This window comes from Salmo salar, chromosome ssa06 (assembly GCF_905237065.1).
Source record: "Salmo salar chromosome ssa06, Ssal_v3.1, whole genome shotgun sequence".
Taxonomy (NCBI): Eukaryota; Metazoa; Chordata; class Actinopteri; order Salmoniformes; family Salmonidae; genus Salmo; species Salmo salar.
In genome coordinates, this window is record NC_059447.1 from 62806119 (window position 1) to 62878207 (window position 72089).

The 72089-nt window shown below is 41.4% G+C and overlaps 3 protein-coding genes across 4 annotated transcripts in view; all 3 read right to left on the minus strand.

The window, feature by feature from the left end:
* Positions 1-3380, minus strand: part of slc35f1 (solute carrier family 35 member F1) — a 123017-nt gene extending 119637 nt beyond the window's left edge. Inside the window, exon 1 of the mRNA XM_014205138.2 lies at positions 2928-3380. Within this exon, the coding sequence (XP_014060613.1) occupies positions 2928-3052 (125 nt within the window). The 5' untranslated portion in view covers positions 3053-3380. The remainder of the gene's footprint in view (positions 1-2927) is intronic.
* A 16846-nt stretch (positions 3381-20226) lies between these two features.
* nus1 (NUS1 dehydrodolichyl diphosphate synthase subunit) lies at positions 20227-44136 on the minus strand. Its single transcript, XM_014205139.2, has 5 exons — positions 43583-44136; positions 42725-42859; positions 25048-25200; positions 22599-22698; positions 20227-21567 (listed from the first exon to the last, which is right to left on the minus strand). The coding sequence occupies exons 1-5, from the start codon at positions 43947-43949 to the stop codon at positions 21477-21479; spliced, it is 846 nt and encodes a 281-aa protein (XP_014060614.1). The 5' UTR covers positions 43950-44136; the 3' UTR covers positions 20227-21476.
* A 6292-nt stretch (positions 44137-50428) lies between these two features.
* Positions 50429-66673, minus strand: LOC123743472 (nephrocan). 2 transcript variants are annotated; one of them, XM_045720808.1, is made up of 3 exons: positions 66561-66673; positions 51749-52604; positions 50429-51442 (listed from the first exon to the last, which is right to left on the minus strand). In XM_045720808.1, exons 2-3 carry the CDS (start codon positions 51877-51879, stop codon positions 51178-51180), a joined length of 396 nt encoding a protein of 131 aa, XP_045576764.1. In that variant the 5' UTR covers positions 51880-52604; positions 66561-66673; the 3' UTR covers positions 50429-51177. The 2 variants fall into 2 exon arrangements, with proteins under 2 accessions (XP_045576764.1, XP_045576763.1); XM_045720807.1 differs by lacking the exon at positions 66561-66673 and adding an exon at positions 65836-65919.
* Between the last annotated feature and the right edge of the window lie 5416 nt (positions 66674-72089).

A 72089-nucleotide genomic window follows, 5' to 3' on the forward strand; every position in this document is an offset into this window, starting at 1 on the left:
TAGCTAAATGGTATAGTCAATGTGCGTTCTCAATGGACATTCGGGTGATTTTATAAATTCGCCCTGGCTATCTACTCCGATTTCAGAGCACTCTCGTCTGAGTGTACCAGAGCGCAGAATAATGAATTTAAAAGTGCTCAACACCCGTTGAATATGGACGGTGTCAGTAAACGTTGGCAAAAAAGCATAATTCAATTGTTGCCAGCAGCACAGTTACAGTCATCAACGCTCTGGATAACATGAAAACTGCCTATCCAGCTCTGCTAGGGAAATTAAAATGGCCAGAGTGGTCTCATTTGTGTCTGGAAGTAGCTAGCAAGCTAGCCAACGTTAGCTTGGGTTCTTGACTGCCGTACACTCAAATCAACCCTAATCCTCGGCCCGAGCGTCCAGTGTGCGCTCCGAGAGCAAAACAATCTGAATTTACAAACAAACAATCTGACAACACTCTGAATTTACGAGCACACTCTGGCACTCCAGATTGAATTTAAGAACCCACCCAAGTTCGTAAAATGTCTAACTAGTAATTTGTTATGCTAACTAGCTAGCATGAGGTTGCATAGCAACAGCATCAACTTCCGGTAGACAGGCGAAGAGCTAGTACGCTCAACTAAAAGCATACTGCTCATTTACAGTATACTAAAATGAACTATTAGTATATAGTATGTAGTTTATACTCATGAAGTATGAAGTATGTAGTATACAGTATGTTAATATGGGTACTCAAACACAGCTTTGGTCTTTTACCAAATAGGGCTATCTTCTATATACCACCATTACCTTGTCATAACACAACTCATTGGCTCAAATGCATTAAGAAGGAAAGAAATTCCACAAATTAACTTTTAACAAGGCGCACCTGTTAATTGAAATGCATTCCAGGTGACTACCTCATGAAGCTAGTTGAGAGAATGCCAAGAGTGTGCACAGCTGTCATCACGGCAAAGGGTTGCTACTTTGAAGAATCTCAAATATGAAATATATTTTGATTTGTTTAACACTTTTCTGGTTACTACATGATTCCATATGTGTTATTTCAAAGTTTTGATGTCTTCACCATTATTCTACAATGTAGAAAAGTCAAAATAATAAAAAATCCTGGAATGAGTAGATGTGTCCAAAACGTTTGACTGGTACTAATATATATATATATATATATATATATACACACATACACATACACACACAGTTTACCATTATTATTATTATTAATTGTATATATTTTTTATCCAGTCACTTCCTCCTAATTCCTTTTTTTTCATATTAATTATACTTTTTTTATATTAAATACTGCACTGTTGGGTAGGGCTTGCGAGTTAAGCATTTCACTGTACTTGTTGTGCATGTGACAAATAAAACTTAAACTTTATGTCAGGGATGGCTTTTTTCATATCTCTAAGCATAGAGTTATTGTACTCTTGGACAGCTCAGTACAATAACTTCCAGCTGGTAAGAGAAGCCTTGAAGCTTGATTATTTGTGCAGCCCTTGGCAACAGTCCCGGTAAGAGATACAACAGCGAGTCACTTTCACCGGGAGAGTGGAATTCTCTCCTTCCAGGACAACAATAGCCCCAGAGCAGCACAGTGGGCAACCCGATCTGGGCCTGCACAGATTACACCTCACGGGACATTGTTCTCTGGCTAAATGGGAGTCCAAGGGATGAAAGGGCCAGCAGATGGCAAGAAGAGGAGATCAGGCTGACCAAGACAAGACCACCAGCTGTCATCCTTCACTGTGCCCTCTCACTGTCACAGCTGGACCTCCATTACCCCTGTCTAAGGCTCAGAGGTACACACAACAAGCAGATACACAAGCACACGCCACACACATTCCGCCAGAGAGGAAACTACCACTTGCTCGAGTCTAGAGTGTACACCCACACACACTTCTTAAGGTGATATGGCACTGGCAAACACACACACACACACACACACACACACACACACACACACACACACACACACACACACAGCGTTGATCCAAACCAAAGTTTAGGAGAGAGGAAGAAAAGCAAGCAACAGAAAGTATTCATTTAGTCACTTAAGACACTCTGGTCCTGGGTTGTGGTAATGAATGTCGAATTCTGTCTAGGGGTGTGGATGACTCAAGTAAACCATTATTTTCAACCTATGAGTCTCCAACAGGTTTTATACTAGAACACTTGAATAGGCTTTGCTGAAAGACCCCCACGGGCGCAAGAATACGAACTCATGGTGGATGGGGGGGATAAACACAACAGAACAAAAACCATCCACTGGGCATTACTCTGATGACCACCCTTAATAAAGAATTTGCAGAGACTAGTAGCTTAATCACTATTATTTTCTGACCCGTGAATAGCCTACAATTTTTAATTGGAACCCCCAAGAGTCTGGAATGTTGGTTTTGGCCTTTTGGACATCATTTGAGAGAAAAGGTAACACCCTTTAAACGCATGAAACAAGCAGGAGGAAAAAAACAAACCATTCCAAAGGCTATAACAAGCACATTATCCATCATTATGAGGACAGAGTATAATAAATGAGCTAGGTAATTGTGATTTATGCAGGTGGCTGATGAAGCTGAATTTTCAGGCACCAACGCTATTGTTTCCGTACAAATATAAAAAACACAAAGCCAAAAACAATATTTCAATATAGACAGAAAAATGATATTGTATTATAAAACTGTATTTATTCACACACTATGCTGAAATGTGTTTTCTTTCTCTGACCAATGCTCTGCTGTTTCAGAAGATGATGACGTTTTGATTGACGTGCACTGAATTGGCAATTGGTGCTTTACAAAAGAACCGAATGAATCAACAATCATAGGCTATGTCAAGTGATTCTGATGTCGAATTAAAAACTTGAATAGTATGCAGTTTTTTTAAAATCAAATTTAGTCCAGTAAAATCTGCAGTAGCGTAACATTTCTCATCCTTACCTGCTAAACACTTTTCTTATCCTTTGAACCATGGTCGGCGATGACGTGATAGTTTCAGGAGGCATAGTCTCAATAGTGGTGACAACATGATTCTGCTGTGAGGGAATCATCTCTGAACTAAACATTTAACAATCAGAAACCAGGGCGCATTCTGCTCCGTGCAAGGAGATGACGTAGGCTCGGGCTACTCCACGAGGGTCGAGATCCAATTCTCCGGGCGCGCGATGGATAACCTCAGCATTCCATAATTCACACAGGTGAAGGTGATGCTGACGATGTTGATGTATTTCCACAGTGAGGAATGTGTTTTGGCCCCACAGCCTTTGGCGCGCGGGGGGCTCGTGCAAGATGCACCTGTTCCTTAGTTAAAATGTTTGCAGAGGTACCCCTGTTCGTCAGCGTGCATTTTCCTAATGCCTTCTCCGGACTGTGCGGTGATTCTGAGAGGCGACTCGTTTTGGATGAAACGTACCTTTATTAGCCAACAGGGGGAGTGCTTTCACCACAGGTAGTGTTGTTGAACCAGTGTGTCGAACCTGAGAAATAAATCCACGGATTTAGGCCTAACTGGAATGTAACAGCAATGTAAATAGCCTCCAGAAGGCAGATAATTGTGCACTGTGTAAATAGTCCCTATTAATAGTCTGGTGTGTGGTTATAACAGATAAGCAATGCATGTGTAAATGGGCAAAAATAAGAGCGTATGGAAATGACAATGTGACATTTCAGTAATACTATTACAAGGCTTTTACTTTTTCAGTTTCAAAAAGGTCTGGACTATGAATATTCTGCAGGGCCTAGTGATTATTTTAATGGCAAATAAGGAAATATTTGTATATTAATTTAAATAATTGTCATCATCAATATCAGTTGAATTATAGCAATGTTTCTAGTGCCTATGAATATGTCTACTAGATTCACTATACCTCGCTACCTTGAAGTCAAGTTAGCTATCACATAGTCTCGTGTGGCCAACCTTTGAAATCCTGTCTCGAAGCCTGAAGCCAGAGGTCCAAGGCTAGCTGTCGCAAGATCAGATGTCAAGGAAAGCTGTCGGAGAGTTTGTAACTAAACCACAGTCAAAAACAGAGAGCTGAGCTCTGCTTCCTACAGTAAGAAAGAACCTCAACATAAACCTAGTCCTTTTTTCTCTCTCGGCTTGTCTCTTCCCACACAGGGAAATATTCTCAGGCGGTCAAGACATGCTTTATTTAGAGCTGTCAATCTTCTTGTTGAAAGCCCATGAGTCAGAGTCACTCATGAAGTGTACTCAACAATCACACTATTTGCAGGGAGAAAAACAGCATCTTTAACAGGAAGTGTGTTATCAAAGGCTTCCAAGATTAAACTCCATATTCCATGAATTATGAAATGTCGTCTGAACAGCAATGGGATGAAAGGGTCTCTTCTCTCAGATATAGAGAGGTGCCGTGTAATTCTGCAGCAGCACAGTGTATGAGAATCTAGGGAGACTGTGTTGAATCATCGGAGACCTTAGTGATTATTGTAATTTAAAAAAAAAAGATCATTCAACTTCATATCCATAATCTCCAGCACCACCCCAACATCTACATATGTGAAAATGGCACGTTTCTATCTTTTGTGGAAAAAAGACAAAGGAAGATGCGTGTTTTTAATGACATCATCGGAGTGCATCATGTGATTTTAACCAATTATGAGTAGGAATTGCCTACTAATTGGTTTTGATGTCACTGGAAACAAATCTTCTTCTATCTTGTTTTTATAGAAATGTGCCATTTTCACATACAGTGCTTTCAGAAAGAATTCACACCCCTTTACTTTTTCCACATTTTGTTGTGTTACAGCCTGAATTTAAAATAGATTAAATTGAGATTTTGTGTCACTGGCCTACCCACAATACCTCATAATGTCAAAGTGGAATTATGTTTTTTGAAATTGTACAAATTAATTACAATTTAAAAGTTGAAATGTCATGTGTCAATAAGTACTCAACCCCTTTGTTATGGCGAGCCTAAATAAGTTCAGGAGTAAAAATGTACTTAACAAGTCACATAATTATCACGTTTCAGGTAAGACCCAGATGCAGACAACGTCAAAGTAACAACAGTTTATTAATCGAACAGGGCCAGACAAAAGGCGGGTCAAGGGCAGCTAAAGACCAGTAATCCAGATAGGTGGGGCAAAGGTACAGGACGGCAGGCAGGCTCAGGGTCAGGGCAGGCAGAATGGTCAACAACAGGAACAATCGAGAGACAGGAGCAGAGGGAAAAACGCTGGTAGGCTTGATGAAACAAAACGAACTGGCAACAGACAAACAGAGAACACAGGTATAAATACACAGGGGATAATGGGGAAGATGGGTGACACCTGGAGGGGATGGAGACAACCACAAAGACAGGTGAAACAGATCAGAGTGTGACAATAATAGGTGGATGCACTCACTTTGTGTGCAATAATAGTGTTTAACATGATTTTTGAATTACTAACTTGTCTGTCCCCCCCACACACAATTATCTATAAGGTCCCTCAGTTGAGCAGTGAATTTCAAACATAGATTGAACCACAAAGACCAGGGAGGTTTTCCAATGCCTTTCAAAGTAGGGTACCTATTGGTAGAGAAAAATTAAAAGCATGGTCAAGTTATTAATTACACTTTGAATGGTGTATCAATACACCCAATCACTACAAATTTACAGGCATCCTTCCTAACTCAGTTGCCAGAAAGGAAGGAAATTGCTCAGGGATTTCACCTTGAGGCCAATGGTGACTTTAAAACAGTTACAGAGTTTAATAGCTGTGATAGCAGAAAACTGAGGATGGATTAACAACGTTGTAGTTACTCCACAATACTAACCTAAATGACAGAATGAAAATAAGGAAGCCTGTACAGAATACAAATATTCCAAAACATGCATCCTGTTTGCAATAAGGCACTAAAGTAAAACGGCATAAAAAATGTAACAATGAAATTAACTTAATGTCCTGAATACAAAATGTTATGTTTGGGGCAAATCCAACCCAAGACATCACTGAGTAGCACTCTTCATATTTTCAAGCATGGTGGTGGCTGCATCATGTTATGGGTATGATTGTCATCGGCATGGACTAGGGTGTTTTTTTTATGATAAAAAGAAACAAAATAGAGCTAAGCACAGGTAAAATCCTAGAGGAAAACCTGGTTCAGTCTGCTTTCCAACAGACGCTGGGAGACTAATTTACCTTTCAGCAGGACAATAACCTAAAACACAAGTCCAAATATACACAGGAGTTGCTTACCAAGACCACATTGAATGTTCCTGAGTGGCCTAGCTACAGTTTTGACTTAAATCTGCTTGAAAATGAGGGAGACACAATATTATATTTGAGAGAGCTAGGTTTAATGTGCGCAAACAGGAGCAGGGTGAAACCACCGACAGTTTTATCACAGCTGTTCACAAGCTAGCGGAACACTCTCAGTTTGGCGCACTCAAGGAAGAGCTGATCCGAGATCGGATTGTAGTGGGAATAAGAAATATCTCACATTCTGAAAAGTTACAGTTGGATTCCCAGATTACCTTGTCCAAAGCTGTAAATCAGGTTAAGCAGAGTGCGACAGTAAAAAGACAGCAGACGATGCAGAGAGAAGTGAGTGAGGAAATAAATGTGTTTTCATACTGTGCTAAAAAAACAGAGGGGAACGCAGAACAGAGCCAGACGTGGAGAAATCACAGACAGTGATAGCAGGTTTAAGTGTTTGTCGCAAATGTGGGAAATCACCTTTCCACAGCTGGAAAGATTGCCCAGCAAAGGATGCGGAATGCAGGAAATGTCACAGGAGAGGACACTGTTCAGCTGTCTGTCGATCAAAGCAAACGCATGAGGTCTCAGAGGAGGAACAGCAGCTACAGCAGGACAGCATCTTTCTGGGAGAAGTAAAGGAAAACAATGCTGGCTGGCACTCAGACATTAAACTCAATGGGGAGGTTCTGTCATTTAAACTAGACACAGGGGCAGCAGTGACAGCTATCCCAACTAGGCTATAGTAGAGATGGCCTTTTTCTCTCTAAATAACAAAAAACTGTACCGCCCCATTAATAAGATATTACAAGTGGTAGGGCAGTTGGTGAGTAAACAGGAGAGTAAAGACCAAAGTGCCATCCAGCTTGTCTTCGTCATTGACTCTCTTACCAGACCGTTGCTGGGGCTGCCAGCAATTGAAGCATTGCAACTCATTGCGACAGTGAGCAAACTGGAGGACCCAGGGGAGGTTTTCAAAAAGACATTCCCAAAAGTGTTTTCTGGCCTAGGAAGGCTAGAAGGTGACTACAAAATCTGTCTGAAAGAGGATGCGGTCCCCTTACCACCCCCCGCCGTGTGCCTATCCCTTTATTGTCCAGAGTAAAGGAAGAGTTGGGGAGGATGGAAGAAATCTGGCCTTTGTCTAAAATAGAGATTCCCACTGACTGGTGTGCAGGGATGGTAGTGGTCCCAAAAGCCAATGGGGACATAAGTAAGGATCTGTGCGGACATGACTAACTTGAATGAGGCATTCTGCAGATTGAGACACATCTTACCATCAGTGGAGCAGTCGCTGGCTCAATTGGAAGTCTTCACAAAGCTGGATGCCCGCTCAGGCTTCTGGCAGATACCCCTGTCACCAGAGAGTAGGTCGCTCACAACATTTATAACACAGTTTAACGTTTTGCCATTTGGAATCACTTCCGGTCCTGAGCATTTCCAAAGACGCATGTCCCAGCTGTTGGATGGGCTAAGCGGCGTCATAGTCCACGCGGACGATGTGCTCATGTGTGGAAGGGACAGAGCAGAACATGATGTAAGGCTCACAGCAGTTCTGACCCGACTCCAGGAGACTGGCCTGACACTCAATGAAAAATGCACCTTTGCACAGTCAGAGGTCTTGTTCTTGGGACACAAAATCAGTGCAGCTGGAATAAAGCCGCGGACCTGGAGAAGATCAGCGCCATCACAGAAGATGGTTGAAGTCAGGATCTTCTTAGGCATGGCCACATATGTGGGTATGTTCCTCCCACAGTTTTCAGATACAACCAAACCCCTGAGAGACTTACTAGCCAAAGAGAATGACTGGTCATAGGGTCACATGCAACAGGTGGCATTGGACAAAATCAAAGGAGACCTGGCCTCACAGAGAGTGCTGGCCCAGTACCGTCCCCACGCTAAGACAAAAGTATCAGCAGATGCATCATCACCTCTAGGGGCGGTCCTCACACAGATGCAGGACAACATGGAGTGGCGTCCAATGGCATACATCTCACAAAGCTTATCCAACACAGAGCAAAGGTATGCACAAGTGGAGAAGGAGGCGTTGGCTATCACATGGGCATGTGAAAGGCTCAGCCAATACCTTATTGGCCTGCAGTTTACAGCAGAGACTGACCACAAACCACTGTTGGCTCTGTTAGGGACAAAAGCTCTGTACGACTTGCCCCCCGGAGTTCTGCGCTTCCGCCTCAGATTGCTGAGGTTCACCTACAAGATGGTGTATGTGCCAGGGAAGGCACTGATCATAGCAGACGCACTCTCCAGGGCCTCAATTAAACGTCCATTATCAGAGGAGGAGCAGTGTCTAGAGGGGGAGGTACAGGTGTCCATCAATGCAGTAAGAGACAGCCTACCTGCATCTCAGACCAAACTGCAGCAGATTGCAGAGGAGCAACAGCGAGACCCCATCTGCTGACAGATAGTACAGCAGTGCAAAAAAGGATGGCCCAGGCAGGAGGAACTGCCTCAGCTGCTGAAGCCCCTATTGGGTGCACCCAATGAAAGGACAACGGATAGCTATCATAGAGACTCTACAACCAGAAATGCTAGACAGAGTGCATGAGGGACACATGGGGATAACCAAATAAATACTGAGGGTTCAACATTCGGTGTGGTGGCTTGGTCTGAGTACTCAGATTTCCAAGCTGGTGGCCCAGTGTGAGCTGTGTGCAAAATGTCAACCTTGTCATCCTGAATCAATGAGTGCAACTGAGCTGCCAAAACGACCATGGCAAAAGGTAGGGGCAGATATGTTATTTTGGAAAAATTACACTTATCTGCTAGTGGTAGATTACTACTCAAGATACATTGAAATAGCAAAGACACCCATAACCACATCAGCTGGTGTTATCAATGGATTATAACGTCCATTTTTTCCAGGCAAGGGGTCGCTGAGGTCCTGGTTGGAGGTAACGCTCCCCAGTTCTCTGTGAGCTCCTTTTGCCACAGAATATGACTTCACACATGTGACCAGTAACCCCTACCATGCACAGAGCAACAGTGAGGCAGAGAGCTGTGAAAACAGTCAGGGGACTAGCAATAGTGCTGGGGAAAGCGGATACCCCACGCTCCTATGCGGTGGACACAGGCTGAGAGGAGGAACGGAGGAGCAAAACACACAAAACACAGAGCTCTTCCAGATCTAACAGCCACATAGGCTGATTAGGCTACAGACAATGCACAGAAAGAGGAGGAAGGAGAGAGAATGCTCACAGAGCCACAAGCTCACCCAAAAAGCATTCTCACAGAGCCACAAGCTCACCCAAAAAGGGATGTGAAGCCACCAAAGTGGCTGAAAAACTATGTGAATATAATACATACTGTTGGGGACCATACCCAGCAAAAAGAGACTGTACTTAAGTTAATGCATAGGAGTTCAGACTGTGTAATTTAATGCTTTCATACTGCTTCAGGATGTGAAGTAGCATGTTAGAGAATAATACTGGTTTTCAAATTGCATTTCATTTATGCATGTTGGATTTTTGTTCATTGGTGAGGGGAAGATGTAGTAGGATGTCCCTTGTGGGTATCCGTACCTATATATGACATGTGCAGACTAGGCTAGTAAACGTGCTGAAGCTAGAACCTCATTGTCTTGCCTCCTTATTTTGAGACAGTAAAGGGGGCTTTACTATTCTTAGGTAGCGGAATGACTTTTGCTTCCCACCAGGCCTGGGGGCACACACTTTCTAGTAGACTTAAATTGAAAATATGGCAAATAGGAGTGGCGATATCGTCTGCTATTATCCTCAGTAATTTTCCATCCAAGTTGTCAGACCCCGGTGGCTGGTCATTGTTGATAGACAACGATCATTTTTTCACCTCTTCCACATTCACTTTACGGAATTCAAAATTACAATGCTTGTATTTCTTAATTTGGTCAGATATACTTGGAGTGTGTAGTGTCAGTGTGTGTTGCTGGCATGTCCTGCCTAAATTTGCTAGTCTTGCCAATGAACAAAATAATTTAAGTAGTTGACAATATTAGTCGGTTTTGTGATGAATGAACCATCTGATTCAATGAATGATGGAGCTGAGCTTGCCTTTTTTCACAACGCTTTTTACTATAATTATTTGTCATTTATCTTTGTTTCATAGTATAGCTTCTTCTTTTTATTCAGTTTATTCACATTATTTCTCAATTTTAAATACGTTTGCCCATCGGTTGTGAAGCCAGACTTATTTGCTCTTCCTTTTGCCTCATCCCTCTCAAGCATTCCATTTTTCAATTCCTCATCAATCCACAGGGATTTAACAGTTTTTACAGCCATTTTCTTAATGGGTACATGCTTATTAGTAACTGGAATAAGCAATTACATAAATGTGTTAAGTGCAGCATCTGTTGGCTCCTCATTCCACACCACGGACCAACAAATATTCTTTACATCAACATAGGAATCACTACAAAACGTATTGTATGACCTCTTATACACTATATTAGGCCAAGCCTTTGGAACTTAGATTTTCCTAGATATGGCCACTATAGTGATCACTACATCCAATGGATCAGGATACTGCTTTAATGCAAATTTCTGCAGCATTAGTAAAGATGTGATCAATACATGTTGATGATTTAATTCCTGTGCTGTTTGTAACTACCCAGGTACGTTGGCTGATAACCTGAACCAGGTTGCAGGCACTGGTTACAGTTTGAAGCTTTTTATTGAGTGGGCAGCTTGATGAAAGCCAGTCAATATTTAAATCATCCAGAAAATATACCTCTCTGTTGATATCACAAACATTATCAAGCATTTCACACGTTATCCAGATACTGACTGTTAGCACTTGGTGGTCTATAGCAGCTTCCCACCAGAATGGGCTTTAGGTGAGGCAGATGAACCTGTAGCCATATTACTTCAACAGTATTTAACATGAGATCCTCTCTAAGCTTTAGAGGAATGTGATTCTGAATATAAACAGCAACACCTACACCACTGGCATTTCTGTATTTTCTGTAAATGTTATAACCTTGTATTGCTACATCTGTATCATCAAAAGGTTTTATCCAAGTGAGTTTCAGAGATAGAATATGAATGTCATCTGTTACTAGCAAATTATTGATTTCATGAACCTTGTTTCTTAAGCTACATATGTTATCGTGTGCTATTTTTAGCACTTTTCTTCTGGGATGCTTACTTGTTTTCATTGCTTTACTGGGAAGCTTTGCGGAAGTAGATATGCTCATTTTATTTATGTTAGTGCAGGGTGAGCTGCACACAGTGGACTTCCTACTAGGGCATACCACAGTGCTGACAGTATAAATCTGGTTCATAGGCACATGATTACTGCATACAATAGCTGTAGGGTCAGCAGAGGCATTCAGGGCAGTTAGAGGGACATACATTAGGTTACTTACATTGTGTCTACCAACGCCCCTGGTATAATGTACATTTGCTGAAGCATCATGACAACTCAGGGTCACAATGAATAAAAGAGAAATACCAAAAATGTCTCCCAGCCAAACTTGACTTTCAGCGATCCCAATAAGCTCTTTGTGTGAATTATTACTTTCCTCCGAATTCCAGAAGAGATATGGGACCTGGGGTCACAGAATTAGACAATGGAACAGCTTTGGACTTGCATTCTTAATATGGGGAGTACTCGCTGGGCCATGTGTATACAGATGGGCTTACATTACTTTATGTCTGTCTATATTTAACTATGACGGGTGTTCTCCTTCCTCTAGTTTGGTCTCAGCATGAAATGCTGAAAACAGTCCTTTCTCAGAATGTAAGCTAATTAAGTTGAATTGTATTTCATGGTGTGACTAAGAGAAAGTAGTAATTTTATTGTTATTAATCATAGTCTTGTTTAGGGCTGACCTGATGACTCACACTTCCATTGTCGGTCTCAAACCCGAACACCCTTCAGCAGATTGTTATTACAACAAGAGAAAGATGCAGTCAAGGATGTACCTTGTCAATGTATTGCCCTGTGTTGCTCCCAACAATATACCTGTAGATCTAATGGATCCATCAAACTGTTTGGACCGAGGCCAGTTAGAATACTCCAGCTATTATATGATAATACACACTTTAATTAGTGATCACTACATTATCACATTATTATGTAGTCATTCAGATGTGGCTTATTTACATTCGTTAGTGCATGTTGGGAACGGCTGCTTCCTACAATTATGGAGACATGGTTTTGGAATGTAATATACACTGCTCAAAAAAATAAAGGGAACACTTAAACAACACAATGTAACTCCAAGTCAATCACACTTCTGTGAAATCAAACTGTCCACTTAGGAAGCAACACTGATTGACAATAAATTTCACATGCTGTTGTGCAAATGGAATAGACAACAGGTGGAAATTATAGGCAATTAGCAAGACACCCCCAATAAAGGAGTGGTTCTGCAGGTGGAGACCACAGACCACTTCTCAGTTCCTATGCTTCCTGGCTGATGTTTTGGTCACTTTTGAATTCTGGCGGTGCTTTCACTCTAGTGGTAGCATGAGACGGAGTCTACAACCCACACAAGTGGCTCAGGTAGTGCAGCTCATCCAGGATGGCACATCAATGCGAGCTGTGGCAAGAAGGTTTGCTGTGTCTGTCAGCGTAGTGTCCAGAGCATGGAGGCGCTACCAGGAGACAGGCCAGTACATCAGGAGACGTGGAGGAGGCCGTAGGAGGGCAACAACCCAGCCGCAGGACCGCTACCTCTGCCTTTGTGCAAGGAGGAGCAGGAGAAGCACTGCCAGAGCCCTGCAAAATGACCTCCAGCAGGCCACAAATGTGCATGTGTCTGCTCAAACGGTCAGAAACAGACTCCATGAGGGTGGTATGAGGGCCCGATGTCCACAGGTGGGGGTTGTGCTTACAGCCCAACACCGTGCAGGACGTTTGGCATTTGCCAGAGAACACCAAGATTGGCAAATTCGCCACTGGCGCCCTGTGCTCTTCACAGATGAAAGCAGGTTCACACTGAGCACATGTGACAGACGTGACAGAGTCTGGAGACGCCGTGGAGAACGTTCTGCTGCCTGCAACATCATCCAGCATGACCGGTTTGGCGGTGGGTCAGTCATGGTGTGGGGTGGCATTTCTTTGGGGGGCCGCACAGCCCTCCATGTGCTCGCCAGAGGTAGCCTGACTGCCATTAGGTACCGAGATGAGATCCTCAGACTCCTTGTGAGACCATATGCTGGTGCGGTTGGCCCTGGGTTCCTCCTAATGCAAGACAATGCTAGACCTCATGTGGCTAGAGTGTGTCAGCAGTTCCTGCAAGAGGAAGGCATTGATGCTATGGACTGGCCCGCCCGTTCCCCAGACCTGAATCCAATTGAGCACATCTGGGACATCATGTCTCGCTCCATCCACCATCGCCGAGTTGCACCACAGACTGTCCAGGAGTTGTCGGATGCTTTAGTCCAGGTCTGGGAGGAGATCCCTCAGGAGACCATCCGCCACCTCATCAGGAGCATGCCCAGGCATTGTAGGGAGGTCATACAGGCCCGTGGAGGCCACACACACTACTGAGCCTCATTTTGACTTGTTTTAAGGACATTACATCAAAGTTGGATCAGCCTGTAGTGTGGTTTTCCACTTTAATTTTGGGTGTGACTCCAAATCCAGACCTCCATGGGTTGATAAATTGGATTTCCATTGATTATTTTTGCGTGGTTTTGTTGTCAGCACATTCAACTATGTAAAGAAAAAAGTATTTAATACGATAATTTCTTTCATTCAGATCTAGGATGTGTTGTTTAAGTGTTCCCTTTATTTTTTTGAGCAGTATATTTTATCATCAGAAATATGTCATGTGTATGCGACTTTTATATGGCATTGTCGTTGCGATTTTATGTTGGGACTATTATTTGAAAAATGTCCTTCCCAGACTCACCTGCGTGTGAGGAGGAATCACAGGAGAGATGTGTGACAGATAAGTGAAGTGATGGAGATGTAACCTGTTCTGTCACTAAAGTTCGTGCTGCTTCTACTTGGAAGGATTAAACTATAGAAAAGGACTTGATTGTAACCCAACTCTTTATCGTCGAACCCATGGGTCCTTCGGAGGGGATATATAATAATTAGGGTTACAATTACATGTTTCCAGACACGGCTCTAATCATCCATCGGCTGGAAGTTTAAAAGGTGCTGGGAAACATTTTCATGCACCAACACTCAGGCTCTCACCTATCGGAGTTGTCATGGAAACATTTGATGATCAGGGGGAGCTGTAGTATTTCTGCCACACACACAACACAGCCAGATGCACAGGCAACCTCTCTCTCTCTCTGGTCTCTGTGTGTCTGCTCCACTCAAGGGTCACTTTCAATACAGGAGGGAATTCTCAGAGATAGCTGGTACCTGCCCACACTCTTGGGTCTCTTGTGGCACGTACTCTACACACATGCAGCCCTCTCCATGTTCAAGGACTGACCATTGCTTTCAACATGTTGTTGTAGTACTATGCTGCTGTCTGTTCATATTAAGTAGCCTAAATCCTTTTGAGCGCCTATCTTTAGCATTCCTCAAGGCAGCCCTCGAGGTACTCATAGATTAATCATGATAACTAGGCATAATAAAACAAATATGCCGAGGACAAACCAGCCAGCTAGCAGTATCTGTTTTGTTGTCGTTGTTGATTTCGTTAAGCTGAGATGTATCCTAACCTTTGGGACAGAGAGAGAGAGATGTCGTTAATAGAGGAATAAGCACACACATGTATCAGTCACTGTCAGATAATTGTGGCTCTGTCTGAAAGGGTATCAGTAGCCAAACCCTATTTCCAATGTCAAACCCGGTGTGGTGTAATGATCCATCAGGGGGACATTCATCTTAGCTGGAGTGTGTTAGTGGAGCATGGCTTCCCCAGCTACAGACAAACACCCTGAAAAGGAAAGAAATAACAACTCAAGTGTCTGCACTAAATATAGCAGGCTACAGCATTCAAATCAATAAAACAGAGGCAACTAGCGGGTCTTAATAAAACAAAGTCCGTGGATGTATTTATGTCTTCCTTAACGTGTCCCGACTAGGCTCGTGTGCTCATAAAGGGATCTGAAATGATGATTTAGCCTTGGGCTTCAGGATCTTATTCTGAATCAATGTGCTGGGGCTAATTCGTGTAGATTTACTGACACCGAGGTTGGGCTTTGCTCTATTAAATCGATTGATCTGTTACTATTCATAGTGCCAACATGCTGTGATATGTTAAATTAACCCCAATGGGTATTTACTGCAGTTTACAGTCAATACTGAATCCAGTCACAATGGGGGACTGCCACAGGTCCTAAAAAAGGAATACTGTGTACTGTAGTAGAACAAGGTATGTTAATTTAATATTGTTTTTATTTAACTAGGCAAGTCAACAAATTCTTATTTACAATGACGGCCTAGGAACAGTGGATTAACTGGCAGAATGACAGATTTTTAACTTGTCAGCTCGGGGATTCGATCGAGCAACCTTTTGGTTACTGGCCCAACGCTCTATGCTGTTGTCATTGATCGTATGAGGATGAAACTATAGAAGTGAACATATAAGAACAGCAGTTCAGTTTATAATCAGTTTTCCTTTTAATGTTCCATCTTCATTTAAAATAGGTACACAGGTAATTTGTTTCAAGATCATTTTTCTGGATCAATAAAAACTGTTTTACATATTATTTACTATCATACACAGATTAACAATGTGGTTGCCATGGTTATTTCAGCACGACACAGGAAACATTATAAACAAAATGTGTAACGCCATACCAGCCCTTACCCCAGCTCATAGTGGCTTTGGCACTGTTTACAAATAGAAAGTCTGTCTGTGTGTTATTTCCCCCTGCACCCGACTGAAAATGAAAATAAACATTCACAAATGAAGTACAAGCCTCCTACAAGGTCACATCTTCATTACTGTTTTCATTTCACGGCTCTATTTCCCTGTATTCTGCTAGGCCAGAATACGGGGAGCCAGCAATACTTTCTGGCATCCCCCTGTTGATCAATCTGCAGGGAGAACCAGAGAGCAGTTATTGGGAAGGAAAGATTCATGAAAATATGCTTTTGTTGTTCTGTCTATACATCATAACTGTACAAACTATGTTAACATCTCATATAAAGACTCTTTCTGTTCAGTGGCCCCACAATGGTATTGCATAACAAAATCAAACAAACGTGAATCTAGCACTCACGACTACTGCAGTCATTGATATTCCAGAAGGTTGGTTCTAGAATGGGTGGGAGAATATTGTCAGCTTGGCTTCCCAAGCTGCGTCATCAGTGCTTGTGCAGACCAGCAGACTGGAGTGTTTAAAAGACATATTCAATCTCTCCATATCCCAGTCTGTGGTCCCCACTTGCTTCAAGATGTCCACCATTGTTCATGTACCCAAGAATGCGAAGGTAACTGAACTAAATGACTATCGCACCGTAGCACTCACTTCTGTCATCGTGAAGTGCTTTGAGAGGACAGTTAAAAACCCCTAAGGGCACCGGCTGCGTCAATGTAAGTTACAACAAAAAAGTCCATAAAATCAATTTAAGCTAGAGATGTTTTTTTGCTTAGTTTTTTCCCGCATCTGCGGTGAAAGGTGGCAGAGCTAGAGCGGTATTTGTCAGACCATGAGTCATCCCGAAAATTGGTATTCTCACAAATGTCTGAAGCCGGTTACGACGTTGAACTGCAGTCAGGTCAAGACCCTGGTGAGGACGTCGAGCACACAGATGGGCTTATGGTAGAGAAATTAACATTCAATTCGCTGGCAACAGCTCTGGTGGACATCCCTGCAGTCAGCATGCCAATTGCACGCTCCCTCAAAACTTGAGACATCTGTGGCATTGTGCTGTGTGACAAAACTGCACATTTTAGAGCGCCCTTTTATTGTCCCCAGCACCCGTGTAATGATCATGCTGTTTAATCAACTTCCTGATATGCCACACCTGTCAGGTGGATGGATTATCTTGGCAAAGGAGAAAATACTCACTAACAGGGATGTAAACACTTTTCTGCACAACATTTGAGAGAAATAAGCTTTTTGTGCATATGGACAATTTTGTGATCTTTTAATTCAGCTCATGAAAAATGGGACCAACACTTTACATGTTGCGTTTATATTTTTGTTAAGTACAATTTGAGTGTCCCGGATTTACATATACTATGTTATGTCTAGTCTGAGACCAGGCTGCACCGCCACCTTACGCAACAACCTAGACCGGCTACAATTCGCATAACGCACCAACAAACCCACGGACGATGCAATCGCCATTACACTGTACAATCCCACCTGGACAAGAGAAATACCCATGTAAGAATGCGGTTAATAGACTACAGCTCAGCCTTTAACACCATTGTGCCCTCTAAGCTCAGTGCCCTGGGTCTGAACCCTTCCCGGTGCACCTGGGACCTGGTCTTCCTGACAGGCTGATCCCAAGTGGTGAAGGTAGGCAACAACATCTCCCCCATGCTGATCCTCAACATGGGGGCAACACAGGGGTGTGTGCGCAGCCCCCTTCTGTACTCCCTGTTCACCCATAACTGCGTGGCCACGCACGTCTCCAACTCAATCATCAAGTTTGCAGACGACACAACAGTGGTAGGGCTGATTAGAAAAAATGGCGAGGAGTGAGAGCCCTGGTGGAGTGGTGCCAGGAAAATAAAATCACTGTCAACAAAAGGAAGGAGCTGATCGTGGACTACAGGAGACAGCCGAGAGAGCACGCCCCCATCGACAGGGCTACAGTGGAGAGGGTCAAAAGCGTCAAGTTCCTCGGCATGCACATCACTGAAGACAACAGTGCCTCTTCAACCTCAGAAGGCTGAAGAAATTTGGCTTGGTCCCTAAGACCCTCAAAAACTTCTACAGATGCACAATGGAGAGCATCCTGTCCAGCTGTATCACCGCCTGGTACGGCAATTACACCGTCCGCAACTGCAGGGCTCTCCAGAGGGTGCTGTGGTCAGCCCAACGCATCATCGGTGGCACACTGCCTACCCTCCAGGACGTCTACAGCACCCGGTGTCACAGGAAGGCCAAGAAGATCGAAGACCTCAGCCACCCGAGCCACGGCCTGTTCACCCCACTACCAACTTGGAGACTGTACAGGTGCATCAAAGCTGTGACCAAGAGACTGATAAACAGCTTCCATCTCCAGTCCATCAGACTGTTAAACAGTCACCACTAGCCGGCTTCCAACCAGCACCCTGCCCTGAACTTTAATTACTGTTTACCAGCCAGCTACCACCCGGTACTCTACCTTGCACCTTAGAAAGCATTCCACAGGGATGTGTGAAGTTGGCTGGATGTGCTTTGGGTGGTGGACCATTCATACACACGGAAAACCTTTTAAGCATGAAAACCCCAGCAGTGTTGCAGCTCAACACAAACCGGTGCGCCTGACACCTACTACCGTACCCCGTTCAAAGGCACATACAATTTTCATCTTGACCATTCAACATCTGAATGGCACACATACACAATCCGTGCCTCAAATTGTCTCAAGGCTTAAAAATCATTATTATTAAAAAAAATTAAAACGGTCTCCTCCCATTCATCTACACTGATTGAAGTGGATTTAACAAGGGACATCAACAAGGAATCATAGCTTTGACATGGATGTCATGGCAATAACAAGTGTTCTTAAAGCTGCAATATGCAACCTTTTGGGGCGACCAACAAAATGTACATAGAAATGTGAGTTATAGATCTGTCACTCATTGAAAGCAAGTCTCAGAAGCGGTGCAAAACATTAGGAACACCTGCTCTTTCCATGACAGACTGACCAGGTGAAAGCCACGATCCCTTACTGATGTCACCAGTTAAATCCACTTCAATCAGTGTAGATGAAGGGGAGGAGACAGGCTAAATAAAGATTTTAAGCCTTGAGACAGTTGAGACATGGATTGTGTATGTGTGCTATTCAGAGGGTGAATGGGCAAGACAAAAGATTTTTGTGCCTTTGAATGAGGTATGCCAGGCGCACCAGTTTGAGATGTGTCAAGAACTGCAACGCTGCTGGGTTTGTCACAACATTTTCCCTTTTGTATCAAGAATGGTCCACCACCCAAAGGACATCCAACCAACTTGACACTGCGGAAAGCATTGGAGTCAACATGGGCCAGCAACTCTTATGGAACACTCCATGCCCCAATGACTTGAGGCTGTTCTGAGGGGAAAAAGTGGGTGCAACTCAATATTAGGAAGGTATTCATAATGTCTTGTACACTCAGTATATATGTATTCTGGACTCTGACATTGCTTGTTCTGATATTTAATTACATTTTTGAATTGTGTGTATTGTTTGTATTGCTAGGTATTATTAATGCACTGCTGTAGCAAAAAACACACACATTTTGCTGCACCTGCAAGTATGTGACAGAGTACAGCTATGCAGATGACAGTAGGTAACAGGGACCTTCCCATGTCCTTTTGCAGTACGGTTGAGTACATTTTGCAATGCATAGAACACATCATGTAGAAACAGCTGACATCGCAAACCCTCTAAAACACAACCATGTTCAATTCGAAGGGGATGTTTAGATGTGTAAAGCGCTGCATCGGAAAGGGAGTGGAGTAGCAGTAGTGGTTGGAGCTGCGCTCAGCTGCGTAGGCCATTGTGCCTGATCTAAAAACACAGCATCCAGGGAGATGCAGCTCTCCTGCACACCTCAGACAGTTATGAAGGGTTTCAAGTTGCTTTTCCTTTGAATGCTGGTGTAGTCTTTCATGCATTTGGATGATTGCTGCATATGAATTGAGAAGGACTAGAAACCTGCATCGGAGTCCCTCTCCCGAGTCACACAGCTTTCAGATAACAAATCCAAGGTGACTACAGCTTGACTCTTTCTATTGTTCAATAGTTGATCATTTGAGGTTTAAAAGCCACCAGGCCCTTGACACCTCTTGGTGCGTACAGTACTAGGGATACAACACTTGTTCACCAAACACATTACATGTGAGGGGACATGCAGAAAATGAGGTCATACAACACAACTATAAAATCAACCATTTACATCCGTTCCATTTATCTCAAAGGAAGATTATTCACAAGACACATTGTCAGTCTGTCTTAAAAATAAATCCAATCCAAACAAAGCAGGTACTGTATATATGGGGGTTTCAGTAACATTTATTGATCATTTAAACCGACAGGCTCCATGTGGAACAACCCACCAAACCTTCCAATGACAACCCAACCACTGGCACCTTAGCTAGTGAAGGATTGGGAGTTTTAGTCCCATTGGTATTAAAAGTTACCATGACGGTGAAAATACTACTGTATGCCATCTAACCAGAGAGAAAGAAAACACTGAATCTGGGTTTTAAAAGAGTTCATGAGATAAGGAAATAGCAGACCAACAACACTTTAATACAAGAGTTAGTCAATCTTCACATTGATGAACAACCGAAGGCAGCACTGAGGATTCTTAAGGGGCCGTTCAATATGCAAATCATCTTCGCGTTATGGACGGAGCAATAGAAAGAGTAGTGATGGTCATGGGGGACATTGTATACAGACAACTGCTTTCTCTTTCTTCCCACTGGATTGCAAAGATTGGATTTAGTGTAGGTTAAGTGTGACTTGCTGGCTGAGTTTCACACACGTACACAAGCAGACGCAGTCCACCAATAGTAACTTGGAATAAAGATTTAAAAGTACAACCATGTAGTCAGTCATCCTTCACATCATGTGCAGAGTATAGTCAGGGATTACAGAGCTCTCGTTCCAAAGCCTCTCGTATCACATTGATCAAGCGCTACATTTTCCCCCGAGGAGGTCCTCCACGTATGCAAAGATAGAGACCTCCTGATGAGCGAAGTGGAGAAATGTTGTTCAGCACTAAACATTTTGCCTCACACATCCCTCTCAACACATCGCACCCTTTCAGAGCAGCAGAGCGTCATCCTCAGCCATACCTCAGGGGCACAGCAGGTGCAGGATCTAGAACATACAGAGAGAGAGAGAGAGAGAGAGAGAGAGAGAGAGAGAGAGAGAGAAGCGAAGCTAAACTAGATTTATACCATACTGCTAACCATGTCCTTCAGGTGATGTTGGTTCCTCGTTAATCCGACTGACACAGGGGTAGACGTTCAGTGTCGTGACGCTACCTTGGCAGGGCCAGTACTACCCAGCATGCCTCACAGAGGTGGCCTGGCGAGCCTTGCGCGTTCAAGATGAGCAGAAATACAGTGAGTGAGTGGTGGTGGAGATGCGATTCGATGTGGCGGTACGCTGTCTGCTTGTTCTCTAGCGCCTGCACTGTAAACAGAGAGCCGGGAGGAGGGGCGAGGGCAGCTCCTACCCCACCCCTGTCGTTCCCCTTCCTCTGAAGGGGGCCTGGCCAATCACTCACTTCCCCAGCCGCTGCTCACAGGAGGCGTAGTGCTGAAGGGCGCTGAATAAGTCCTCATAGGAGACATCCACATGGGAGGGTAAGGAGCTGCAGGAGAGAGGGAGGATGTCAGATATATATACACAAGAGAGACACCTCTAGCCTACTTCAGATGGCAGCAGTTTATCTCAAATCAAGGTTTATTTGTCACGTGCGCCGAATACAACAGGTGTAGACCTTACAGTGAAATGCTTACAGGCTCTAACCAATAGTGCAAAAAAGGTATTAGGTGAAGCACAACTGGTTGGGCACCCGTAAAACTGCTGCCATTTCTTCCGGCGCCATTTTAACAAATAATAATGCTAAATAATGTTGTTAAAATAGATACCAAGCAATAAGGGATCAACAGAAATGTCATGTTACATTAGTAAAGGCTCACAGTAAATACAATGATGTACTTTACGACGGCTGTCATAAAAAAATCTCCTGTGATTACCAAAAGCTGCTGCTTGAGCTACCGGCAAAGCAGTTACAGTACTATACTGCCATCTAGTGTTTGGTGAAGGTAAAAGTCCAAAAAGTCCTGACAAATACAGTCTGTCAAATAAAATGTTGCTTTGTAAACACTGATAACGTTCAATAATGTGGGCCATTCTGACTGAACTTCATGACTCCCAAACAATGACACGTCTAAAAATAGCATTGTTAGTGATGCATCATCATCTGGTAAAGTCTAATTACACATCTTATGTAGGCTGAACTGCAACATTAACTCAGTATTTGCGTGATCCTTTTAAAAATAGCCCTACTACTTATACAGGGTTGCACAGAGGCATTTTTAAAAGTCTTGCCAATCGTTCAAGCCGGGAGGTAAGTGAGGCAGCAGAGACCGGTTTACCAGTTATTCTGCACAGATGAACACAACAGGCCCATATCCATTCTACCCAGGATGTAAAGCATAAGCACACACACACTTCCTCTGTCTCCCACACACACAGCGAGTGGTTATAATGGGACAGGATGAAGAGAGGAACCTCTGTCATTCCTGTCCAGCTCTACAGAGCAGCGGCTATCCCAGAACGTCTTCTGCACATGAGTAAGGCAGCCTCATTTAACACACGCACACACGCAATACTCACATGAACTCTGTCAGTCTGATGTGCCAGGGCAGGAACCCCAGGGTGCTTTCTACTGGGCCGAACTTCAGAACCAGGTCTGGATCTGGTGTAGTCTTCGACTCTGCACAAACCGAGATAGCATGGACAGACGTCAATGAAAAACACAATCAATGGAAATCTCATAAAAGTGCCCTCTGCGGAACATTCAACCCTTGAGTCATTTTTTGTGGTCCCGCGGAAATCAAATAAGCATAATAAACAAAACCCCCATCACAATCTGCCTGTTGAAGCTAGACATACGATTTCTCTACATGGCGGACTTCCGCATCTGCGAGCTACAGCAGTGTTTGTCTTCTCCCGAAAACATCTGTACCGTTCGAACGGTTTGGCCTACAAGCTAATATGACCACTCTATGGAAAGATGACTCACGATGAACATGTCAGTTGTTTTGCTCAAAGACCCCCACAAGCGGCACGGGACTCATCTGAAGTCGGTACCACAGATCTGCCAACTTCTGTCTGAAACGTCCTAACGGTTTGGCCTCTCAAGAGCATGTCGATTGTTTTGCTCTAGGACGCCTCCAAGCCTCACAAGAATTGATGAATGGAAGTATACAGTGCTTTCAGAAAGTATTCAAACCACTTGACTTTTTCCACATTTTGTTGTGTTACGGGATGAATACAAAAAAATAAGAGATTTTTTGGTCACTGGCCTAAACACAATAACACATAATATCATAGTGGAATTCTGTTTTTCAAAATGTGTACAAACTAATTAAAAATGAAAAGCTGAAATGTCTTGAGTCAATAAGTATTCAACCCCTTTGTCAAGCCTAAAAAAGTTAAGGAATAAAACAATTTCCACCAGACACTGGGAGATGAATCGCCTTTCAGCATAACAAAAACAAGTCCAAATCTACACTGGAGTTGCTTACCAAGAAGACAGTAAATGTTCCTGAGTGGCTGGCTTACAGTTTTGACTTGAAAATGGTTGTCTAGCAATGATCAACGACCAATTTGACAGAGCTAGAAGAATTTAGAAAACAATAAAATGGGCAAATATTATACAATCCAGGTGTGGAAAGCTCTTGAGCACATACCCAGAAAGACTCACAGCTGTCAAAGGTACTTCTACAAAGTATTGACTCAGGGGTGTGAATACTTATGTAAATGAGACCATATTTCTGTATAAAAAAAGAAACATACATTTGCAAACATGTTTTCACTTTGTCATTATGGGGTATTGTGTGTAGATGGGTAAAAAAATATATGGACACAAAACATTAGATCAAACCATGAATTGGGCCTTACTGATATTAGTCCATAGAAATGCATTGAATAGATTCATACATGGAAAAACAGATATTTTGTTTTGAAGTGTCTGTCCTTTATCTGAGAGATATAAGAAACATATCAGGAAAATATTTTTTGACATATTTAGGAGGTGGCTAAAGCATAAGGACTGTTGAAAAGATTGAGAGAACCTAGTTATCTGAAATTACAGTTCAATTTCTTCTTGAATGTACACAGGCATCACAATTCTGATCTTTTTGCTACTAATTGGTCTTTTGATCAATCAGATCTTCTGCCAATAGTTTGGCAAAATAATCAGAACTGGGCTGCCTGTGTAAACACAGCCTTAGAGAAGAGCAGCAGCAGCTTGCCAAGCCCCTTAGATAGTGAGATGATTAGAGTCCCTTTCGCTGGGCCCCCCTGGATCCCGACAGCGAGAGGGTCTCTGACATCTGATTGTACTGAAGAGCAGCTGCACTTACTGGTCCTGAGGTAAACACACCATAACCTCACGGTACACTACACTGGACTTAACTGCACTGAAGTGAACTCTGCTATCTTCTGTAGTTTATATTCTATCTGGAGACCATTTTTCTCATGAGTTTCTTCATATTCCTGCCTTGAGTCTCATCCCATCACCTTCTACTGAGCGAGATCACACGGATGTGTTCCACTAAAGCACTCGTGATGTGATTTACAGCGGGTGAGGGTGATCAGTCTTAGCCAGGGACTAACGACGGGCAGAGCTGTGGTGGGCAGACGGCTCAGGGAAAATAACCCACTGAGAGAAGCACTCTCTCTGGCACAGACTCCCAGTGCTTCATGTTTCCTTCATCTTTTGATCAAACACTGTGGAAGGCTAGTCTAACAGGGGGCTCCTTGACCTTTACTCAATCCCTTTCCTCCATCCTTGCGGAGCTTCAAATAGAGTGAAATTGCTACTCTGAACATCATGCCAAAGGGGAGCTGGTGAGCTAAGCTTCACTCCAGCTTGTAATAGTATGGCACAGATGTACAGTCTATGATCAATAGAATGTCTGTGGGGTTTAACCTGATAAGATAAAACAATGAAATAAAAAGGTATTGTCCACTGCCAATAAATAACAGCACTAAGGACAACAGCGAGAACCAATGTCCTGTCCTCCTCCTGGTCATGGGGGAGGGACCTCCTCCTCACCTCTGAGTAGAGAGTCAAGTACAGTGACGTTGATGTCTTTGGATGTCTTCTCCATCTGTTCCACAGCTCTACACAGCTGCTGTGCTGCCTGGACGATCCTCAGCTTCCCATCGTCTGGAGAGAGCACCTTCACCACTGACTGACACGACAGCACTGTGGGGACACACACAGGAATACGGTCATAATAAGCCCCACAAACACAAATACCGCTACTCAGGCACAAACACACACAGTAATAATACCAATCAATGGTAAACGTGTCGGGTGTCTGACTAAAGGTCAGTGGGTGGTAACTCGGAAATCCTGCTTCACAATCCTGCTGTTACGCTTGAATATTGCATTCATAAAGCAGGTGATTGTTGGATTACAAAACAATGAAGAACAGGATCATAGAATTCATAAGTTATTTATGTGAATTATAAGGTATTTGAACAGGAATTCATTTTTTTACATTTTAGCATACACTCTTATCCATAGGGTTAAGTGTCTTGCTCAAGGGCACATCCGACAGATTTTTCAGATAGTTGGCTGAGAACTTTTCGATTTGCTAGGCTACCTGACGCCCAATTTCCTTTGGTGAAGAGAACTCTTCTGTGTTGTGTTCCTGCACAACTCCATATGGTCTAATTCTGACTGTATGTCTGTTCTAAGAATTTAATATCTTGATGATAATAATCAATAATCAATTCGCCTTGACTAATGCCCAAGGTTTGTAAGACAATGGGTTAAAATAATTAGGCAAGGACTCAGCTTTCTGCAAAAGGTTTCTGTAGCTTTATTCAGAGAACGTTCTGCGTCAGGATAACAAAACAGTCATTATATAGTTCTTGCTTACTTACGCACATGCATTTACACACAATCTGTTGGTGACCTGCAACCCCCATAAACTTCTCACACTGTTTATCACCTTCTGGCTCAGCCTGTTCCTTTCCTTCAAGGTTAGGAACTCTGAGGTTTTACTCCCTTGACCATCTGCTTCTCTAGATCTCTATACTAATTGCATACACACATTTCTTTCCCTCTCCAGTGGTTCCTGGACTTTCCGGAACTAATCAGACTAATCGATCCCTACATTGATCATTACATTGATTATTCATTAAACCTGCTGTATGACTAATAATTCATCATGGTTTATTGATTCATTTACCTTTATTAGATAATTCTCTTATCAATGTCATAACAGATTGACTTGCTCAGGGGATAAAGGTGTAGTGCCAAAAGCAGATGGAGAGTAAAACCACACAATGCATCTTAAATTAGCCCATACAGGCTGGCTGCAGTCCACATGGCCTTTAATAAACAAACACCATAGTAAATAAACAAATGCCACAGAAAATATAAACAAATTCTTGGTGGAACTGGAATCCATCTAAAAAAAGAATAATAAACTATAATATTTATAATCAGATTCAAACTTCATTCAATAAATGATGAACTGTGAAAATTGCACTCCCAATGATGCATTGCGATCTAAAATCGACCCAAAGTGTTTGTGTAGTTGTATCCAATAGAATTGAATTGATTATTTATTCATAATGGTTATTTACAACCAAATAGCCTACACATGACAGAGTTCTGAATGCTTCTCTGTGGTAGCCTTTCCAGTTTTTCAGGCTATGGTGTTAAATAGGCTTGATGAAGTGATGTCCTTAATTTATTACGTATCATTAATGCAGTCTTTCGTGTGCTTATCATGCACAAGCGCCTTTTCTCCACCACTCCGGTCGATAAAATAACTTTATCCAAAATAAAGTCATACACAAATTTTGGTGCGCGTGACGTTTCAAATGCATTTTGTCATTACTAAATGTGTAATGTGATAGGCATTTTAAAATGACTATATAAACTAGGGATGCACGATATAAAGACCAGTGAACATATCGGAATCGGACGATATTAGCTAAAAATGCCAACATCGGTATCGACCCAATGTCTAGTTTAACGGCGATGTGAAAAAACTATTTCAAAGCTGACGTGCATTCCTATATAACATAGGTACATGACGTAATTAAGCCACATAAATGTTGCGCTACACCTGCAACTCAGCATTCCTAACCTAGCCCACAATGTCTGCTGTGTGGTCCGAACAGTCAACAAGTCGAGCACTCATTTAAAAGAGTAAGAACATTTCAGCGAGACAACTCAAAAGCGAAATCCATTAACCTCTTGAGCATCTGATCCCGTTAGCGGGATCAAAATCCAGCGAAAAATCATATCGCCAATTAGCATTAAAAAATTAGCATAATTTTTTACAAAAATTAAAAATATATATTTTTTTTTTTTATAGATACACCTCTCCTGAATCGACCCACGTCGTCCGATTTCAAAAAGGTTTTACAGGAAAAGCAAATCATTAGATTATATTAGATGAGTCCATCGTAAAAAGCAGCTTCATAGCCATTTTCCGACCAACCACTTCCATCACATATTATCAATAAACAGCTAAATGTAGCACTAACCTTTTACAAACTTCATCAGATGGCACCCCTAGGACATCATGTTATACAATGCATGCATTCTTTTGTTCAATAAAGGTCATATTTATATATAAAAACAGCATTTTACATCTCTGTCTGACGTTGACTACCTAATTTCCCCTCAAAAGCGTCCCCGTAAACAATGCTACGTTTCAATAAATTGCTATACTATAACGATTTTTTAAATGTATATTGTCAATCTAACATTTATAGATGAATATCTCTTGAGAACACCCGTCATACCAGATTTTAAATTAACTTTACTGGGTAATCACACTTTGCGATAAAAGGAGATGCGATACTCAGAAAATCAGCTAATATACAGTGCTCGGCGCCATCTTGGATGCAACAGTATGAACCATCTCATCTTCAATAATATTGTCAATAATCGCCTACCTTTAGTTGTCTTCATCAGAAAGCATCCCAGGTCCACAACAGATGTATTTTCGGTCAAAAAGTCCATACTTCACGTTCCATTAGCCTGATGTTGGTAGCGCGTCCTATGGCTCTCTCCAAACGCAGCTCTGCACTTCATACTGAAAGCAATCCTCGCGCATGTAGGTTCGTTCAAACATGTCAAACGTTGTATAAAATAAATGTTCAGGGCCACTAACACCAAGAGAGCCAATAAGATTCGAGGGGGATGATTTCATTGCCTTTAAAACCGTTTCCAAAGGTGGGGGCAGACATGGCCGCCGGCGTCATAATGGTGATGGCCCATCCCCTGTGACCAATTTCAAACTCCTGTCATTCACTGAGTTTTGACTCTATAAGGCTCAAACCACTGTGAAAGGACTGGCGACATCTAGTGGAAGCAATAGGAAGTGCCAAAATATTCCTAAACCCCTGTGTTTTTCAATGGGATAGGTTAGAACTCAATACAACACATCAGGTATCCACTTCCTGTCAGAAAATGTCTCAGGGTTTTGCCTGCCAAATGAGTTCTGTTATACTCACAGACACCATTCAAACAGTTTTAGAAACTTTAGAGTGTTTTCTATCCATATATAATAAGTATATGCATGCCCTATCTTCTGAGTTTGATTAGTAGGCCGTTGAAAATGGGAACGATTTTTTTTCAAAATGCGCTGTGGCGCCCCCTATCCTAGGGTATCCTCAAGAGGTTAAAGCCAAGATAATGGAATGAATTTCCCTTGACAATCAACCGTTCTCTGTCGTGGGTGATGTTGGCTTTTGCGACCGGTACACACTAACGTTACGAAATGCGCTATTGTTCAGATGTTGCCCTACCGGAGTTACACAGTAATAGCGTCACTGCTATTCGCTTCGCGACATACTATGGAACGCCGTTTGGGTTTTTGTGTGTCAAAAGAATTACGGCAAATAACACTATTTGACGCGTTAAATAAGCTTTTAACTTGTCACGTCATATAACAGTTTTAATTATAGAATGTTGTGGGTTCTGAATAATAATAAAGCATTATTTTAGCTTTAGCTTGGTAGGTAGCTAGCTAGCACCAATACAAACAGACTGAAAACAATGACCAGTAGAAACTGCAGTCATTTTCACTATTCTTAGCAATGATTTAGGAATCCTTGTGAGTAAGTATTAGCTAGGTAACCACTTGTTGTTCAACTATTGAAATTGAACTTCAGTTCATGAAAATAAATAGCTAGGCAGCTACTTAACCCTGTTAAGCTAACGTTATAAGCAGCCAGCTAGCTTCATCTGGCTAGTGAGGCTGGACCTGACCGAGTTGTGTTGTGAAGCTAGCAACAATACGGATTAGGCACAATAGTGGAATTTGCGGTTTGACATCAAAATAAAAGTACCTTTTTGAAAGTGATGCAGAAGGTTACAATTGGTGGAATCCTGACATATTTAGACTAGATAATGTTAAACAAGGGTGGAATGTGAAGCAATGAAATGGGGTATCAGTCTACTCGGTGACACCCACAGAACACAACTGTGAAGAGTTTACGCAAATATTAGCGTTGTAGCTCTTATCGCGGGACTGTGACTGTGTGAAATCATCTCCCCAGTCAGCCTATTGTGTGTATTGACATTCATATTGGTGATCAATGAAATCGGGTAAATCGGATATTTTTTCCCAACGTCCTCCTCAGTGTTATCAGACTCCAAAACATCCACACAGTATTGTTTTTCCTCGGGAATAGTGTTCAATACATATAGGTTGGCAATAAATGTGGCTCAATTCACAGTTGTTTTAGAGTCCCGCAAAAAGAGCTACGATGCTAATGTTCTGCAGGTGTCACTGAGTAGACTGATCCAACCCATGTCATTGATCCACAATCCATAGTTAAGGCTGTGCAGTGAAATAAGTATGTCCCCAATGCAATTCTAAAGTATAATTTCAGATTTCTTTCAAATTAACAAATTACTGTATTTTGTTGATTTTATGTAACATTGCAACCTTGATTAGCATGATCTATTCAATTATGGCATAATTCTACTATTCGTATGCATTTGCATCACTGTCAATGGCATACTTTTATTTTGAAGGCTAACCGCAAAGTCAACTATTGTGGCTAATCCTTATTATGGCCAGCTTCACATAGATGGGTCAGAGCACCATTAATCAACTAAGAACTGTCTTATGAATTAGGGTTATTTTAGATGACACCTAGCTATATAAACGTCCCTTTTTCAGGACCCTGTCTTTCAAAGATAATTTGTAAAAATCCAAATAACTTCACAGATCTTCATTGTAAAAGATTTAAACACTGCTTCCCATGCTTGTTCAATGAACCATAAACAATTAAATGAACATGCACCTGTGTAACAGTCGTTAAGACACTAACTGCTTACAGGCAATTAAGGTCACAGTTATGAAAACGAAAGAAGCCTTTCTACTGACTCTGAAAAACACCAAAAGAAAGATGCCCAGGGTCCCTGCTCATCTGCGTGAATGTGCCTTAGGCATGCTGCAAGGAGGCATGAGGACTGCAGATGTGGCCAGGGCAATAAATTGCAATGTCCGTACTGTGAGACGCCTAAGACAGCGCTCAGGGAGACAGGACGGACAGCTGATCGTCCTCGCAGTGGCAGACCACGTGTAACAGCACCTGCACAGGATTGGTACATCCGAACATCACACCTGCAGAACAGGTACAGGATGGCAACAACAACTGCCCGAGTTACACCAGGAACGCACAATCCCTCCATCAGTGCTCAGACTGTCCGCAATAGGCTGAGAGAGGCTGGACTGAGGGCTTGTAGGCCTGTTGTAAGGCAGGCCCTCACCAGACATCACCGGCAACAACGTCGCCTATGGGCACAAACCCACCGTCGTTGGACCAGACAGGACTGGCAAAAAGTGCTCTTCACTGACAGGTCGCGGATTTGTCTCACCAGGGGTGATGGTCAGATTCGCGTTTATCGTTGAAGGAATTAGCGATACACCAAGGCCTGTAATCTAGAGCGGGATAGATTTGGAAATGGAGGGTCCGTCATGGTCTGGGGCAGTGTGTCACAGCATCATCGGACTGAGCTTGTTGTCATTGCAGGCAATCTCAACGCTGTGCGTTACAGGGAAGACATCCTCCTTCCTCATGTGGTACCCTTCCTGCAGGCTCATCCTGACATGACCCTCCAGCATGACAATGCCACCAGACATACTGCTCGTTCTGTGCGTGATTTTCTGCAAGACAGGAATGTCAGTGTTCTGCCATGGCCAGCGAAGAGCCCGGATCTCAATCCCATTGAGCACGTCTGGGACCTGTTGGATCGGAAGGTGAGGGCTAGGGCCATTCCCCCCAGAAATGTCCGGGAACTTGCAGGTGCATTGGTGGAAGAGTGGGGTAACATTCCACAGCAAGAACTGGCAACTCTGGTGCAGTCTATGAGGAAATGCACTGCAGTACTTAATGCAGCCGGTGGCCACACCAGATACTGACTGTTACTTTTGATTTTGTTTGCTGAAAATAAAGTAGACAGTGAGAGGACGTTTCCTTTTTTGCTGAGTTTAGTTAGCTAGTTAACTATAGCGACTGAAACAGATTGTCGTTTTGCTATGTTTTTGGGAAAGAACATTGTTTGCATCCATGAGCTAGCTAGCTTTTTTATGACCAGCACTGTAGGTGTGCGAGACAACTTTACCAGCATCATAGCACACATATCAATGAATGGTTGTGACATATGAAATACGAGTGAGTGTAATCTATGTGTAACAACTACGTAAACATTTTATGAACGTGTTAAATTATTATGTGACGTGAAGTCATATTCAGGTCCTGATTGGTCAAATAGAGTTATTTGACACAGATCTTTTTTGACATGCAAAGACCGAAACGGCGTTCCATAGAAATCCTGGTTGAGACTGAAACGGCTTAACAAATGAACAACGAAACAGCACAGCAAGTAAGTGAAAGAAATAGGTTTTGATTATGTTTTACTAGCAATGTGGACATGGGTAAATGCCAACAAAAAACATTTTTGGTCAGTGTGGTGTGTGTGTAACCTTTATTTAACTAGGCAAGTCAGTTAAGAACAAATTCTTATTTACAATGACGGCCTACCCCGGACGACGCTGGGCCAACTGTGCACCGCCCTATGGGACTCCCAATCACGGCCGGATGTGATACAGCCTGGATTCAAACCAGGGACTGTAGTGATGCCACTTGCACTGAGATGCAATGCCTTAGACCGCTGCGTCGCGTGTGTGTTAACTATTTAACTGTACTAGAATGCTTAAAAAGGTCGGTAAAGTTTTAAATAAATATCGGTATCGTTTTTTTTTGGCAAGGAAAATATCGGTATCGGCCAAAAACATTACATTTGTGATGCACCGATATGAACAAAAAAAACCAACATTTGATTAGCCTAATAGAATATTGAATCGGTATTCTTCCTCAAATGAAGGGGATGATGACGCAATCTTTGCGAGAAGTAGGGAATCTAATTTCATTGGTCAAATCATGGCTCAGACACTTCATTCAATATAAATGGAGTTAGCCCTGAGGTAGACCCTTTTTACACTACGATAGATTCTCTAGATTAGGGTTCCCCAACTGGTGGCCCGTGGGTGGTTTTATTTAAAAATGATACATTTATGGTTGGACATAAGACTAAAAACAGGAAATTAGCTCCAAGTTACTTAAATTTTGTAAATCTATTCCCAAGTATTCGGTTGTCGGGATGGTTGTTGCTCAATACATGATAATGTAACCAGAAAACGTTGTATACAACAGCAAACTTTCCGGGACATATACATGTCTTATATGGGCCGAAAGCTTACAGTCTTGTTAATATAACTGCAGTGTCCAATTTACAGTAGCTACTACAGAAACAAATACTATGCTATTGTTTGAGGATAGTGCACAACACCAAAACACTTGTCACAGCAACTGGTTTAATACATTCACCTCTGAAGGTAAATAATGTACATACATTCAGTAATCTTGCTCTGATTTGTCATCCTGAGGTTCCCAGAGATAAAATGTAGCGTAGTTGTGTATGATAAAATCCATTTGTATATTCAAATGTAGGAACTGGGGTCACTGGCTCCACACCCACCCTGCCCAGCCATCTAGATGTGTGAAAGTTAGTGTATTTTCTGTAGGGAAGCTAATGATTCATCATGTATGACATTCCTGGGAGTCTGTAAACTGACATTTGTTATTACCATAGCAGTTTTGTATGTTCTCTATAGTTACAGTTGAAGTCGGAAGTTTACATACACGTAGGTTGGAATCATTAAAACTTGTTTTTCAACCACTCCACAGATTTCTTGTTAACAAACTATAGTTTTGGCAAGTCGGTTAGGACATATACTTTGTGCATGACAAGTAATTTTTCCAACAATTGTTTACAGACAGATTATTTCATTTATAATTTCCTGTATCACAATTCCAGTGGGTCAGAAGTTTACATACACTAAGTTGACTGTGCCTTTAAACAGCTTGGGAAAAAACAAAAAATGGCATGGCTTTAGAAGCTTCTGATAGGCTAATTGACATCATTTGAGTCGAGGTGTACCTGTGATTGTATTTCAAGGGCTACCTTCAAACTCAGTGCCTCTTTGCTTGACATCATAGGAAAATCAAAATAAATCAGCCAAGACCTCAGAAAAAGAATTGTAGACCTCCACAAGTCTGGTTCATCCTTGGGAGCAATTTCCAAACGCCTGAAGGTACCACGTTCATCTGTACAAACAATAGTACGCAAGTATAAACACCATGGGACCACGCAGCCATCATACCGCTCAGGAAGGAGACACATTGTCTCCTAGAGATGAATGTACTTTGGTGTGAAAAGTGCAAATCAATTCCAGAACAGCAGCAAAGGACCTTGTGAAGATGCTTGAGGAAACAGGTACAAAAGTATCTACATCCACAGTAATATCCTATATCAACATAACCTGAAAGGCCGCTCAGCAAGGAAAAAGCCACTGCTACAAAACTGCCATAAAAAAGCCAGACTATGGTTTGCAACTGCACATGGGGACAAAGATCTTACTTGTTGGAGGAATGTCCTCTGGTCTGATGAAACAAAAATAGAACTGTTTGGCCATGATGACCATCGTTATGTTTGGAGGAAAAGGGGGGAGGCTTGCAAGCCGAAGAACACCATCCCAACCGTGAAGCACGGGGGTGGCAGCATCATGTTGTGGGGGTGCTTTGCTGCAGGAGGGACTGGTGCACTTCACAAAGTAGATGGCATCATGAGGAAGGAACATTATGTGGATATATTGAAGCAACATCTCAAGACATCAGTCAGGAAGTTAAAGCTTCGTTGCAAATGGGTCTTCCAAATTGACAATGACTCCAAGCACACTTCCAAAGTTGTGGCAAAATGGCTTAAGGACAACAAAGTCAAGGTACTGGAGTGGCCATCACAAAGCCCTGATCTCAATCCTATTTACATTTGTGGGCAGAACTGAAAAGGTGTGCGCGATCAAGGAGGCCTACAAACCTGACTCAGTTACACCAGCTCTATCAGGAGGAATGGGCCAGAATTCACCCAACTTATTGTGGGAAGCTTGTGGAAGGGTAGCTGAAACGTTTGACCCAAGTTAAACAATTTAAAGCCAATGCTACCAAATACTAATTGAGTGTATGTAAACTTCTGATCCACTGGGAATGTGATGAAAGAAATAAAACATTCTCCACTTTATTTTAAGAATGTGAATTGTCAATAATAGTAGTGATCCTAACTGACCTAAGACAGGGAATTTTAACTAGGATTAAATGTCAGGAATTGTGACAAACCTAGTTTAAATATATTTGGCTAAGGTGTATGTAAACTTCCGACTTCAACTGTATGTACTTAAATGTATAAATTGACCAATTCGGCACAGTTGGGCAAGCTCCTGGCAGACTTCATACAAAATATTGTGTAGTGATGTAATTCTTCACTGGATCAGTCTGAAACTTTGCACACACGCTACTGCCATCTTGTGAAAATAAAACACCTACACCTAGGATCATAACGCAATGTATGGCCTTTATCTTGCATTTCAAAGATGAAAATAAAAATAGAAGACACGTTTTTTTGGTTTGTATTATCTTTTACCAGATCTAATGTGCTATATTATCCTACATTAATTTCCTTAAGAGGTTTTAAGCACCCCGATAAAAAATTAAGACACAAATTACTAAAGAGGGAGCCAGATATCAATATAGCTTAACCAGAAGAACAAAAACCTGTTCCCGACCCTCCTCCTCCCTCTGCTGCAGGCCTTCACATATTCTGCCAATACGCTCCTGATGTTGCCGGTAAAAGGCTACACCAGCGGTCGGCATCCTTTTGCATTTAGAGTGCTAAGTTATTGTACCATTTCTACTTATCTGCGTGCCAGTTATGATTTTCATATGCACATTTTCATGGAACAGTTTAATTTCATATATAATAAAGTCTTCTTATCTAAAAATCTGTCATGTGGTTAATCAACACTATCTAAATGAAAATGACAAACCTGAAAGTAACTTCTATTGCCATTGCATAAGTAAAAATAGCCTACATAAAGCCAATAAATAAAAACATTGCAGCATGACATAAAAATGTATATCCTATAAATCACATTGGCTACGCATGGCCTGTCTGCAAGGAACTTGAAACACTGCATAAACTATTGTATTAACTTGGTCCAGGGGAAGCTCGTGCTAGCAAACTTGCAACATTGTATAAAATATTCTGGGCCCTCGGAGTTTCCCAGCCAGTGAGCTACGGACTGTCACAGATGTAGGCTATACAGTCGTGGCCAAAAGTTGAGGATGACACAAATATTAATTTTCACAAAGTCTGCTACCTCAGTTTGTATGATGGCAATTTGCATATACTCCAGAATGTTATGAAGAGTGATCAGATGAATTGCAAAGTCCCTCTTTGCCATACAAATGACCTGAATCCCCCAAAACTTTTCCACTGCATTTCAGCCCTGCCACAATAGGACCAGCTGACATCATGTCAGTGATTCTCTCGTTAACACAGGTGTGAGTGTTGACGAGGACAAGGCTGGAGATCACTCTGTCATGGTGATTGAGTTCGAATATAACAGACTGGAAGCTTCAAAAGGAGGGTGGTGCTTGGAATCATTGTTCTTCCTCTGTCATCCATGGTTACCTTGCTGTCATCATTGCGTTGTACAAAAAGGGCTTCACAGGCAAGGATATTGCTGCCAGTAAGATTGCATAAATCAACCATTTAATCGGATCATCAAGAACGTCAAGGAGAGAGGTTAAATTGTTGTGAAGAAGGTTTCAGGGTGCACAAGAAAGTCCAGCAAGCGCCAGGACCATCTCCTAAAGTTGATTCAGCTGCGGGATCGGGGCACCACCAGTACAGAGCTTGCTCAGGAATGGCAGCAGGTAGGTGTTAGTGCATCTGCACGCACAGTGAGGCGAAGACTTTTGGAGGATGGCCTGGTGTCATGAGGGGCAGCAAAGAAGCCACTTCTCTCCAGGAAAAACATCAGGGACAGACTAATATTGTGCAAAAGGTACAGGGATTGGACTTCTGAGGACTGGGGTAAAGTCATTTTCTCTGATGAATCCCCTTTCCGATTGTTTGGGGCATCCGGAAAAAAGCTTGTCCGGAGAAGACAAGGTGAGCACTACCATCAGTCCTGTGTCATGCCAACAGTAAAGCATCCTGAGACCATTCATGTGTAGGGTTGCTTCTCAGCCAAGGGAGTGGGCTCACTCACAATTTTGCCTAAGAACACAGCCATGAATAAAGAATGGTACCAACACATCCTCCGAGAGCAACTTCTCCCAACCATCCAGGAACAGTTTGGTGACGAACAATGCCTATTCCAGCATGATGGAGCACCTTGCCATTAGGCAAAAGTGATAACTAAGTGGCTCGGGGAACAAAACATTGATATTTTGGGTCCATGGCAAGGAAACTCCCCAGACCTTAATCCCACTGAGAACTTGCGGTCAATCCTCAAGAGGCGGGTGGACAAACAAAAACACACAAATTCTGACAAACTCCAAGCATTGATTATGCAAGAATGGGCTGCCATCAGTCAGGATGTGGCCCAGAAGTTAATTGACAGCATGCCAGGGCGGATTGCAGAGGTCTTGAAAAAGAAGGGTCAACCCGGCAAATATTGACTCTTTGCATCAACTTCATGTAATTGTCAATAAAAGCCTTTGACACTTATGAAATGCTTGTAATTATACTTCAGTATTCCATAGTAACATCTGACAAAAATATTGAAAGACACTGAGGCAGCAAACTGAAAAGTAATATTTGTGTCATTCTCAAAACTTTTGGCCAGGAATGTATGCCCAAGGAATAAGAAGTAATCTTGTAGGCCTATTTGATGATGTTTCCACTGGATCAGAGCATTACATTTTTCCCCCCTTTCATGCTGAGTGATAATCAGAAGGGAAAGAGCTTCAAATAGGCAACATTGAGGAACTATTTTCATTCTCAACGGATGTAAAAACAGACTTCGTTTACCTGCCGTTTGAGGCGAAGAAAAAAATACTTTGAGAAGCTACACAGTGATGGTGAGTTAAGACAAATCAGAAATAGTATCATATCACAGAATGGGCAAGCCAGGTAGACTAGTCCTACTTCTATATGCGTAATCAGGTGCGTGTCCTTACTCAAAACTGTCTTTTGTTTGGAGCACTCCGGTCAATGAATACATTGACAACTCGTAAACAGAATGAAATAAACCAAAAGCTTTTTTCTCACAAGTGTAGCCTAGGTTGTGTGCTCTGCAAAAAACATGTCCACTCCTACAATGATAACAGTAAGACTGTAATAATAATATATTGAATATATTAACAGAAATTACCGTAACCAAACAAACATTGTAGATTAGAAATTATGGGAATTAACAGTAAATGTACTACTAGTGATACTGGTGTGCCACCCCCGGGGCCTCCGTAATGCATTAGTCCACTCAGACAGGTGTCTTATGTGCCATATTTTAAAACTTCTTTGGGCTAGGGGGCGGTATTTTCACATCCGGATGAAAAGTGTGCCCAAAGTAAACTGCCTGCTACTCAGGCCCAGAAGCTAGGAAATGCATATTATTAGATTTGGATAGAAAACACTCTGAAGTTTCTAAAAATGTTTGAATGATGTCTGTGAGTATAACAGAACTTATTTGGCAGGCGAAACCCCGAGGATAAACCATCCAGGAATATTTGTTTTTGAGGTCACTCTTCAATGGGAATCTAGATTTCTAAAGCACTTGCTTGCAGTTCCTATCGCTTCCACTGGATGTCAACAGTCTTTAGAAATTGGTTGATGTTTTTCCTTTGAGAAATGAAGAAGTAAGGCAGTTCAGAACTAGGGTCGAGTGAAGTGTACTGTTTGTTAGAGGCGCGTGACCTGAAAGCACGCTCCACTTTGTTTTCATCCTGTATTGAACACAGTTTATCCCGTCTTAAATTTGATTGATTATTTAGGTAAAAAAATACCTAAAGTTGTATTAGGAAAGTTGTTTGAAACGTCTGGATCAAGTTTATAGGTAACTTATTAAATATTTTGTAGTCATGTTGCGCGAGTTGGAACCAGTGTATTTTCCGAATCAAACGCGCCAAATGGACATTTTGGGGATATAACGACAGAATTAATCGAACTAAAGGACCATTTGTGATGTTTATGGGACATATTGGTGTGCCAACAGAAGATCTTCAAAAGGTAAGGCATGAATTATATGTTATTTCTGACTTTTGTGTTGTGCCTGGCGGGTTGAATTATGATTTTCATGTTTATGTTTGATGGGGTGCTGTCCTCAGATAATAGCATGGTTTGCTTTCGCCGTAAAGCCTTTTTGAAATCTGACACTGTGGCAGGATTAACAAGAAGTTAATCTTTAAACCAGTGTATAACACTTGTATGATTTCTGAATTATTATTATGAATATTTCTGTTCTTGAGTTTGGCGCGCTGCTATTTCACTGGGTGTTGTCGCGCGCGAAGGGATCACTAAGAAGTTAACAAATATATTTGCCACTGCTCAACAACAAAAAATACTTTGTTGACCAAACAATCGACCTGTCGACTAAATGGGGTCAGGGTCAGCCTTACTAGCACCCGTTGTCTCCCTCTCCTCCCTGCTGCAGCGACCACCACATAACATCAACAGTATTTAACGCGTTGTCCGTGATGCTGAAGCTGCAACATAATTACAGCCATTTCTGACTGAAATTTGTTCCCAAAATCCCTCATTTGTTTAGGAATAACATTCCCTATTCCCTCAACCCTTGCTCTCTTTACGTGACACATGTATGCATCTCATGCACGTAACCTATAAGGTCTGACCTATAGCATATCATAATCACATCAATAAATCGATTATAACAAACTCAGAACACAGTAACACATGCGACAGCAAAGTGGTTGCAGAGGATGTGACAAATAACCTCAAAACTGGGGAATGTTTACTGGTTGGTCAGGAGGGAAAGGGGAAGTCAGAATGGAATAAATTTGACTATTTGTGGAAAATACTGGAGATTACGAAAAATAAGGTAAGGAGCAAGCACTGCGTGCATACTATGTGTGCCAAACAGGTGCTGTTAGATTAAAATAATTTTTGACCATTTGGAACAATGCTAATAACATTACAATTCTAAGCATGCCAGAGAGTACTGTAATGTTTTTTTGTTTTGTCTTTATTACAGCAAAGACTAAAATCAGTCGCATTCACTCGTGAATGCAATTTCCAAAATGGAACGGTCTATTTTTCTATTTACACTAATTATTCAAGGGTTGCTATGTTATTTTATTTAAAAACTAAAATGGTGGTTATACAAGGATGTTATACTAAGCCTACTAATGATAATGACATTACTTATTATAATAATGATTATCATAACAATAATAGTAATAACAACAATAAGGATATCAAGAAAAAGGAGCATATTTATTAAATATAATTGAACAACTTGGAACAGTGTAAACACTAAATAAATTATAAATAATACCAGAGGCTGTTCTAACAAATCAGTAGGCTATTAAACAAACACTCAAACAACAGAAGCAGGATCTGTCTTAGTTCTGTAGATCAACTCAGCAAAAAAAAGAAACGTCCTCTCACTGTAAACTCATGGACTGCACCTGATTTGCCAGTTCTTGCTATGATATGTTCACCTACTCTTCGTAGGCGAACATATCCGTTCACCTACTCTTTGTCTCACAAAGACACGGTGGTTGGAACCCAAAATATCAAATTTGGATTCATCAGACAAAAGAACAGATTTCCACCGGTCTAATGTCCATTGCTCGTGTTTCTTTGCCCAAGCAAGTCTCTTCTTCTTATTGGTGTCCTTTGGTAGTGGTTTCTTTGCAGCAATTCGACCATGAAGGCCTGATTTCATGCAGTCTCCTCTGAACAGTTGAAGTTGAGATGTGTCTGTTACTTGAACTCTGTGAAGCATTTATTTGGGCTGCAATCTGAGGTGCAGTTATTCTAAATTAACTTATCCTCTACAGCAGAGGTAACTCTGGGTCTTCCTTTCCTGTGGCGGTCCTCATGAGAGGAAATTTAATAATAGCATTTGATCTCACCCACCAGCGGGGGAGAGATCGAGAGGTATGGAGGTGTTTTTTTTTATGACACCTCCCGCCCATTGTAAATCTTAAGGCAGCAGACAAAATCCCTTTTGTCCTCTCAGTATGGAGGAACGGAATGTATGATGGGCCTATGGAGAATCTACCTCTGAATAGTAACGTGCAATAAACGGACTTCGGGGCAATATGTTTCATCAGCCAAAATTGTAGTAGTGACAATAGATGGAATATGAAAATGAATGTTGTTTTTGTTGTTATTTAAAGTTAAATGACAACATTATAATGAAAACATTGTAACTTGAAGAGTTTTCACACTATTTACTTTATGTTTGCATAATGTATGTTGTGTGGAAAATGTCCAGATCCAAGAGAATGTTTTTGTGAAACACAACTGATTGGCTCAAACGCCTTCCCTGTGGCTCAGTTGGTAGAGCATAGTGTTTGCAATGCCAGCATGGTGTGTGCAACGCCAGGGTCGTGGGTTCGATTCCCACGGGGGGGGGGCCAGTACAATTTTTTTTTTTTTTTAATTAAATTAAAAAATGAAATGTATGCATTCACTACTGTAAGTCGCTCTGGATAAGAGCGTCTGCTAAATGACTAAAATGTCAAATGTAATTAAGGAAAGAAATTCCACAAATTAAATGACAATATAATATTTTACCAATGTTTTCTAATTTTAATTATTTAATTTGTGACGCTGACTTGACTGCCGGTTATTGGAGGGAAACGATTTCCTCAACATCAATGCCATAGTAAAACGCTGTTTTTGGATATAAATATGAACTTGATAGAACTAAAAATGCATGCATTGTCTAACATAATGTCCTAGGAGTGTCATCTGATGGAGATTGTAAAAGGTTAGTGCATCATTTTAGCTGGTTTTATGGTTTTGGTGACCCTGTCTTTGAATTGACAAAACATTACACACAACTCTTGTAAATGTACTGTCCTAACATACTCTAAATTTATGCTTTCGCCGTAAAACCTTTTTGAAATCGTAAAACGTGGTTAGATTAAGGAGATGTTTATCTTTCAAAGGGTGTAAAATAGTTGTATGTTTGAAAAATTTTAATTTTGACATTTATTTGGATTCAAATTTGCCGCTCTTGAAATGCACCTGCTGTTGATGGAGTGCACCACGGGTGGCACGCTAGCGTCCCACCTAGCCCATAGAGGTTAACTTTTAACAAGGCACACCTGTTACTTGAAATGCATTCCAGGTGACTACCTCGAAGTTGGTTGAGAGAATGTCAAGAGTGTGCAAAGCTGTCATCAAGGCAAAGGGTGGCTACTTTGAAGAATCTGAAATCTAAAATATATTTTGATTCATTTAACACTTTTTTGGTTACTACGTAATCCCATGTGTTATTTCAAAGTGTTGATCTCTTCACTATTATTCTACAATATAGAAAATAGTAAAAATAAAGAAACCCTGGAAGGAGTAGGTGTGTCCAAACTTTTGACTGGTACTGTATATTATACCCACGTTTTCAGTCGCAATTTGCTTTTACCACATGTAGGCTAAATGATTTCCATGATATTGATGAAAAAAAAATATGCCTGACTTATGTTCTATGGTACGCCTTCAGTACTTTAATATTCATATGAGACAGGTAGTAGGCTTAATTGTTCATTTTTGATAGGCTAATGTTGCTTGATGAAGACATGCTGTTAGCAACTCTGTGCTTTGTCTTGAGACTAAAATGTAATTAGTGTAGCCTACAAACGAAGAAATGTAACCTTTATGGTCTGCACGTTTGTGAATCGTTGCATTATTCAAGAGTGCAATGTGGTTTGGATCCATTTTTCAAACGTGTAATATGGTTAAAGATGAAAGGTCGCTTGCATAGTTGAAGCACGCTGGCTAGTGGCTATACTGGGTTATTTCATTGGGATATTTACGCTAAATGCCCGTTGCCAAGAGCCGAACCCTCTTGCGGCACATGATGTTCCGTTGCTAATGTGAATTGAAAAGTTAATGTACTTTAACGCTGCCTCTCCAACTTTCATTAATGAGAAAAGCCCCTTAGCCTGCCCAGGAGCAGGTTAATTCTTAAGGATTTGTTGCCATAAAAATGTACCTGGCTAAAATGGGAGCTACTTTCGTGGTACCAGTTGTCCTGAGTTCAAAGTTACCTCACTAACTCCTTAAACAACATACGTAGTATAGGGCTCAGCTCTTTAGACCAGCACTCCTAATCTGGGAAGCTCGACACATACGGCCCCTGGTGTCTCACCTTGATGGTCCTGTTTGTCAGTGCCATTGTTGAGGAACTCTACAGAGTGCTGCTTGGAGCCTTCCAGACCCAGGAGCTCCTGCTGCTGCTTCAGGATCTCCTCCATCAGCCTGGAGTTGTTCCTCCTGAACACACCTGGGAATCAAAAGGGGATATGTGAGCAATCCAATAGCCTATATCATACACCCAATCTCAACAACTTTAAGACGACAAAAATAAACATTTGCTGTCTTCTGGAGCTGAGATCTGAAATTAACATCATGATATAGCAAGTAAAGCTAGTCATTAGGGGCGAATAATGTGTCATATGCCAGATTTGGCTGTGAGAGACTGATGACAAGTCAGCAGACATTGAGGAACAACGCCACAGCACTTAGGCAGCCATCAAGAAGGATTCAACAACATTTTCCAACAACTAGCCTATGACCCAGTAGGAGTGGCTGTGATGAAACAGGAATAGAAATACAGTGTGTGTGTAACCTTTCAGTTAAAACAATTCCCTGTAGGCTCAAACAACGAATTTGGTGAAAAGGCCATTGGGCAAACCTTGAAAGCCTATTGAGGCTCCTCTGTCTGAAATCATCTATGTAATGATACATTAGTAAGCATATATGGCAGAAGTGGGTTGTTGTAGATTTCTGAAAGGGAAGAAGGCCGGATAAAGCCATTCACTATCAGGAAAAAAGTAGATAAGTTATCAAAGATAACTAAGCACCAAAACAGAAAAACTCACGACTTGCTGAATCTGATTACAAAAACAGAGGTAGCTGGCACGTGACTGAGTGCTGGTGTTGTATTTATAAATAAAATATGAATAAAACAATTCTGAACACATTTTATAATCAAATTATATCTTACCGTGATTATCGTACACACTGATATAAGATATGCCGACTGCCATGCACCACACGACAAGGTTGGCAATGTCTGTGTATCTCGGCTCCTCTTCGGCTATCAACAAGCCGATATGGTCAGGCAGCTTCTCCAGAGATTTCCCATCCGCCCCCCAGCGATACCGACGACCAACGCGTTTACCGGGTGCAGGAACGAGCTTTTTCTGTTTGGGAAACGAGAGAGCTATCGGCACAAGAAGCGCTGCTAAGGCTCGTGACCATAGCTGCCCATTCCAATTGCGAAGGCGGATTCGGAACAACGTGATAAGCGTTCTATGAATGTGGAGAAGGACATGCAGAACCCGCCACACGAACTCGTACACGAGCACCATTATGCAGCCCTCCTCCTCGACAAAATAGAATAATTATCAGAAATGCATATAGCTGTGCATTTCAAGTCTAGTAATGATGGCTATACACTAAGCTAGTTCTGTGAGCCATTTCGCTTACTGCCAACACCTCCGTTTGCCGGCTGCCATCTTCATCCAACCGTTACCCTCTGAACCCGGAGATAACCGTAGCTCAGTCGAGCTCAGTGATTGGACGATTCAGCAAACATGAAATCACGCGAGATCTAGGGTTGGACTTTCTATCGCAACCTAGATTATTATTTTAATGTTTTTATTATTGGAACAATAATAACAATATTACACATCAAAACAGGGACATTCGTGTGAATACAATGGAAAAAATATGAAATAATAGAACACCAAGCGACCCCCCCCCCAAAAAAAAAATATTAATCATTCATATGTGACAAGGCAATGAGACATTAACAGACATTCAGAGACATGACTTCTAATAGTTTTTCTACTTTTTGAGTTTCACAAGTTTGAGAGATTTATAAAATTGTAACAGTTCAATGAAAAAAATATATAAATAAGGAATTTTTCCACCCCATTTACATTTGTGAATATAATATTTGGCCAAGAGAATAATAATCTTAATAAAATCGTTATGTTCGGAATTACAAGGATAAGCTTATAATGCCATTTAACGTCATCAAAAGTAAACATAGGTAATTCTGGAGATTATATACACAACCATTCATGAATTTCAATCCATAGTTTACTAGAATGGCGGCATGAAAAAAATAAATGCTGTATAGATTCTGAATCAGAGGAACAAAAACACAAGGAATTTTGTCAAAATTGAGTCTTTTGTGCAAGAAATCATTAACATGGTAGATGGAAGAAAATATTTTAAAATGAGTTTCTTTAACTAATAATATAATTGGAGAAGTAAGGTTAAAGGTAGTCACTTTTGACCATAGCATGAGTTGGTCACTTCCATAGCAATATATTGAATTACAATCACCAAAAATTACTTAATTAACTGCCAATCGTATCCACTTATTGTTGAATTTTTTTATCCAAAAGATTCAAGTCATTAATTTTTTAACTTTGAAAAGAGAGGACAACCTCATAATATAACAAAGTGTTCTTAATAAGTCCTAGTATAGGAAGTGGAATTGCTTTGCAAACCTTCATATATTCTCTCTGAGTAATATTAACCTGAAATTTACCAATGAATTCATCAAACGGCAAAAACTCCCCAGTGTTGTCTACCAAATCACAGACAACCTAGAGGTAATGTGCAGGATTAGTACCCTAGAAGTGCAAGTATGTCTGTGTATTCTTACTTATACCTATTTACTAATGTACACTGCTCAAAAAAATAAAGGGAACACTTAAACAACACAATGTAACTCCAAGTCAATCACACTTCTGTGAAATCAAACTGGCCACTTAGGAAGCAACACTGATTGACAATAAATTTCACATGCTGTTGTGCAAATGGAATAGACAACAGGTGGAAATTATAGGCAATTAGCAAGACACCCGCAATAAAGGAGTGGTTCTGCAGGTGGTGACCACAGACCACTTCTCAGTTCCTATGCTTCCTGGCTGATGTTTTGGTCACTTTTGAATGCTGGCGGTGCTTTCACTCTAGTGGTAGCATGAGACGGAGTCTACAACCCACACAAGTGGCTCAGGTAGTGCAGCTCATCCAGGATGGCACATCAATGCGAGCTGTGGCAAGAAGGTTTGCTGTGTCTGTCAGCGTAGTGTCCAGAGCATGGAGGCGCTACAAGGAGACAGGCCAGTACATCAGGAGACGTGGAGGAGGCCGTAGGAGGGCAACAACCCAGCAGCAGGACCGCTACCTCCGCCTTTCTGCAAGGAGGAGCAGGAGGAGCACTGCCAGAGCCCTGCAAAATGACCTCCAGCAGGCCACAAATGTGCATGTGTCTGCTCAAACGGTCAGAAACAGACTCCATGAGGGTGGTATGAGGGCCCGACGTCCACAGGTGGGGGTTGTGCTTACAGCCCAACACCGTGCAGGACGTTTGGCATTTGCCAGAGAACACCAAGATTGGCAAATTCGCCACTGGCGCCCTGTGCTCTTCACAGATGAAAGCAGGTTCACACTGAGCACGTGACAGACGTGACAGAGTCTGGAGACGCCGTGGAGAATGTTCTGCTGCCTGCAACATCCTCCAGCATGACCGGTTTGGCGGTGGGTCAGTCATGGTGTGGGGTGGCATTTCTTTGGGGGGCCGCACAGCCCTCCATGTGCTCGCCAGAGGTAGCCTGACTGCCATTAAGTACCGAGATGAGATCCTAAGACCCCTTGTGAGACCATATGCTGGTGCGGTTGGGCCTGGGTTCCTCCTAATGCAAGACAACGCTAGACCTCATGTGGCTGGAGTGTGTCAGCAGTTCCTGCAAGAGGAAGGCATTGATGCTATGGACTGGCCCGCCTGTTCCCCAGACCTGAATCCAATTGAGCACATCTGGGACATTATGTCTCGCTCCATCCACCAACGCCACGTTGCACCACAGACTGTCCAGGAGTTGGCGGATGCTTTAGTCCAGGTCTGGGAGGAGATCCGTCAGGAGATCACCCGCCACCTCATCAGGAGCATGCCCAGGCGTTGTAGGGAGGTCATACAAGCACGTGGAGGCCACACACACTACTAAACCTCATTTTGACTTATTTTAAGGACATTACATCAAAGTTGGATCAGCCTGTAGTGTGGTTTTCCACTTTAATTTTGGGTGTGACTCCAAATCCAGACCTCCATGGGTTGATAAATTGGATTTCCATTGATTATTTTTGCGTGTTTTTGTTGTCAGCACATTCAACTATGTAAAGAAAAAAGTATTTAATACGATAATTTCTTGCATTCAGATCTAGGATGTGTTGTTTAAGTGTTCCCTTTATTTGTTTGAGCAGTATATATTGCAGTAGCTGTTAATACAATAGTTCAATGTTTTTTTACATAGGCTACACAGCTAAAAGTAACTTCCTTATGTTAGGTTCTATTATTAGAGTAAGAACTCAACGGACACCGTGAAAGCTTAAACCAAGATTATTCATCCCAGAGGGTCAATACAGCTGCATTATTTTTAATTATCCACCTTTATTTAACCAGGTAGGCTAGTTGAGAACAAGTTCTCATTTACAACTGTGACTTGGCCAAGATAAAGCAAAGCAGTGAGACACAAACAACAACACATGGAATAAACAAGCGTACAGTCAATAACACAATAGAAAAAAGAAAGTCTATATACAGTGTGTGCAAATGGCGTGAGGAGGTAAGGCAATAAATAGGCCATAGTAGCAAGTAATTACAATTTAGCAAATTAACACTGGAGTGATCGATGTGCAGATGATGATGTGCAAGTAGAGATACTGGTGTGCAAAAGAGCAGCAAAGTAAATAAAAACAATATGGGGATGAGGTAGGTAGATTGGATGGGCTATTTACAGATGGGCTATGTACAGCTGCAGCGATCGGTTAGCTGCTCAGATAGCTGATGTTTAAAGTTAGTGAGGGAAATATAAGTCTCCAGCTTCAACGATTTTTGCAATTCGTTCCAGTCATTTGCAGCAGAGAACTGGAAGGAAAAACGGCCAAAGGAACGGGTGGGTGTTGTTATCGTGACCAGTGAGCTGAGATAAGGCGGAGCTTTACCTCGCAAAGAGTTATAGATGACCTGGAGCCAGTGGGTCTGGCGACGAATATGTAGTGAGGGCCAGCTGACTAGAGCCTACAGGTCGCAGTGGTGGGTGGTATATGGGGCTTTGGTGACAAAACGGATGGCACTGTGATAGACTGCACCCAGTTTGCTGAGTAGAGTGTTGGAGGCTATTTTGTAAATGACATCGCCGAAGTCAAGGATCGGTAGGATAGTCAGTTTTACTAGGGTATGTTTGGCAGCGTGAGTGAAGGAGGCTTTGTTGCGAAATAGAAAAACGATTCTAGATTTAATTTTGGATTGGAGATGTTTAACATGAGTCTGGAAGGAGAGTTTACAGTCTAGCCAGACACCTAGGTATTTGTAGTTGTCCACATATTCTAAGTCAGAACCGTCCAGAGTAGTGATGCTAGTCGGGCGGGCAGGTGTGGGCACCGAACGGTTGAAAAGCATACATTTAGTTTTACTAGAGTTTAAGAGCAGTTGGAGGCCACGGAAGGAGTGTTGTATGGCATTGAAGCTAATTTGCAGGTTTGTTAACACAGTGTCCAAAGAAGGGCCAGATATATACGTAATGGTGTCATCTGCGTAGAGGTGGATGAGGGAATCACCCGCAGCAAGAGCAACATCATTGATATATACAGAGAAAAGAGTCGGCCGAGAATTGAACCCCGTGGTACCCCCATAGAGACTGCCAGAGGTCCGGACAACAGGCCCTCCGATTTGACACACTAAACTCTGTCTGAGAAGTAGTTGGTGAACCAGGCGAGGCAGTCATTTGAGAATCCAAGGTTGTTGAGTCTGGCGATAAGAATACAGTGATTGAAAGAGTCGAAAAGCTTGGCCAGGTCGATGAAGACGGCTGCACAGTACAATCTTTTATTGATGGCGGTTATGATATCGTTTAGTACCTTGAGTGTGGCTGAGGTGCACCCGTGACCAGCTCGGAAACTGGATTGCACAGCGGAGAAGGTACGGTGGAATTCAAAATGGTCAGTGATCTGTTTATTAACTTGGCTTTCAAAGACTTTAGAAAGGCAGGGCAGGATGGATATAGGTCTATAACAGTTTGGGTCTAGAGTGTCACCCCCTTTGAAGAGGGGGATGACCGCAGCAGCTTTCCAATCTTTAGGGATCTCGGACAATACGAAAGAGAGGTTGAACAGACTGGTAATAGAGGTTGCAACAATGCGGCAGATCATTTTAGAAAGAGAGCGTCCAGATTGTCTAGCCCAGCTGATTTGTACGGGTCTAGGTTTTGTAGCTCTTTCAGAACATCTGCTATCTGGATTTGGGTGAAGAAGAAGCTGGGGAGGCCTGGGCAAGTAGGTGCAGGGGGTGCGGAGCTGTTGCCCGGGGTTGGGGTAGCCAAGAGGAAAGCATGGCCAGCCGTAGAGAAATGCTTATTGAAATTCTCGATTATTATGGATTTATCGGTGGTGACAGTGTTTCCTAGCCTCAGTGCAGTGGGCAGCTGGGAGGAGGTGCTCTTGTTCTCCATGGACTTTACAGTGTCCCCAAACTTTTTGGGGTTAGAGCTACAGGATGCAAATTTTTGTTTGAAATGCTAGCCTTTGCTTTCCTGACTGACTGCGTGTATTGGTTCCTGACTTCCTTCAACAATTGCACATCGCGGGGACTATTCAATGCTATTGCAGTCCACCACATGATGTTTTTATGCTGGTCGAGGGTAGTCGGGTCTGGAGTGAACCAAGGGCTATATGTCACGGGTGTCGTTGGGTTGTAATGACCAAAACGCAGCAGGAATGTGGATGCTTATCTTGAATATTTATTAAACACAGAGAGCACGGAAAAAATAACAAAACGAAGAACGACAAAAGACAGTTTAACAGGCTATACTCACAACAGCAGTGCTAAAGACAACTACCCACAAAATCCCCAGGTGAAAACAAGCATCTAATATATGACTCCCAATCAGGAACAACGACGTACAGCTGTTCCTGATCGGGAGCCACACAAATCACACAGAAATAGACAGACTAGAAAACCATAGAAAACCAACACTAGAACATATACTCAAACCCCAGACTACATAAACCAAACACCCCTTTAATAATACACACAACCCTAACCATACAAAACAAATACCCTTCTGCCACGTTCTGACCAAATTATAATACAATTACTCCCTCTGCTGGTCAGGACGTGACACTATATCTGTTCTTAGTTCAACATTTTTTGAAAGGGGCATGCTTATTTAAGATGGTGAGGAAATTACTTTTAAAGAACGATCAGGCATCCTCGACTGACGGGAAGAGGTCGATATCCTTCAGGGATACCCGGGCTAGGTCGATTAGAAAGGCCTGCTCGCAGAAGTGTTTTAGGGAGCGTTTGACAGTGATGAGGGGTGGTTGTTTGATCGCGAACCCATAGCGGATGCAGGCAATGATTGCTGAGATCCTGATTGAAAACAGCAGAGGTGTATTTGGAGGGCAAGTTGGTCAGGTTAATATCTATGAGGGTGCCCATGTTTACAAATTTAGGGTTGTACCTGGTGGGTTCCTTGATAATTTGTGTGAGATTGAGGGCATCTATCTTAGATTGCAGGACTGCCAGGTGTTAAGCATATCCCAGTTTAGGTCAGCTAACAGAACGAACTCTGAAGATAGATGAGGGCAATCAATTCACATTTGGTGTCCAGGGCACAGCTGGGAGCTGTCTATAACAGGCGGCAACAGTGAGAGACTTATTTCTGGAGAGATACATTTTTTTAATTAAAAGCTCGAATTGTTTGGGCATAGACCTGGAAAGTATGACAGAACTTTGCAAGCTATCTCTGCAGTAGATTGCAACTCCTCCCTCTTTGGCAGTTCCATCTTGACGGAAAATGTTGTAGTTGGGGATGGAAATCTCAGAATTTTTGGTGGCCTTCCTAAGCCAGGATTCAGACACGGCAAGGACATCAGGGTTGGCGGAGTGTGCTAAAGCAGTGAGTAAAACAAACTTAGGGAGGAGGCTTCTGATGTTAACATGCATGAAACCAAGGCTTTTCAGTTACAGAACTCAATAAATGAGAGTGCCTGGGGACACGCAAACGCATTAGACAAAGACATGGTTTCACCCGTGGTAGTATACATACCCCACTTTGGTTGGAGTCTCCTCCTTATCGCTAAACATTGTGTAATTTTTGCAAGGCGGGGAGCTGAGTGATATTGGCCTTAAACAGTTCCTCCCCTTATAAGGACTGCCACATGTGACCGTTTTCCCTGCACTCAGCCCCTCCCAAGTGTCATTATGGCACCCCTCATGTCTCCTTTATAACTAATGATTAATAATAGTTAAAGCTCAGAAACCAAACCTATCACTTAGTAGTCAATACCAAACTACACTAATACATGTTAAAACATTCAAAAGACAAAACATACCCAGCATGTTCTGCTAAACATGAAATGCCCCTTTTACATCTATTTTTTCCAGCTAGGAATCATAATCATATTACTGCTCAGTGTTGGTCTGCTCCACTTGGTCCTCAGGTGTGGTTTCCTTGAAGTACTCCTCACACTTGTCTTGGGCCATCAGGTACGCTCTCCAGCTGTCCCATGGCACAGTAACTGCTAATTACACAGCTTATCAGAGATCTCCATCCTCCTGGCCAGCAGGGTCCTCTTGACCCTCAGGAGCTCACAGCTGCAGTTCCAGGGGTCCAAGTAGAGGGTCCTCAGCCGGGGAAACAGGTCCAGGGTGATCTGGGGGAGGAAGGTCAGCTTGTTCATCCGGAGGTTCAACACCTGCAGACACTTCAGGGACCTCAACTCCTGCTCTTGGATGTCCTCAATGCAGTTCCCTTTCAAGTCCGGATGGAAAAGACACTCTGGAAGCCTGCCAGGGAGACATGTCAACAGAACAAAAGGCTAAAGGAGGTGAGTCAAATGAATCTACATTTAAGAAGTGTTTATCTATTGCCTTTTGGTTTTATACTCTAATTTGTTTACCCAAAGACCTAGAATGTGGTTAGGCCACTATTCTACCAATGTATTAGTAATACTTAAGTGAATGTACAACACATCTATAATGTTATTCAACTGTGGTGTATCACTTAGTGTATTTAATTGATTCATGAATATTATTACAATCGTTAGTCTATAACATGCTACTATATATCAAAGGGGTGAAATACATACATACCCATCTGGAATGGAGGATAAGAGGTTCCATTCCAGTGCCAGGTTGGTTAAGTGAACGCTGTTACTCAAAGCATTAGCTTCGAAGTTCCAAATGGTGTTATTCTCCAGGAAGAGATGCTTCAGCTGTTTCATTCCAGGCAGGTGGTGGAAGGTGACTTCCTGGATGGAGTTCTGACTGCAGTCTCTCCAGTTTGGGGCTCAGTCTACTGGAAAGCACCCTCAGACGGTTTCCTGGTAGCTCCAGCACTGTGAGATTGGGAAAGCGAAGGCCTTACTGTCCTAAGAAACCAACCTATTGTAGGATGCAGATAGAGATCTCTCGGTTCCTCAGTGCTCGTATTTGGTTCCTGTCCAAGTTCAGGTAGGACACGGCGTGAGGGAGATTGTGTGGGAATCTTGATAGGAGGTTCCCTGGCAAATGCAGCGTCATCAGGGACTGTACTAACGTGAAAAAGACTGAGGCAAAAGAGGGGATTTTGTTGTTCCCCAACCTAAACAGATTCAGTCGGAGGAGTCTCGGAGCATCTTGCACCATCTCAATTTTATTTCCATCCAGGTAAAGGCCCTCCAAGGGTGTTTAGCAGGTTGGTGATATGGTTGTTCTGAAGATCAAGCAGATGTAGTTTACTCAGCCCCTCAAAGACTGATTCCTGGAGGCCTTTGATTCTGTTGTGGCCCACGTTGAGGGTCTCCAGGCTTGGTGGGAGACCACAGAGGATCTGACGCAGTTTGTTCTTCTATAGATCCAGACTTCTTAGTGCCCCCTGAGCCCTGAAAGCATTGGCCTCCACCACCTTCACTCCACAGGATGAAAGGATCACTTCCTCCAGCCCTGTCAGGCCAGATATGTCTCTACCCTGGAAAGGACAAACATATCAAGAGAAGTATGAACTAGTGTGCACCATTTATACAAACAATATGCTATTGATCATTCAGTGCATGAAAACCTGCTCCAGAGCGCTCAGGACCTTAGACAGGGGCGAAGGTTCACCTTCCAACAGGACAACGACCCTAAGCACACAACCAAGACAAAGCAGGAGTGGCTTCGTGACAAGTCTTTGAATGTCCTTCAGTGGCCCAGCCAGAGCCCAGACTTGAACCTGATCGAACATCTCTGGAGAGACCTAAAAATAGCTGTGCAACGATGCTCCCCATCCAACCTGACGGAGCTTGAAAGGATCTGCAGAGAAGAATGGGAGAAACTCCCTAAATGCGGTGGCACAAAATGGCAGGGTTTTGCTGAATAAACCAGGTGTGTGTGTGTCAAGGCTTGGCCCCTCACTGGCCAGTCAGAATGTGTTCCATGTCTAAATACTGTATTTTGTAGCTTCAAGTTGTGTTTATGTATTGCCTTGGAATCAACTCCAATTCCAATGTTGGTCCGTTATAGTTTGTTAAACAGCTTACAGAAACAAAATAAACAAAATGTAGACCCATCCCATCTTTGCTAAATATGTTAACTTGAACCTGTTTTCAGTCAACATTGTTCTAAGGTATGGCTTTAATGTGGAAATATACAGTGCATTCAGAAAGTATTCAGACCCCTTCACGATTTCACATTGTTACACTCCAGCCTTATTCTAAAATTGATGAAATATTTTTTTCCCCCTCATCAATCTACTCACAATATCCCATAATGACAAAGCAAAAACAGGTTTTAGAAATGTTTTCAAATGTATAAAAACTTTAAAACTGAAAGTCTTCTTGGGTATGATGCTACAAGCTTGGCACACTTGTATTAGGCAGCACTGTGGTGATCATTTCTGGTTGTGAAAATAGCAACAATGTTTCTGACACCCCCCCCAAACCTCTAGCGCTACCGCCAGCGCTTAGGTTGACCATTGCGTTAGGTTTGTTAATGATTACAAATAATGTGACCCTCCCCTGGACAAAAATTTTAAACACTAAAATACTTTATACCCAGCAAACTTTCAACATTTCACATAGTTTTGTGGTCTTGGCTGTACGTTGTCACATTGTCCAACTAGATTATTTTTGTGTCATTTTACTACGATTTGCTTACTTCAAATGAGAGGTTTTTGGCTGAGAGCCTTGATACATTTTATTTATTTTCTCAATACCTGTTATATGACTGGAAATATAAGTTTATACATCTACAAGTGGTGCTTTTCAAATGTTCATCTTATTTTGTTATGCTTGATTCACTAACACAGAACACTACTTTAAAGGGCGGGACTGCACTCTCAGGCATACTGTGCGAAGAAAACGTTCTATTTAGGCTTGTACCTTGTTTGGGGAGGTATTGTCTGGGGTGGGGGGAGGAAGCAGGTTGTATTGTTCAGTTCTAATGTTGTCATTCTGTCTTCTTTTCAGTTTCTTTTTCTGTACTTTTTCCAAATATCTTACACCGCACATTATTACTCTGAGACAAGTTATCCTGGGATTTGGGGGTATTCATTGCTTTTCCATTCTATGCTCTAATGACAGGGTTGTATAACGGGAGTGCTCAGGGTGGCAAAGATCATACCATCAAGTACATTTTGTGGAACATCAAAGGGACTAACAACCCTATGAAACATAAGAGGGTCCTGACACATTTGAAGGGTTTGAACGCAAATTTAGCATATCTACAAGAGACTCACCTGAGGACTTGTGAGCACTTTAGGATTCGCAAGGAATGGGTTGGTCTATTGTTCCACTCTAACTTTCATAGTTAAAAAAGAGGTGCTGCCATTTTGGTTGATAAATCTACTCCCTTTGTAACTTCTGAGGTTATTGCTGATCCTAAAGGGACAATACGTCATAAACTCAGCAAAAAAAGAAACGTCCTCTCACTGTCAACTGCGTTTATTTTCAGCAAACTTAACATGAGTAAATATTTGTATGAACATAACAAGATTCAACAACTGAGACAAAAATTGAACAAGTTCCACAGACATGTGACTAAGAAAAATGGAATAATGTGTCCCTGAACAAAGGGGGGGTAAAAAATCTAAAGTAACAGTCAGTATCTGGTGTGGCCACCAGGTGCATTAAGTACTGCAGTGCATCTCCTCCTCATGGACTGCACCAGATTTGCCAGTTCTTGCTGTGACATGTTACCCCACTCTTCCACCAAGGCACCTGCAAGTTCCTGGACATATCTGGGGGAAATAGCCCTAGCCCTCACCCTCTGATCCAACAGGTCCCAGCCATGCTCAATGGGATTGAGATCCGGGCTCTTCGCTGGCCATGGCAGAACACTGACATCCCTGTCTTGCAGGAAATCACGCACAGAAAGAGCAGTATGGCTGGTGGCATTGTCATGCTGGAGGATCATGTCAGGATGAGCCTGCAGGAAGGGTACCACATGAGGGAGGAGGATGTCTTCCCTGTAACGCACAGCGTTGAGATTGCCTGCCATGACAACAAGCTCACTCCGATGATGCTGTGACACACCGCCCCAGACCATGACGGACCTCCACCTCCAAATCGATCCCACTCTAGAGTACAGGCCTCGGTGTAGTGCTCATTCCTTAGACGATAAACACGAATCCGACCATCACCCCTGGTGAGACAAAACTGCGACTCGTCAGTGAAGAGCACTTTTTGCTAGTCCTGTCTGGTCCAGTGATGGTGGGTTTGTGCCCATAGGCGACGTTGTTGCCGGTGATGTCTGGTGAGGACCTGCCTTACAACAGGCCTACAAGCCCTCAGTCCAGCCTCTCTCAGCCCATTGCGGACAGTCTGAGCACTGATGGAGGGATTGTGCGTTCCTGGTGTAACTCGGGCAGTTGTTGTTGCCATCCTGTACCTGTCCCGCAGGTGTGATGTTCGGATGTACCGATCCTGTGTTGTTACACGTGGTCTGCCACTGCGAGGACGATCAGCTGTCCGTCCTGTCTCCCTGTAGCGCTGTCTTGGGCGTCTCACAGTACGGACATTGCAATTTATTGCCCTGGCCACATCTGCAGTCCTCATGCCTCCTTGCAGCATGCCTAAGGCACATTCATGCAGATGAGCAGGGACCCTGGGCATCTTTGTTTTGGTGTTTTTCAGAGTCAGTAGAAAGGCCTCTTTAGTGTCCTACGTTTTCATAACTGTGACCTTAATTGCCTACCGTCTGTAAGCTGTTAGTGTCTTAACAACCGTTCCACAGGTGCATGTTCATTAATTGTTTATGGTTCATTGAACAAGCATGAGAAACAGTGTTGAAACCCTTTACAATGAAGATCTGTGAAGTTATTTGGATTTTTAGAAATTATCTTTGAAAGACAGGGTCCTGAAAAAGGGACATTTATTTTTTTGCTGAGTTTAGTAACTGGAAAACTGTTTTCTACCTCTATTGTTTTGGCTAGTGTTTATGCTCCCAATTGGGATGACACAAGTTTAATTTCTACCTTTTTATCTGCTATACCTAATTTAGATTCCCATTCGTTGATTTTAGGGGGTTATTTCAACTGTACAATGTCCCCAGTTCTTGATAAGTCCTTACGAAGAACTACAGGCGCATCGAAATGAGCCCTACTTATTCAATCTTTTCTTCAGAAATGTTTGTCAGGCTTAGCGTTTCCTACACCCTACACATAGACAGTATTCATTTTTTTCTCATGTTCATCAAACATACTCCAGCATTGATTACTTATTTTTGGACAGAAAACTTCTGCCTTACCTTCGGATGTGTATTTATGAGAGTATTGTTATATCTGACCATTCACCATTAGTGCTTGAGCTAGAGTTTCCCCAGCAACATCCTATATGTTATCAATGGCATCTTAACTCCATTTTACTCTCAGATAAGGAGTTTGTCAATTTCATTTCTTCTGAAATCATCTTGTTCCTAGAAATGAATTCAACACCAGGTATGTCCTGCTCTTCCATTTGGGAGTCCCACAAAGCATACCTACGTGGCCAAATTATTTCTTATACAGCCAACAAAAACAAAGCTCGCTCTAAGCGGCTTTGAAACCTGAGAGAAGCCATAGCTACATTGGATGAGAAGTACAGTGCATTCGGAAAGTATTCAGACCCCTTGACTTTTTCCAAATTTTGTTACGTTATAGACTTATTCTAAAATGGATTTTTTTTTTTATCCCTCATCAATCTACACACAAAACCCAATAATGACTAAGAAAAAACTGTTTTTTGGACATTTTTGCTAATGTATTAAAAAACAACAGATATGACATTCACATAAGTACTCAGACCCTTAACTCAGTACTTTGATAAGCAACCTTTGGCAGCGATTACAGTCTTGAGTCTTCTTGGGTATGACGCTACAAACTTGGCACACCTGTAATTTGGGGAGTTTCTCCCATTCTTCTCTGCAGATCCTCACAAGCTTTGTCAGCTTGGATGGGGAGCATCGTTACACAGCTATTTTCAGATCAATCCAGAGATGTTAGATCGGGTTCAAGTCCGGGCTCTGGCAGGGCGACTCAAGGACATTCAGAAACTTGTCCTGAAGCCACTCCTGCTTTGTCTTGGCTGTGTGCTTAGGGTCATTGCCCTGTTGGAAGGTGAATCATCGCCCCAGTCTGAGGTCCGTAGTGCTCTGGAGCAACGTTTTCATCAAGGATCTATTAGTGCTTTGCTCTGTTCATCTTTCCCTTGATCCTGACTAGTTTCCCAGTCCCTGCCGCTGAAAAACAACTCCACAGCATGATGCTGCCACCACTATGCTTCACCGTAGGGAAAGTGCCAGGTTTCCTCCAGATGTGATGCTTGGCATTCAGGCCAAAGAGTACAATCTTGGTTTCCTCAGACCAGAGAATCTTGTTTCTCGTGGTCTGGGTCCTTTAGGTGCCTTTTGGCAAACTCCAAGCGGGCTGTCATCTGCCTTTTACTGAGGAGTGGCTTCCGTGTGAGTGCTGCAGATTGTTGTGCTTCTGGAAGGTTCTCCCAACTCCACAGAGGAACTCTGGAGCTCTGTCATAGTGACCATCGGGTTTTTGGTCACCTCCCTTACCAAGGCCCTTCTCCCCTGATTGCTTAGTTTGGCCGGGCGGCCAGCTCTAGGAATAGTCTTGGTGGTTCCAAACTTCTTCCATTTAAGGATGATGGAGGCCACAACAAAAAGGGTGTTCGATTAATATAAATACTGTGACTTTTCATTTTCATTAGATTGAATCAATGTTGGTTATCTTTTCATGTGTGAGATTTTGTTTTATGTCTTAATTCTTAATGTTATGACTCAGAGCAGAAATGGTGAGTAAAATGAATGAAGAAAGTACAATTATTATTTTATTTTACTATTCTAACACTAGATCTTCATAGGCCTTGTTTAAACTAAATACAATTTTATAGAATGCACAAGTCTGTATTGTTGTAGTTTGTAAAGTTCTAGGGCACCAATGTCTCATAAGGACAAATGTACAATAGTACTTTTTCCAAGGTTTCAGTAGAGAGGTGAGTACACTTCACCATTCAAGACTTGTGCTAAATCAATATCCAATTTTCAGACCACAATTTATACTATCTCTTTTAATAAAAATAAAGGTTGATGTTTTCTTTCCAATGGTCTCGCTCAAGGTTCCATTTAATTTTTATAATACAAAAGCCAATCCGTTTTGTATGTTAATTCCACAACACAAAATTAATTGTATGCAATGGTCTGTTGTTTTATTTGTTTGGACAGATTGTAAGAATTTGTTTATATATTTAGATGTTGACCCAGGAGAAACTGATTAACTTGTTCACTTGTTAAGTTGTTTACAAATCTCTTCCCCAACATTTTGACCTGTTTTTGTGTGGCTTAATTCGTGTGAAAAGACAAACATTTTTGTGCGACTTCATTCATGTGAAAATACATTTTTTGGGGGCAAACTTCGGAACAATATTTTGAAAGTTATTAGAGCAATGCATGATGGTGTTCTGGGATTAGGGTATTTAATTCATTTCAGACACACTTTTTGTGTGTCCCAAAATGTGTCCTACGTTGATTTATATATATAAACAACCCAATATTGTTCATCAACCATGTTGTCACCGAAATAATTATAATATACGTGTTTTTTTTTTTACATTTAACCTTTATTTAACTTAACAGTTAAGAACAAATTCTTATTTACAATGACAGCCTACCAGGGAACAGTGGCTTAACTGCCTTGCTCAGGGGCAGAACAACAGATTTTTACCTAGGTCAGCTTGAGGATTCCATCCAGCAACCTTTCGGTTACTGGCCCAAATCTCTAACTAGGCTAACTGCCGCCCCAAATTAATGGGTTGGATGTTATTAATGCCTATAATGTTTTCTATGCTTGTTTTCACTTAATACTTTGGGATACAGGTATATTTTTAGTGTAGGCAACAGTAGGCCTACACAATTTTCTTCATAATGCATTTAATACCAGGCTCCACTTTTTCGTGTACATTACACCATTTCTTTCATCATGCATTTTATACAAGGCTATGCCGAGTTTTATGAGGGTTGCCAGATTGGAGAAAAATACTGGTTTTGATATCGATAAAGGTATTTGACTGGCGAATGGGGATACATTTTTATGATGGGAAATTATAATACACACCATAATACACACACACAAACACTTACACACACTCACTTTGTTTGTACTCATGTTATAGCCAACTCTTGACTTTTGTATCTAGTTGTCATATATTCATTATCATTAACTCACTAAATGTTTGTAGTTTGCATGTCTCAGTAATGATTAATGGTTAAATAGATTTAGCTTTTGGATATATTTGGCATTTTTATACATATTCTGTATTTCCACTGAAGAAAGCATTACTTAATCAACACACTACTGTAAATAAATGGACACTACCTGTTATATAATGGGAATTGCTCTCAGTAAATAAATGGTGAGAAATACTCAGACTGAAGCCATTCAGCCATGGGTTTCACAGCCCTATAATATTGTTAATAATAATACATTGATATCAGCTTAAAAAATCCTTTGTTTACAACCTATAGGGTATAACATGTTTGGAATAGTGGGATAGGAGAGTCTGAAATGAATTAAATACCCCAACCTAAGCTATTTTCAATGTCACCAGCAATTTCCAGTGAGAAATGCTCAGTTTGAAGCCATTTGGCTATGGGTTTCACAGCCCTATAATAATGATACATGTTATATCCCCTTAAAAAGGGTTTATTTACAACTTATTGGGTATAAGATGTTGGGAAAAGTTGTATAGGATAGTCTGACATATAACCCCTAACTTGAGTATAGTCTTCGCCAATGAGAACCAAGAGGGGCCTAGCTTCGTCCTTCCTGACTGGGAAAGGCCTTGTTTCTAGGCCGTGGAAAATCCTACATCCATCTCATTAGATCAGAACAGGATGGATCAACAGTGATTCATATTACTGGTTTGCATTCTAAAAAAAGGGATAGTTGTGTTTTACAGCATAACACTTACATTATTTGTCTACTCATATGATGTGGATCATTGTCAGGTTATTAGATATATAAGCTTCTGTAACAAAACAACACCATGGTTATAATAACACTTTAACAGGTAGTTTGTAAATGTGTAGAATGTGTTTGCTATGGGTCCACACAGGTAAGTTAACTTATGTAAATTAAACAGTCACAGAGGATTTTCTTCTGAATAACTGGTCCGAGCATAGCACTTTCCATTCAGCTTCAGGCAACTTGGATGTAAAGGCTTGATCACACCTGTAGTGACTACTTCTATCCGTCACGCCCATTGTTGCTTATCCATTGTTCACTAGATATATCAATGTAATTACACCCAACACAATGTTGAAAAACAGAATGCTTCCCACCACTAGATCACAGAACTAGACTTGGGCTGGACGTGATCCCAACGCTGCCATCAATGTAGCAGAAGAAAGTGAACGCTGCAACAGGGACTCTAACCAGGGCTCATACGTGGCAAAGTGAACTCTAATGGCCGTTGCCATGAAAACCTAGTAGGCCTCTGGGCAGAGGCAGTAGGCCTACAGTGCTGGCTATGCCTTGCTAGTTGTTACAATGACTAAGTTTATAACATGATTGACACAACATAATAATCATCATGAAACAGCCTTGGAAGTGCCATACTGTCGGTGGAAGCCAACATTATTCATTATTTTACATTAGCCTGTTTAACTGGATTGATATGGCTTAATTGATCATAGTCCAGACTCGTTATAGTTCCAATTACCATGCAGTTGCACCGGGGGAATTGAAACCAAACAGATCTTCTGTATCCCCACATTTATTGATTAATTCATTTCCCATCATGAAAATGTATCCCCATTACCCAATCAAATACCTTCATCGATACCACAAAAAAAACAGACAAATACAGCTTTTTATTCCAATCTGGCCCCATAAAATCTGAAATAGCACCATTATCCCAAAATATTAAGTGAAAAAAGCATAGAAAACAGCATTAGCATTAATAATATAAAAAAATAAAAAAACATAAGGCTACTATTATATTACAAGTATTTCAGTGACAACCTGGTTTATTAACAAAATCTGGTTGATAACACTTTTTTTTAATATACACTACCGTTCAAAAGTTTGGGGTCGCTTAAAAATGTCCTTGTTTTTGAAAGAAAAGCAATTTTTTGGTCCATTAAAATAACATAAAATTGATCAGAAATACAGTGTAGACATTGTTAATGTTGTAAATGACTATTGTAGCTGGAAACGGCTGATTTTTAATGGAATATCTACATAGGCATACAGAGGCCCATTATCAGCAACAATCACTCCTGTGTTCCAATGGCACGTTGTGTCAGCTAATCCAAGTTTATCATTTTAAAAGGCTAATTGATCATTAGTAATTATGTTAGCACATCTGAAAACTGTTGTTCTAATTAAGGAAGCAATAAAACTGGCCTTTAGACTAGTTGAGTATCTGGAGCATCAGCATTTGTGGGTTTGATTACAGGCTCAAAATGGCCAGAAACAAAGAACTTTCTTCTGAAACTCGTCAATCTATTCTTGTTCGGAGAAATGAAGGCTATTCCATGCAAGATATTGCCAAGAAACTGAAGATCTCATTCAACGCTGTGTACTACTCCCTTCACAGAACAGCGCAAACTGGCTCTAACCAGAATAGAAAGAAGAGAGGGAGGCCCTGGTGCACAACTGAGCAAGAGGACAAGTACATTAGAGTGTCTAGTTTGAGAAACAGATGCCTCACAAGTCTTCAACTGTCAGCTTCATTAAATAGTACACACAAAACACCAGTCTCAATGTCAACAGCGAAGAGGCGACTCCGGGATGCTGGTCTTCTAGGCAGAGTTGCAAAGAAAAAGCCATATCTCAGACTGGCCAATAAAAAGAAAAGATTAAGATGGGCAAAAGAACACAGACACTGGACAGAGGAAGATTGGAAAAAAAGTGTTATTGACAGACAAATCTAAGTTTGAGGTGTTCGGATCACAAAGAAGAACCTTTGTGAGACGCAGAAAAAATGAAAAGATGCTGGAGGAGTGCTTGACGCCATCTGTCAGGACAATGACCCAAAGCACAGCTCCAAACTATGCAATAACTATTTAGGGAAGAAGCAGTCAGCTGGTATTCTGTTTATAATGGAGTGGCCAGTACAGTCACCGGATATCAACCATATTGAGCTGTTGTGGGAGCAGCTTGACCGTATGGTACGTAAGAAGTGTCCATCAAGCCAATCCAACTTGTGGGAGGTGCTTCAGGAAGCATGGGGTGAAATCTCTTCAGATTACCTCAACAAATTGACAACTAGAATGCCAAAGGTCTGCAAATGGAGGATCGTTTGACAAAAGCAAAGTTTGAAGGACACAATTATTATTTCTATTAAAAATCATTATTTATAACCTTGTCAACATCTTAACTATATTTCCTATTCATTTTGCAACTCATTTCATGTATGTGTTCATGGAAAACAAGGACATTTCTAAGTGACCCCAAACCTTTGAACGGTAGTGTATGTAAATAAGGTATTTCTGGTTTTTTTTTAAATACATTTGAAAACATTTCTAAACCTGTTTTCACTTTGTCATTATGTGCGTTTGTGTGTAGATTGATGAGGAACTTGTTTTATTGAATCCATTTTAGAATTAGGCTGTAACGTAACAAAATGTGGAAAAGGTAAAGGGGTCTGAATATTTTCCGAATGCACTGTATGCTACAGATCCTTCCTCTGACCTATATAAAGAACGGCAGCTACTCCAATCTGATATTGACGAGCTCTCTACCAGACAAGCTGAACAATTACTCTTACAAGCTTGGTCCAGAGTGTGTGAGCAAGGCAACAAGGCCAGTAAACTCCTTCCACATCAGATCCGTGAATCTGAGGCCTCACATTTAATACCACAAAACAGGACCCTGTCTGGTGCTAACACAGTTATACATAACAAGATCAATAATCCGTTTTTTTTAAATTACTCTGCGCTGTACAACTTTGAATCTCCTCAAGACCCTTTGTTGATTGATTTGTTCTTCGATGGTCTGAATAGGCTTTCAATTGATACAGACTTTCATGACGGTTTAGAAGAAGAATTTACACTTGAGGAGATTGCAACTGTAGTGTCCGCAATAAAAAGTGGTAAATCACCGGGTCCGGACAGTTTTCCAAACTAATTTTAGAGGACCGAACGTTTTCCGGTCTGCTTTACACATTCCTGTCTGCTTTACACATTCCTGTCTCGATTATTTGCACAGAACCTTGATAATCAAAGCTACCGCCTAGTCTTTATCAGGCTTTAATTTCATTACTATTAAAGGAAAGCAAGGACCCCCTGGAATGTGGATTTTATCGCCCAATCTCGCTTTTAAATTGTGATCACAAAATCCTAGCCAAGCTCTAAGCTATCCGTATGGAGGGCTTGCTGCACCAAGTAATGCACTGTGACCAGACTGGCTTTATGAGAAATAGGCATTTGTTTTTCAATATAAGACGCCTTATGAATATCCTGTACTCACCAGTGTCGGGGGACCCGGAGGTGCTGGTCTCGCTCAATGCAGAAAAAGCTTTTGACCGCTTTGAGTGGGACTACCTAACAGCCGCCCTTTATAGATTTGGCTTTGGTCCCAAATTCATTGCGTGGGTAAAGATGTTTTATTTCTCTCCCATGGCTTCGGTACGGACTAATAACTTGTCCTCTGATTATTTTCCCTTGGACTGGATCCAGACAGGGTTGTCCACTCTCCACCTTGTTGTTTGCTTTGGCTATCGAGCCCCTCGCCGTCGCACTGCGCTCTAATGATGCCATTCAAGGTATACTCAGGGCGGGCTTAGAGCAGAAAGTGTCACTATATGCGGACAACCTCCTTTTGTTTATCTCCAACCCTGATACCTCATTACCACATGCCTTATCTATTCGTAAGCAGTTTGGATCAATCTCAGGGTACAAGCTGAATCTAGGCAAGAGTGAGCTTTTTCCTGTAAATCAGGCTGCTTTAAAGTGCTCTTTTACAAGCTTTCAGGTTAGGATTGTCCGGGATCAATTCACTTACTTGGGAGTTAAAAATTACAAAATATTGTTGCTCTAGCAGATGGTTTGAAACAATTTTTTACTTTTTGGAACTCTCTACCTCTTTCTCTTATTGGAAGGGTTAATGTCGTTAAAATGAATGTTTTGCCCAATTTGTAATTTTTATTTTAATGTTTACCCATTTTTATTCCAAAATCTTTTTTTAATTCACTGGATCAAACATGAATGTATTTAATTTGAGATGGCAAGATACCACAGATTGGTTAAAAACATTTACAGAAGCCTAAAATATTGGGTGGTTTAGCTCTACCAAATGTTCAGACATACTATTGGGCTGCTAATTTCAGAGCCCTTTTGTACTGGCTATAGACTGATCCTACTCATCCAAGACCACTCTGGGTCCAGATCGAGTCTGAATCATGTAAACCTGCTGCACTTTCCTCTGTGTTGTGCTCTTCTCTCCCAAGGTCCCTAGGCAAAAGGTGTGTCAACCCAACTGTAAAGTAGTCTTAGAATTTGGAATCAGTTCCGTTTAGCCTTAGAGGCTTTTCTCTATCAGGTCCAATCAATCAGAACATTTTATTTCCTCCATCTTTAAATGATGGGGCATTTGGCTTCTGGCACTCACTAGGCCTCTGTTCACTAGCCCAATTATTATTTGATGATATATACATTTGCCTTTTTTGCTCATCTACAGGAAAATTTCAACCTCCCCAAATCCCACTTCTTCAGCTATCTCCAGACTAGGAACTTAGCACCAGAATTTCTCAATAGGCCTGTGAGCACAGCTATAGAGAACATTTTTTTTAGATGAACAAGCTTCCTAAGGGTGCAATTTCAGATATATAGGCAATCATTAATGACTTACAGAATCCTTCTTTGTTGGTTTTAAAAACTCGATGGGAAAGGGATTTGGGGCAGGAATTTGGGGAAGACACCTGGGAATCTGTGCTGCACAGGGTGCATTCTTCCTCTTTTAGCACCAGATACCACCTCATTCAGTTCAAGGTGGTTCACCATATCCACTGGTCCAGGGCTAGACAAAGAATATTCTCTGATTTTGATTCTACTTGTGTTCGATGCAAAACGGAACCAGCCACACTGTTTCATATGTTTTGGGAATATAATAAACTGGTTTCTGGGAATTAATATTTAAATATTTCTCTGATATATATGACACTGTTATAGATCCGTCTCACCTTACAGCACATTTTGGAGTACTGCCCATAGGCACCCCCCTGTCAAGACTTCAGTCGGACACTGTTGCTTATGCAACTCTTTTAGCTAGATGGCTAATACCCCAGAACTGGAAGATGGCGGTTCCCCATTTTATAAATATTGGGTGGGAGATCTGTTTTGCTGTCTGAAATTAGAAAAAATGTAATTCAATCAGGGGCGAAAATCTGATATCCACTTTGGAGGGGACAATTACATGACATTTTCTCAAGAGCAATTCCTGAGGGGGACACCAAAAGTAGTGCTGTAACACATAGCCTACATTGTAATATGGTAAATGTATATTGAGGAACCAAAGAAATAAGGTGTTTGCCGTACTCCTAACTACCGGTACCCAAAACTACACAACTAATCACAACAGCAATACCATTGCCTTTAACAAATCTTAGTTCAGTCACCAGTTTAAGTTGAGAGTGGGGGTATCCATGGCATTTTCCAATTATGTTCCTATTTTACAAGTCAAAAAAATGGAGAACCTTTCATAATGTTGCCAAGCAAAGACTCAACAAACTTACCTGAGACTCCCTGTCTCTGCCAGTCTGTCCCTGCATATCTGTCCCCAACTCTGCTGTCTGTGTGCCATCTGTTGCCTGCTCTGCCTAATGACATCATTGTGAAACATTTCCATTAGAATTTCATTTCTTTCTTATTAACATTTTATCAACTAGTCTTTGAGATATTAGGCTACTAGGGTTCTTACTATGCGTTTTGGTGTATTGAAAAATACTCTGATGTCCGTCTTTTATTTTTCTGCCATTTTTCTACCTGGCTGGCTGGCTGGCTACACACAGTGTGTAGGTTATTTACAGTAGGAGATGGGCTTCTATCATCTTCAATCATTCTACATGGGCTTCGATCTAAAAGGTAGCTAGCAAATGTGAAACGGATTAAAATGACAAGAGTTGACAGCTGTATGAGTTCACCATTTACACAACATATGCTGCAACCTTTTATAATTTTAATAGTTTGTTTCATATTGGCTGGCTTCCAACAATAGCTGAATTTGCAAAGCTAGCGAGCACCAATTCAGTTTCAGTGGTGTTTGCTATAATCTTTGCTACCCGGGTTAAATAAAGGTGAAATAAAATAAATAAATAAAAGTTCCCTTGCGACAATTTAGCTTTTGCAACGAGACCATTAAATATATTTAAGACAATGGTTGAAGAGAGTGTAGTTCTGTTCAGTTTGGACTTCAGTTTATCGCTAGCCTTATCACAGGGACTTTGAAGCACTAACTTACATCATCTGCATGCTGATTCCATCTTTGACGACGCCACATAAATGGAATAGGTACTAGCTAGCTTAATAGTTAATATTTGCGCGCTAGCTCTGCATATTCAGCTACTGTGTGTGCGCGCGATTGACTGGATGAACCTCACCGCAGTTACGTAGCAAGCTAAGGAACTGGCAGTGGATCAAACCATTGTGAGGCAAAGGGCGGGGGGGGTCGCAATCTTTTGAAACTTAAAAACGCGCTATTAAGTGTCTATAATCAGCACAATTGCTTTCATTGCGTATTATTAATATTATCTAAATTACATAGTTATGTTTCAGTGATATATTGGGGGGGACAAATCATATTTTTCCCAGGATGGGGGGGTCGTGTCCCCCCCGGGATTTCTGCCCCTGAATTCAATACATGTGGGAACTCCAAACTGTTTAATGATGCTTGGGCTCCATTCCGGTCTTACTCTTTACAGTCCACACTCTGATGGCATTCTTATTAAAAAAAATACATCTGTATTTGACAGCCCTCTGATTTACTGGTTGGAGAAGCATTTCTTTGTGTTTTTTGGGGAGAACATTGAGGTTGGTGATGTGCCTATTGATTCTTATTGAATGTGACTTGTGGATGCCTTATTCTTCTTGCCCTGTCAGAGCCTAAAATGTGAGCTTGTTTTGCCCCGTTCTTTTTTTTTTACACTTACATTGTATAATTTTTTTTTTTTTTTTAAGCTACTTTTTTTTTTTTTATGGTCAGTCTGTGTGTGAATGGTTGCATTTCTCCACCCCTATCCCTCGTCTGTTTACAGGAACAATGGCGAAGTGACCGCTCTGTTCCTATATTAACTACAGATTCCCCTTTAACCTTTGTACCCTTCTGCCCAGTGTGTTTAACTTGTCTAAAGTACGGTATCTTTATAGTTATTCAGTTGAAGTCAGAAGTTTACATACACTGTAGCCAAATACATTTAAACTCAGTTTCTGGCTTTTAATCCTAGTATGAATTCCCTGTCTTAGGTCAGTTAGGATCACCACTTTATTTTAAGAATGTGAAATGTCAGAATAATAGTAGAGAGAATGATTTATTTCAGCTTTTATTTCTTTCATCACATTCCCAGTGGGTCAGAAGTTTACATACACTCAATTAGTATTTGGTAGCATTGCCTATAAATTGTTTAACTTGGGTCAAATGTTTTGGGTAGCCTTCCACAAGCTTCCCACAATAAGTTGGGTGAATTTTGGCCCATTCCTCCAGACAGAGCTGGTGTAACTGAGTCAGGTTTGTAGGCCTCCTTGCTCACACACGCTTTTTCAGTTCTGCCCAGAAATTTTCTGTAGGATTGAGGTCAGGGCTTTGTGATGGCCACTCCAATACCTTGACTTTGTTGTCCTTAAGCCATTTTGCCACAACTTTGGAAATATGCTTGGGGGCATTGTCCATTTGGAAGACCCATTTGCGACCAAGCTTTATCTTCCTGACTGATGTTTTGAGATGTTACTTCAATATATCCACATAATGTTTCTCCCTCATGATGCCATCTTTTTTGTGAAGTGCACCAGACCCTCCTGCAGCAAAGCACCCCCACCACATGATGCTGCACCCCCGTGCTTCACGGTTGGGATGGTTTTCTTCGGCTTGCAAGCCTCCCCCTTTTTCCTCCAAACATAATGATGGTCATTATGGCCAAACAGTTCTATTTTTGTTTCATCAGACCAGAGGACATTTCTCCAAAAAGTACGATCTTTGTCCTGATGGGGTCAAATTGGGGTCATGATAGGGGCTTTAAGGGGTGGATCAGCTTAATATTGCGGAAAGAATGTTGCTTCCATCAATGTAATTGTCTGCATCATTTCCAATCCCCCATATATTTTCGGGGTAAATATATATATATCCATACACATACACGCATGCATACATATACACATATATACATACACATACCTACATAGACATACTTTTTTTTAGAATATACCTTTATTATTCCTCGCAAACCCTACCACCCTTCCCCCAATTGGAATAAAGCAATAAACACTTAGGCTTCTACCTTCAGTTTATATATCTTATACACATTTTACAGACACAATCTATTTTACAATAGTTATATTTTGTTTGTTTTTAGTCCTTCCTCTATTTCTAATGTCCATCTAGTTTTATTTCTATTTGTAACTGTGCTATTTAACAAAAGTTCTGAACTTATATACATTTTACAGACCCCGTATGTTTTACATTGGTTATCTTGTTATTAGTCCCACCCTTCAGCTCCATTCAACCCCTCCCATCTCTCAACATCATCCATTTTGGATTTCTATTTGCCATATATTTTTCAACTGTGCAGTGATGCTTCACAAAATTATTGAACCTGGCTGCACATAATGTTTGATGTATTATAATAATTGATTATGCTTATGTTGTATTAATAGAAGGGGAGGGGCTATAGGACCCCTCCTCCTCTACATTTATAGGGTCCTAGACTACAGATTAACAATATATATTCATTATAAGGTTTTAGAATTGTTCCACAGTCTTTTCTAAGTCTCTGCCTCTTATAAAGAAATGGTCTGAGAAATGTGTGAATTATTGCATGGGGTCTGTGAGAAAGCACTTCAAAGATAAACATAGAGCCCTGCAGGGGAGTAGAAGAGATAAGAGGCTAGTCAGACATACCTCTATAAATCAACTTGGGGGAGTGGACATTTACTGCTGAGGCCTCAGAAAACACTGGAACTATTGTATCTCTTGCAAGTTAGTATAGCTGTGTATGCATGGGCTTGGTCTGAGGAGTAGCAGGTAATGACGTATGCAGTGACATCACAGGGGGTTGACTACAAGCATGATAAAAGCAACTTGGACTTTTCCTATGGGGCAGAACTCATGAGAGACATCAGTTGTATATGTGAAGTTTGATCTTTGACTTCTGTCTACAGCTATATTTTGATAAAAAATTGTTATGATTTATAAGTGCACATTTTGAGTGTTACTTTTTTGTTATGTAAATAAAACGGAGCACAGAAAAACAGAACCAAGAGCTTTTTTATGGTGGTTTTGGAGCAGTGGCTTCTTCCTTGCTGAGCGGCCTTTGAGGTTATAATACTTGCGTATTGTTGTTTGTACAGATGAACGTGGTACCTTCAGACATTTGGAAATTGCTCCCAAGGATGAACCAGACTTGTGGAGGTCTACCATTTTTTTCTGAGGTCTTGGCTGATTTCTTTTGATTTTCCCATGATGTCAAGCAAAGAGGCACTGAGTTTGAAGGTAGGCCTTGAAATACATCAACAGATACACCTCCAATTGACTCAAATTATGTCAATAAGCATATCAGAAGCTTCTAAAGCCATGACATCATTTTCTGGAATTTTCCTAGCTGTTTAAAGGCACAGTCAACTTAGTGTGTGTAAACTTCTGACCCACTGGAATTGTGATACAGTGAATTATAAATGAAATAATCTGTCTGTAAACAATTGTTGGAAAAATTACTTGTATCATGCACAAAGTAGATGTCCTTACCGACTTGCCAAAACTATTGTTTGTTAACAAGAAATTTGTGGAGTGGTTGAAGAACTAATTTTAATGACTCCAAACTAAGTGTTTGTAAACTTCTGACTTCAACTGTAATATATATATATATATATATATATATAAAATATTATTTATTTTTTGGTCTTATTATGTGTGTAAAACTGAATAAACAGAGTTTAAAAAAAAATTTTTTAAAGAATGTAAAAGACTCAAGGTCACAGAATATTACAGCTGCAATATCAGGGGTTGGAACCAAAATTATTTTCCAATTGTTTCCACTTTTTTTTCGTTCCATTGTTCCGACCAACAAAATTAACTTCTGAACTGAAAGAAAAGTACCGGTTTATTTAGTTCCTTTCTGTTCCTTTTTTAACCTGTGAATTCAACTTTTTTTTTTACATTTAGCTCATTCATTTACTTCACCAATCAGTGCAGATAGGGCAGGCAAGCTAGTTGTTTACATGCGTGATGGACAGACAAGTGCTGCTTATTGCACAAGATGTGACTGACATTTTATGGGTGGGGGGAGAGCGAGAGAGGGTTGAGGAGCAGGCTTGAAGTGCTAGACATCTTGTTAGCTAACAAGCTTGAGCTAGCAAGCTAACAAGCTTGTGTGTGCAGAGCGGCACCAGAATTAAAAACACGTCTTACTTTTTTAAATTTTATAAATACAACGTGAAATGTGATAACTAGGCCTATAGGCCTTAATTAGCATTCTTCTGTCTAATAAAAAATATTTCCCCCCTCTCTCACATCAGTACAGTAGCCTTTGCTTTGGAGGTGGAGGGGTAGGTAGCCTAAACATGATGCACACCTTGGCAAAGATTTTCAGCTTGCAGGCAGACAATGAAATAAGTTTATGAGTGACTGAGTGAAGGCTTTGCATAGGCGCTTTGTTGAGTTTTTTTTGTTGGACTAGAAAAAAAATGCCTGGAACGTAAAATAATGTTATTAACCGGTTTACATGCTTTTAAAATAACGGTTCTGTTCCGGAACAGTATGGATTACATTTGTTTCCGTTTCTGTTACTTAAATAATTAAGTTATTTTCCGGTTTTCGGTTCTGTTCTCTGAACAGGTTCCAACCCCTGTGCAATATGTACATTTTTGGGTGATCTGACCAAATTAAAGTTTTAGATCTGTCATTCTCATTGAAATAAAGTGTAAAACGCAGTAGATCTCTTCTATGTGCATTATTTCTATGCTTCCCGTTCTTAAGTTTTGTTTTTACTTTCGGTTTTGTACGCCAACTTCAAACAGCTGAAAAATATTTTTGGTTATGGAAAATTTAGATGGTTTAGAAGGTACAATTATTCTCTATACTATACTTGCTTGTTTAGTCACAAACTGAAATTAAGCAAACTATTAGTATAATAGCAACCAGGAAATGCCGGAGTCATTTCTGCATAGTGCTTCTTTAAGTTAAATCGAGCAATATACCACATTACATCTCACTAGTAATACATTTCTTGTTTTAGAAACATTACTAAGCATGCTCATCAGTTTTTTTGTGAAAATTTGGTGGAAAAAATATTTTGCCTTGTAAAAAATATATTTTCTAATCTACCTGCCACAGTGGCTGGTATACAAAAAAGTTAGTTTTAGGCCCTGCTCCTAGTGCAAGGAGTGGCTGAAGAGATACTACACTGCTCCAAAAAATAAACGGAACACTAAAATAACACATCCTAGATCTGAATGAATGAAATAATCTTATTAAATACTTTTTTCTTTACATAGTTGAATGTGCTGACAACAAAATCACACAAAAAGAATCAATGGAAATCCAATTTATCAACCCATGGAGGTCTGGATTCGGAGTCACACTCAAAATTAAAGTGGAAAACCACACTACAGGCTGATCCAACTTTGATGTAATGTCCTTAAAAAAAGTCAAAATGAGGCTCAGTAGTGTGTGTGGCCTCCACGTGCCTGTATGACCTCCCTACAACACCTGGGCATGCTCCTGATGAGGTGGCGGATGGTCTCCTAAGGGATCTCCTCCCAGACCTGGACTAAAGCATCCGCC

Coding starts and splice junctions, on each gene's coding strand:
- nus1 (XM_014205139.2), bottom strand. CDS start 43,949: ATGGTGCTCGTGTACGAGTTCGTGTGGCGGGTTCTGCATGTCCTTCTC. Junction 22,699..25,047: donor ACTTGACTCTCTACTCAGAG/GTGAGGAGGAGG, acceptor CGGTTTGTGCAG/AGTCGAAGACTACACCAGAT. Junction 21,568..22,598: donor ATCAGACTGACAGAGTTCAT/GTGAGTATTGCG, acceptor TCTCTCCTGCAG/CTCCTTACCCTCCCATGTGG.
- LOC123743472 (XM_045720808.1), bottom strand. CDS start 51,879: ATGAAACAGCTGAAGCATCTCTTCCTGGAGAATAACACCATTTGGAAC. Junction 51,443..51,748: donor TTATCCTCCATTCCAGATGG/GTATGTATGTAT, acceptor TCTCCCTGGCAG/GCTTCCAGAGTGTCTTTTCC.